We start from the raw sequence: 72,089 nt of genomic DNA on the forward strand, positions 1-72,089 counted from the left end.
CCACCTTCGTCGCCTCAAGGGAGAAGGTCCTGGGTTGCAGGGCGAAATAGAGTTCGCAGGAGTTGCGGAAGGCCCTGAACTTGTTCCGGTCTCCCGCAAATCATTCCGGGGTTGGGACCCTGGGTTCGGGTGGCAACATCACGACTGACGGTGGAGCATGGGCCCCAGGAGCAACTGGTGCAGAAGCGGATAGCGCCTGGACTTGTTCCTCCAGTCTACCGTAGCCTTCCTGTAAACTCTTAACTGCCTGAGTAAGGCCGGCCAGGTGGTGGCAGAGCTCGTCCATGGGGGAGGCTCCCTGCGCAGGCTCGGACATGGCTGTCCAGTACTGTCACGTACCTAGTAGTTGAGCCTGGAATGCAGGGAGCGGCCCCTCGTATCCCCTGGCTAATGAACCCCTGGAGATGGAGACAGGTATTCTAAAAGTTCAGGGGGCACAAGTGCCTGGCAGATAGGACCGGTCCGGATAAGCAGCTGGGCACCGACAGCGAGTAGGTAGAGCTGATGGTACTTGACTGTAGCAGGCAGGCACAAGTGAGGAGACTGGCAGGCAGGTGGACGTCAGGAAATACAGGAACCCCAACAGGTAAGCAGGAACAGCAGGGTCAGGTGCAGGCCGGGTCAGCAGGAATCGATCAGCAAGGTACAAGAGGATGAGGCAGAGACGTGGTCAGACAAGCAGAGGTCGTAGGCAGGCAGCAACGGATCAGGGTCAAAGAACAAGCCGGGTATCAGGAATCAAAGTAACAGGTAACGGTACAGGAAGCAAGGTCACGGACACGCTGTAGACTGGACAGCACGGATGGAAGGGAGCAAGTGCCTTAAGAAGACCTTAGGGCGCCAAGCGGTCGTACGACGGGTCAGCGCGCCCCCGCGAGTAGACGTGCGCCCGTTCGTGACAGACGTGCGTGCGCGCGCTCGTTCATGTTGACGCGAGTGCGTTCGTTAGCTTTAGCGCGCGTCAAGGGGAAACGACGGGTTCTCCACGACAGGTTCCTACGGGTAAGTCTCCTGTGTACGGCCGAAACGCCCGAGTGATCGTGACATTAATCCTATATAAATCATATATTGTGGATTACTTCATGTAAGTAGTTGTATGTCTTACCTGGTTTCCACCACTAGAGGGAGTAAGAGCAGCCTGATGCATACATACATGCCTTTCAAATACACATGCTCAGTGAAGCCTGTTTTCAGATGGCTCACATCTTCCGCTGCAGACTCTGCCACAATAGAGGTAAGAGAGAGGTCCCACGTAGTCTAGGGGTCCCGCGCGGCGCCGTAGGTGATCTTCTCCCCCCTTGGATGAACGACAGTCCTCGTGCACGTGCGCTGAGCGCGCTCCCATACTAATGGATGGAGGGGGGTGTGGTTGCGGGCCGTGCACGCTGTGCATGGCGCTTTACTGCGCAGGCGCCAAAGCAGTAATTTTTAAAAAGCCCAGAACGCTAGGGGGCTGTAAGTGGAAGACACGGAGCTGTGGGCAGTAAGCATCCTATGGAATTGGATCCAGGCAAACCTAAGACACCTACTCAGCATCAGGTTGTGCAGTTTAAGCATATATATTTATTGTGAGACTTGGAGCACAACAGTGATTGCACTTTTGTACTAGTACCTCTGCTTTGTAGCTTAGGACTAAGTCTCCTCATAAGAGGGTCTCAGGGGGAGGTAACAAGGGCACTGGTAAATCACCGCCTAGGTCTAGGGGTCCTAAAGATGCCTGTAGATTACAATCCCCCCCTGTAAGACTGGAGCCAGCCTCACAGGATGAGTAAGTGCCCCTGTCAGGTTTTTCAGCCTCTCCTAATGTTTCATCCCCAGTGTATGTCACTGAAGACTCTCTTAAGGCTACATTGGAGGGTTTTGAAGGGAGAATTATGAATTTCATTCAGCTTTCCTAAAAGATAGCAGAAAAAGGGGTAGATCCCTTCCCTCTGCTGAAATTCCTCTTTCAGATGACACTTCTGACAATGAGGAGAGATCACTATCATGGGTAGGGATCAAGAGCAGTCGGATGAATCAGAGGAAGAGGAGAGAGTCCCCTCCTCCCACATCCTCTGTTTCTTCTCTGGGGTCAGGAGAATCCCACAGACTGCCTTTTCCTTTCCAATTCATCCCTTAATGGATAAATTGTTGTATGAGGATTGAGGACATCCCGATAAACTGTTTGCTCCTCCTAAAAGGTTTTCTATGCTTTATCCTCTGGAGGAAAGTTTCACCAAGAAATGGGGGGTCCCATCTGTCGATGCGGCTGTTTCTTGTGTGAATAGAAACCTGACCTGTCCTTTGGATAATGCTCAGGTATTAAAGGATCCAACTGATAAGAGGCTGGAAACGTTACTGAAAGCCTCCTTTTCCATGGCTGGCGCTGTAGTGCAACCTACAGTCGCAACTGTGGGGTTGTGTCAGTTCCTCAAGGAACAGGTTAAGCAGATGCTTGGCCTCTTTCCCAGTGAGGAAGTGGAGAATTTTGCAGAAATTTCTCAGATTCTGTGTTTCATGATTGATGCGATTTTGGATTCTGTCCAACAAGCATCTCGTTTGTCTCTCCTGTTGGTACACATGCGAAGGGCTCTATGGCTAAAAAATTGGGCAGCTGAGCTGTCGTGTAAAGCCTCGTACACACGAGCGGACTTTTCAACATCCAAAGTCTGATGGAATGATTCCGGCAGACTATTCGATCGTGTATGGGCTGCAACGGACTTTTGATTCGCAAAAGTCTGACAGACTTTAGAAATGAAACATGCTTCAAATTTTTCAGCCAGAACTCTACCGGACCCAGTTCCTACCGAGAAATTCGCTCGTGTGTGTGACGGACTAAAACCGACGCTAGTGCAGCTATTGGCTACTGGCTATGAACTTCCTTATTCGAGTCGAGTCGTACGTCATCACGTTAGAATCCGTCGGAGTTTGGTGTGATTGTGTGTGGCCAAGTCCGCTCATTCGGAAAGTCCGTCAGAATTCAGCCAGAACTCCGTCAGAACTCCTTCGAAAGTCTGTCGGACTTAATCCCTCAAAAAGTCTGGTCGTGTGTACGCGGCACAAGAAGTATTTTACTGGGTTCCTGTTTAAGGGGGAACGCTTATTTGGGGAAGAATTAGATAAATTCATCCAAAAGATTACAGGCGGTAAATCTACTCTCCTTCCAATCAAAAAGAGCAAACGTCCATCATTTAGGTGTTCTCTTTCTCCCGGAGCATCAAGCTCTAAGCAGTGGCGACGGCCTTCCCAACCTCCCTCTAGAGGAAAGGCCCAAGGTCACGCCCAGGGGCAGAAGAAGAATTGGGGACGAAAGCCTGCCAAGCAGAGCCCAAAAGCTTCCTTGTAAAGGGGCCCCCCCACTCGGCTGAGTGGGGGGAAGGCTCCTGCAGTTTTCAGAAGCCTGGCGGGAAGAGATTCGGGACAAGTGGGTAACTTCCTCGATATCTCAAAAAAACGCTACTTCTGGCCTTAGATCACTTGCTATCCCAGGGGGTGATAGTGGAAGTGGACCCAAAAGAACAGGGTTCAGGCTTTTACTCAAATCTCTTCACCGTTCCAAAGCCAAATGGGGGTGTCAGACCTATCCTGGATCTGAAGGATCTAAACCAGTTTTTGCACATCCGGTCTTTCCGAATGCAGTCAACACACTCTGTGGTCTCTTCCCTGCAAGGGGGATAGTTTTTGGCATCAATAAATATCAAGGATGCATATCTTCATGTGCCAATTTTTTCCACACACCAAAAGTATCTAAGGTTCGCGGTAGATCAGCGCCATTTTCAATTTGTGGCCCTGCCGTTCGGTCTGGCTACAGCTCCTTGAGTCTTCAAAAAGATTCTAGACCCTCTCTTGGCAAACCTAAGAGCACAGGGTATAACCATGATGGCTTATCTAGACAGTTTGCTACTCATAGAGCAAACAGTAGCGCTCTTGAACCACAGTGTTGCCAAAACATTAGAACACCTGAAACACCTAGGTTGGATTATAAACCTAGAAAAGTCGTCCCTACAGCCTGCTACCAGGTTGGAGTATCTGGGCATGGTAATCGACACCGCTCAGGGCGGGGTGTTTCTACCAAGGCTAAATGCCATGGCTATAGGGGCTCTGGTGCACCTAATTCTGGGCAGAAGAACTTCCCCCATTCGGTTGTATATGAGACTGTTAGGGAAAATGGTCGCCTCCTTCGAGGCCATTCCATTCGCCCAGTTTCACTCAAGGCCTTTGCAAAGATGCATCCTTGCAGCTTGGAACAGGAAGCCCCAGGCCTTGGACCTTCCTATTTGTCTATCCCCAGGGACACGCAAGAGTCTTGTTTGGTGGTTACAGACCATGAATCTGCTGAAAGGCAAAACATTTCTTCCTCTTCCTTGGAAGATTATAACTACAGATGCTAGCCTGACGGGCTGGGGAGCAGTTTTGAATAGGTGTGCACGCAGGGGAAATGGTCTGCGACCGAGAAGTTATTGCCCATACATATTCTGGAAATTCGGGCAGTTTATATGGCTCTCATAAACTGGTCTTACAGACTACAGGGTCTCTCTGTTCGAGTTCAGTCCGACAATGCCACAGCTGTGGCCTATATCAATCACCAGGGTGGCACCAGGAGTCTGTTTGCACAGAGAGAGGTGAATCGCCTACTTGCTTGGGCAGAAAGGCATGTTCCACGCCTTTCTGCAGTCTTCATTCCAGGAGTGGAAAATTGGCAAGCGGACTTTCTAAGCCGCCAACAGTTATGCCCAGGAGAATGGGCTCTACACCCCGACATATTTCAGAACATATGTCACAAGTGGGGCACTCCAGACGTAGATCTATTTGCGTCCAGATTCAACAGGAAGCTGGAAAAATTTGTGTCAAGGACAAGAGATGTACTTGCTCAGGGGTCAGATGCTCTCACAGTTCCCTGGGATCGGTACAATCTAATTTATGCCTTCCCACCATACCCGTTTCTGTCACGGTTCCTGGGAAAAGTCAAGAGGGAAACAAAGTCGGTTCTTTTGGTAGCCCCGGCTTAGCCCAGGCGACCTTGGTACGCAGAGATCATGAAGTTGGCAGTAGGCAGGCCGTGGATCCTTCCTCTCCGGCCAGATCTGCTCTCACAGGCTCCAATTTACCATTCTGCTTTACACAGTCTGAATTTAATGGTTTGGCTGCTGAGACTCACATTTTCAGAGATCGTGGACTTTCGGAGCCAGTCCTTTCTACTCTGGTCAATGCCAGAAAGCCGGCCTCCAGGCTTATTTACTACAAAATCTGGAAGGCATATGTTTCCTGGTGTGAACCCAGGGGATGGCATACTAGAAAGTATGTCATTAGCAGGATCTTGGCTTTCCTCCAGTCAGGCCTAGAAATAAATTTTGCCGTAAGCACTATCAAGGTGCAGATTTCGGCCTTGTCAGTGTTTTTCCAGAAGCCGCTTGCATCACATTCCCTTGTGCGGGCTTTCATCCAGGGGGCTATGCAGTTAAAGCTGCCAGTCAAACCTCCGGTATGCCCATGGGATCTGAATTTGGTTCTCTTGGCATTGCAGGGGCAACCATTTGAAGCTTTGCATCAGGCTTCATTAGTTCTTTTGACTAAAAAATTGGTTTTCTTGATAGTTCCGACACTCTTCGAGGATATGGCTATCAGCTCTCTCTAGCAAGGAACCTTATCTAATTATTTATAAGGACCGGGTAGTAATGCGTCCTAATAGGTCCTTTCTGCCTAAGGTGGTTTCGGGATTCCATTTGAATCAAGATGTAATCCTACCATCCTTTTTTCCGGATCCACAGTCCGCAGAAGAAGAGTCTATGCACACTTTAGATGTGGTAAGGGCAATCAGTATCTATCTCCAGGCAACTGCTCAGATAAGAAAGACTGATTGCTTTTTTATTTTGCCGGAAGGCCCTAGGAAGGGCCAAGCGGCATCAAAATCCACTCTCTCAAGATGGATTAGACAGGTTATTCTTCAGGCCTATAGTGTAAAGGGGAAGAGTTCTCCTTTTCAAGTGAAAGCGCACTCAACTAGGGCTGTAAGTGCTTCTTGGGCAGTGCATCACCAGGTCTCCCTGGCTCAGATCTGTAAGGCTGCAACTTGGTCCTCAGTCCATACATTCACCAGATTTTATCAGGTGGATGTCAGAGGGCAAGAGGATACCACCTTTGGGCGCAGTGTACTGCAGGCTGCAGTTTAGTCCATGGCGGTCTATATTTCTGATCTGTGTCTCTCTCCCCTCAAACTGAGCATTGCTTTGGGACATCCCACTATGTAATGAAGATCCTGTGTCCCGTGATGTATGATCAAGAAAATTGGATTTTTATATACAGCTTACCTGTAAAATCCTTTTCTTGAGAGTACATCATGGGACACAGAGCTCCCGCCCTTCTTGGGTCTTACGTGGTTTCTTATTGCTTTGCTACAAAACTGAGGTCCCTCCCATATGGGAGGGGTTATATAGGGGAGGAATTCTCCTTAATTGGGGTTAATCAGTGTCCAATCACCAGAGGTGTCTATATAACCCACTATGTAATGAAGCTCCTGTGTCCCGTGATGTACTCTCAAGAAAAGGATTTTACGGGTAAGCTGTATATAAAAATCCTATTTTTGGTCTCATCAGAGCACCTTTTTCCCTGTGTCCCCCACATGGCTTCTCACAAACTGCAAAAGGGACTTCTTATGGCCTCCTTTTAACAATGGCTTTCTTCTTCCCACTCTTCCATAGAGGCCAGTTTTGTGGAGTGCATGACTAAAAGCTGTCCTGTGGACAGATTCTTCCACCTGTGGGCCTCTTGGCTGCTTCTCTGATTAATGGTCTACTTGCCCGGCCTGTCAGTTTAGATGGACGGCCATGTCTTGTTAGTTTTGCAGTTGTGCCATACTCTTTCCATTTTTGGATGATGGATTGAACAGTGCTGAGATGTTCAAAGCTTGGGATATTTTTTTTATAACCTAACCCTGCTTTAAACTTCTCCACAATGTTATCCCTGACCTGTCTGGCTTGTTCCTTGGCCTGGCCTTCATGATTCTGCTTGTTCACTAAGGTTCTCTAACAAACCTCTTAGGACTTCATAGAACAGCTGCATTTGTACTGAGATTAAATTACAAATGGATGGACTATATTCATTTGGTGACTTCTGAAGACAATTGGTTCCACTAGATTTTAGTTAGGGTTATCAGAGTAAAGGGGTCTGAATACAAGTGCACACCACACTTTTCAGATATTTATTTATAAAAAAAATTGAAAACCATTTATCACTTTCATTCAACTTCACAATTATGTGCCAGTTTGTGTTTGTCTATTCAATAAAATCCATTTACGTTTTAGGTTGTAACATGACAAAATGTGGAAAATTTCAAGGGGTATGAATACTTTTTCAAGGCACTGTACCATATATAGACAAAGAGGCAGTACAGTAAGGGCTTATGTAGACTGGCCTTGTTTTTCTGTGTTTGACTGTGTTTGACCGCATTTAATCACTTCCCACCCGGCTAATAGCAGATTGACGGCCAGGTGGTCGTTTTGTTATCCTGACTGGACATCATATGACGTCCTTTTGAGGATGTGCCAATCGATCCTGATGACCAATCGGGATGTGCCAATCAGAGTATCAGCTCACAGCCGGTACCATGTGACTGCCGTGCAGGCACATCAAGTGTTTGGGTTTTCATTAATTTCTTTGGCCAGAACATTCATTTATTCTGGCCATTGAAATGAATGTTCAAGCACTAAACGCATCTAGCGTTTAGGTGCATTTAGGAGCTTCAGGAGGGTTTTTCAACCCAAACACTCCACTCCTGAAAGTGATTTTGGTATATTCAGAATTCTGCCCCTGAATGCCCCTGCTTCAAAATGACTGTAAACACCAGCGTGTGCACGTTTAGGGACAGAAAAAAAACAACTCCTGTAAAACGAACATTTGACAGCTGCAGTGTCCATGAGGCCGTAAAGTCAGACTATGGGACTGTTATCAGAATAATATGTTACAAAGAACTAATGTCGAAACCAACACTTTTTCAATTGTTATTTCTGTTTTATAGATTTGAAAAGTAGTTTATTTGCTTATAGCAATTTTCTTATATAATTTTGATTGTGCATTTATTTTCTTTATTTGTCAGATGCTGCACTTCACATCCTAAAGGTATTCAGTTCTTCATTAATGAGGTGGATGTAAAACATTTATACAAGTGAAGATATGCAGCTTGTGTTTCCAAAGCTTCCTCCATTACTTTAAAGTGGTTGTAAACCCTCCCCCATAACTTTGTCCCATGTAAATCAGCATAAAAAACACTGATGAACACTGCTTGTAGATATCTCCTTACTTGCTTAGTATTGTTGTAATCATTTTTGTTCTTTAGAATGAAGTCACTGAGCATGCCCAGATCTCCCCTAATTTACGGCACACTCTCTGTCTTATCTATCTGTTATCAGGACTTCCTACGGCACAACACTTAACTCCCAGGAGACTTCAGACTCATTCAGAGCTTCCTCCTACACACCATGTGACCATGTGACATGACATACAATGTAAACCTGGCCATTACTGCAGTCTTATCAGCTGAAGCTGATAAGACTGACAGAGGGAAACATTAGACATTGGCACAAGTAAATACTATGAACAGGGAAGCAGGGTTGCCATAGAAACGTTGGATTGAGAAGGAGGCTTGGTTAACAGTACAGGAAGTGCTCAATGTAAGGGCGGAAATACACTCCACTGTGGACTCAGAAAACAATACTTAAGATGGCGCTGCCTAACCCCTGGAAACACGTTTTTTAAAGTTTCTTTAAACAGTAAGTAATATGCGATTTGGGCTGGATTACAGTGGCTATAGTCTGATAATTACTTATTATAATGGACTAAATGAAGAGAAGCATCAGAGTGGGAGAGTTTACTTCCTCTTTAAATATCAAATGTTTAGTCATAATAAGTGGGACAAATGCTGTGTGTGCTACCACTGAAAATTATCCAAAGGAAAAATTGGACTCAAAATGACAGTTTAATAAATAAAATATAGTTACATTTGTTAAACAATGGTCTATCAAAAATGCTGGCTAATATGGTAACCCATCAGATATATAGCTTTTTTCACAATACATTTTCATTGCTATTTCCCAATTAAATATACTGTGTAATAATAACATGGATTCACTGCATTCATAATTGCTTAACACATATATATTACTGTATAACCTATTAACATTATGTTACTTATTGTACAAACACCAAAAAACATATTTGTGACTTAAAAGTAAAAACATTTTTGCAAAGAACTTATTAATGTTTCATCCACCTTCCATTACACAGTTTATACTTTGTACTGAACGGTATCTATATGTAGACACACATAGGGTTTCACAATAGTCAAAATAACCATGTGCTACCATTTATAGCTTTTGTAGCTGCAGACCAGCAACGTGCAGTGAGGTCAGTGGCTGGTGAGGCACTGGCTAGTATCAGAGCCAGATACACACAGGTTAAATACGCTGTGATCGTTAGCATGAGAGCAATAATTCTAGCACTAGACCTCTTCTGTAACTCTAAACATATAATCTTTAAAAAAAATGTAAAGCGTTGCCAATGGAGATTTTTACATACTAAAGTTTGGTGCCATTCCACGAGTGTGCCCAATTTTAAAGCATGACATGTTAGCTATCTATTTATTTGACGTAACATCATCTTTCACATTATACAAAAAAATCGAAGTGTTTTTTTTTGTATTCATGAAACGCGTTTGAAAAATTGCTGCGCAGATAACGTGTAACATAAAAAGTTGCAATGACCACCATTTTATTCCCTAGGGTGTCTGCTAAACCAATAATGTTTGGGGGTTCTGAGTAATTTTCTAGCAAAAAAATAATGATTGTTATATGTAGGAGAGAAGTGTCAGAATTGGCCTGGGTGGCAAGGGGTTAATTACCATAAGTAATATACAAATAATTATTATATATTGTTTTTAAGAAAATGTACTATATTTTCAGAAACTGTGCTCAAGCAGGTGACCTAACAGACAAATTACTGAAGTTTGAAGTTATAACTTCAAAACAGTAATTTCATAGTACATAGATAAATTATTATCTTATAAAATATAGCACAATAATATATGATTTAGCTTGATTATAACAGTACATTTTCAACAGCAGCAGATTCTCATTCCCCCTCTTAACTGTGTGAGAAAAATATGGGATTATGGGTAAATCTTATACACATAAGCACATGTTATTTCCTTCTAGTTAACCTCCTCCCGCCCGCCCTATAGCCGAATGACGGCCGTGGAGCAGGCGGGTTCGTCCGGGCGGTGGTCCCTGGACAGCTTTGTGTTTACTTCCGCAATGCGCGCCGCCGGGGGCGCGCATCGCGGAAGTTTTGTATCCGCCGTGTCTCCCGGAGACAGGTGAATACAGATCGCCGTGAACGGCCAATCAAAGCGGCCGTTCACAGAGCGATCACAGCTGCCAATAGGAGATGATCTCAAATGTAAACAAATGAGATCATCTCCCATTGCCGTGTCTCTCTCTCCTCACACAGAGACAGTGTGTGAGGAGAGAGAGGATCTGTGAGTGTAACACTGTGAATTATACTGTGACTAACATCTGTCAGCCCCAGTGCCATCTGTCAGCCCCAGTGCCAGTGCCAACTGTCAGCCCAGTGCCATCTGTCAGCCCAGTGCCATCTGTCAGCAGTGCCATCTGCCAGTAGTGCCATCTGCCAGTAGTGCCAGTGCCGCCAGTGCCAGCGCCAGTGCCACCTGCCACCTGCCAGTGCCAGCGCCAGTGCCACCTGCCAGCCCCAGTGCCGTCAGCCCCAGTGCCGTCAGCCCTAGTGCCGTCAGCCCCAGTGCCGCCAGTGCCGTCAGCCCCAGTGCCGCCAGTGCCAGTGCCGCCAGTGCCAGTGCCGCCTGCCAGTGCCACCTGCCAGCGCCAGTGCCACCTGCCAGCGCCAGTGCCACCTGCCAGTGCCGTCAGCCCCAGTGCCGTCAGCCCCAGTGCCACCAGTGCCGCCAGTGCCAGTGCCAGTGCCAGTGCCACCTGCCAGCGCCAGTGCCATCCGTCAGCCCCAGTGCCGTCAACCCCAGTGCCGTCAACCCCAGTGCCGTCAGCGCCAGTGCCGTCAGCGCCAGTGCCGCCAGTGCCAGTGCCACCTGCCAGTGCCACCTGCCAGTGCCAGCGCCAGTGCCATCTGCCAGCCACAGTGCCATCTGCCAGCCCCATTTGCCAGAGCAATTAGCCAGAGCAAATAGCCAGTGCCATCTGCCAGTGCCAGCCCCAGTGCCATCTGCCAGCCACATCTGCCAGCCACATCTGCCAGCCACATCTGTCAGCCACATCTGTCAGCCACATCTGTCAGCCACATCTGCCAGCCAGCCACATCTGCCAGCCACATCTGTCAGCCAGCCACATCTGCCAGCCACATCTGTCTGCCAGCCACATCTGCCAGCCACATCTGCCAGCCACATCTGCCAGCCCCATCTGCCAGCCACATCTGTCAGTCCCATCTGTCAGCCCCATCTGCCTCCAGTGCCATCTGCCTCCAGTGCCACGTGTTGTCAGTGCCACGTGTCGTCAGTGCCACGTGTCGTCAGTGTCACCTGTGATCAGTGCTGTCAGTGTCACCTGCCACATCAGCGTCGCCTGTCAGTGCCATTTGTGATCAAAAAAATGTCACAAAGATTGTATTCAGCTGAGGAGGCATATGATATCCTTGCAGCCGACGAGAGCAACGGGGAGGTTTCTGCTTCGGATTCCTCCTCATATTCAGATTGTGACTCTGACGTGGACTACGAGCCTGTCCTCAGCAGCGGTACCATGACAGCCTCAGAGGAGGAAGATGATAGTCCACCCGTCAGACGAAGGCACACTGGTGAGAAGGCGGTACCATCCACCAGCACCGCAGAGCCATCCACCAGCAACCCAGTGCCATCCACCGGCACCACAGTACCTCGGCAAAGGCCACGTACCAGTGGGGTGTCAACTCGGCCCCAAAGGGTTAGGTCCCATGCCAGCCTTCCCTATTCCCTCCAGAACCCCTTGTGGCTTCCTCCTAACTCAGGAGAAGCCAACGTTCCCCCTTTCACTGCCAACCCAGGAGTCCAGGTGGACACACAAAATGTTTCCCTGATGGACTTTTTCCACCTAATTTTTACAGAGGACTTGCTTGAATCCATTGTGGTCCAGTCCAACCTATATGCCCAACAATTTATTGCAAGCAACCCAACGTCCTCGTATGCCCATCCCTACGAGTGGAGAGCCCTAACAGTGGAGGAGTTTAAAAAAATTTTGGGCCTCACATTTTGTATGGGACTAAACAATAAAAATGAAATACGTGCATATTGGTCATCCCGCCCCATCTATCACATGCCCATCTTTTCCTCAATAATGTCCCGGACCAGATATCTAACGATAATGAGATTCCTACACTTTAATGACAATACCCAGTGCCTTCCCCGGAATGACCCAAATTTTGATAAACTTTACAAAATTCGGCCACTAATAAATTATTTTTCTCAGATTTTCCCCCAGTTGTTTACCCCAGACCAACACATATGTGTGGATGAGTCCCTGATAAAATTTTCTGGCAGGCTGGGGCTAAAGCAATTTATTCCCTCCAAAAGGGCCCGCTATGGAGTGAAGATGTATAAGTTGTGTGACCGAGCCACAGGGTATACATATTCCTTCATGGTATACGAAGGGAAGGACAGCCAGCTACATCCCCCTAATTGCCCCGAATACATCGGATCGAGTGGAAAAGTTGTTTGGGAACTCATAAACCCACTCCTTGAGAAAGGCTACCATCTGTATGTGGACAATTTTTATACAAGTTTACCCCTGTTCCGCAACCTCCATAGAATGCAAACTCCAGCATGTGGCACCGTAAGAACGAACCAGAAGGGCTTTCCTCAAAGCCTCGTCAACAAAAGGCTAAGAAAAGGCGAAGCGGCGAGTTTACGGAATGAGGAAATTTTGGCTGTGAAGTGGAGGGACAGAAGGGATGTCTATATGCTTTCTTCGATCCACAACAACACTTTTGTTGAGATCACCAGGAGGGATGGCCCAATACAAAAACCCACTTGTATCCATGAGTACAACATGTTCATGGGGGGTGTCGACTTGAACGACCAGATGCTCGAACCCTATCTTGCCATGAGAAGAACATACAAGTGGTATAAAAAAATTTCAATTTATTTCTTTAATTTGGCCATATACAACACATATGTCATTTATCGTAAGTCCACAGAAAGACCCATACCCTTCCTTGGCTACCAGGAGGAAATCACCACTGCCCTTATATACCCCAACGGCCCGCCACAAAACATTCGATCCGATGTAATTAGCAGACTCTCTGAACGCCACTTTCCTGACAAAATCCCTCCCAAACCAACAGGCCGAAGACATCAGAAAAAATGTCGGGTGTGCAGCAAACGAGGAGTGAGAAGAGACACCACTTATCATTGTGCCCAATGCCCTTCCCAACCAGGCCTCTGCATAGGTGACTGTTTCCGCCGTTACCATACTTTAGTGAATTATTAGTGAAGTATGGTAACCCTAACCCTCACTTCCTGCCATTTACCTTCAAACCCCTTATGCCTCTGCTTGCTCTGTAACTGACCCTGGCTTGTTATTCGACCATGCTTCTGCCTACTGATTTTGTACATACCTCTGCCTGATCTGGAAATGACCCTGGCTTGTTATTCGACCACGCTTCTGCCTACTGATTCTGTTTATGCCTCTGCCTGATCTGGAACTGACCTTGGACTGTTATTCGACCATGCTTCTGCCTACTGATTCTGTACATACCTCTGCCTGATCTGGAACTGACCCTGGACTGTTTGACCATGCCTTTTGCCTGCCTCTTGGACTGATCTTGTACCCTCTCAGTGGACTAGTGGGATTCATAACAGGGGTCTCACATATGTGAGGGGCTCCAGAATAGATTTTTTGGATGAAGAAGACAATTTCCTTTGTTTTCTCATTCCTAGATTAGGGTCTGGAGACTCGGAGGCTTCAAAGAGATTTGGGTGGGAGAAGCCTCTACCCCTATCCCCATTCTGTCCTGAACAAGGCCCTACTTCTGCCTGCTGCCTGTAGGACCTATACCATCATGCCTCTGCCTGTCGCATGAACTGACCACACCACATGGATGGACCATGTTCCTGCCTACTACCAGGACCAATATTTTGGCAATGCTGACGATCTCTGCCTGCACTGACCTTGGACTGTATATGGACAGTATCCCTGCCTGCTGCCAATATTGACTATGGACAGTATACCTGCCTGTTGCCTGGAAAATTGTGTTCACTTTTGCTGACCAAGTCCCTGTCTGCTGCCTGGACCAGTGCTATCATCCTGTGGACAACTGCGCTGCTAAAACCACAGGTAATCTTTTGTTTACTCTTTTCTCGGCAGAATGTATTTTGGGGTGTAATTCTTGGTATGTGCAGGCTATGTGTCCCTGGAACACCTGATGGTGTTCCTTGCATGTTGGGCCTCTGTATGTGGCTAAGCTGTGTAAAAGTCTCACACATTTGGTATCAATATACTCAGGAGGAGTAGTAGAACGTATTTTGGGGTGTCATTTTTGCTATGTAAATGCTATGTGTTGTAAATATCTTATAAATTGACAACTTTGCGTAAAAATAATGCGTTTTCATTTTTTTTTCACATTTTCCCAAAACTTCTGGAAAAAAAATGAACCATTCAAACGACTCAATATGCCTCATAGATTATACGTTAGGGTGTTAGCTTTCCAAAATGGGGTCACTTTGTGGGCATTTCCTTTGTCCTGGTGCTCCAGGGCCTTCAAAACTGTAATAGGTGGTTGAGAAATAAAATGTGTAATTTATGCTCCTAGAACGCCTGATGGTGCTATTTCAATATTGGGCCTCTGTATGTGGCCAGGCTGTGTAAAAGTCTCACACATTTGGTATCGTTATACTCAGGAGGAGTAGAAGAATGTATTTTGGGGTGTCATTTTTGCTATGTATATGCTATGTGTTGGAAATATCTTATAAATGGACAACTTTGCGTAAAAAAAATGCGTTTTCATTTTTTTTCCACATTTTCCCAAAACTTCTGGACAAAAAATGAACCATTCAAACGACTCATTATGCCTCATAGATTATACGTTGGGGTGTTAGCTTTCCAAAATGGGGTCACTTTGTGGGCATTTCCATTGTCCTGGTGCTCCAGGGCCTTCAAAAGTGTAATAGGTGGTTGAGAAATGAAATGTGTAATTTATGCTCCTAGAACGCCTGATGGTGCTATTTCAATATTGGGGCTCTGTATGTGGCCAGGCTGTGTAAAAGTCTCACACATTTGGTATCGTTATACTCAAGAGGAGTAGTAGAACGTATTTTGGGGTGTCATTTTTGCTATGTACATGCTATGTGTTGGAAATATCTTATAAAATGACAACTTTGCGTAAAAAAAATGCGTTTTCATTTTTTTTACACATTATCCCAATACTTCTGGAAAAAAAATGAACCATTCAAACGACTCATTATGCCTCATAGATTATACGTTGGGGTGTTAGCTTTCCAAAATGGGGTCACTTTGTGGGCATTTCCATTGTCCTGGTGCTCCAGGGCCTTCAAAAGTGTAATAGGTGGTTGAGAAATGAAATGTGTAATTTATGCTCCTAGAACGCCTGATGGTGCTATTTCAATATTGGGCCTCTGTATGTGGCCAGGCTGTGTAAAAGTCTCACACATTTGGTATCGTTATACTCAGAAGGAGTAGCAGAACGTATTTTGGGGTGTCATTTGTGGTATACACATGCCATGTGAGAGAAATAACCTATTACATTGAAAATTTTGTGAGGAAAAAAAAAAAAAAATCTTCATTTTGCAAAGAATTGTGGGAAAAAGATGACAACATCAAAAACCTCACCATGCATCTTAGTAAATACCTTGGAATGTCTACTTTCAAAAAAGGGGTCATTTGGGGGGTATTTGTACTTTCCTGACTTGTTCGGGTCGCAAGAAATGAGATAGGCCACCAGTACATCAGATGTGATCAATTTTTTATGATTCGCACCACAGCTTTTAGACTCTCTAACTTTCACAAAGACCAAATAATATCCACTAATTTGGGTTATTTTTACCAAAGATATGTAGCAGTATAAATTGTGGCCAAAATTTATGAAAAAAAAATTATAATTTGCAAAATTTTATCACAGAAACAAAGAAAAATGTGTTTTTTTTCAAAATTTTCAGTCTTTTTTCTTTTATAGCGCAAAAAATAAAAACCCCAGAGGTGATCAAATACTACCAAAAGAAAGCTCTATTTGTGGGAAAAAAAGGACACAAAATTCATTTGGGTACAGTGTTGCATGACTGAGTAATTGTCATTCAAAGTGTGAGAGCACCAAAAGCTGAAAATTGGTCTGGGCAGGAAGGGTGTTTAAGTGCCCAGTAAGCAAGTGGTTAAGAGGGCTGGGCTGGAAAGGAGCATTTGTCTTTTAGACACATGCCCCTTCTATGACACTGCATTGAGAGTCCAGCCTCCACTGCAGCACTGGACAGCTGGGGCTATTGGTACTTTACCATTAGTCCAAGACTCCAAGCTATCCATCAAGCTTAGTGCCTCTGACAAGAAGTGAGGGGACCTTTCAGTCTGCTGCAAACAGTGTGTGCCAGCTTGTATTTAAACTGGCCGCTCTGTATGTAGCTTCTGACAGGCTGTGCAAGGAGCCCTGTATCCTTGGAACCATAGGGCATAGGAGCCCCACATTTATAGTACCACTTTTACCAGTGGTTTTGTAGGACTTAGACTACCTATCCCCCCCCCCCCAAATTTGGGGTCTCTGTGACCTCAGGTTGCTAAGCTACAACACTCGAAACTCAAACTTTTATTTTGTTGTATGTTCTGCCTCACTTGACTGCACGACTACCTAGAGGAGATATGGAGTCATAGGGACAGTGTGATGCAAAATCTTTCCTATAGGTACAAACACAGGAGCAAAGGCCTTTTCTGTTAGCATAGCTGGGAAAGGTTAGAATCTAGTAGGCATTCATTGTTGTCTTTGCCATCCAAATGTTCATTTCACTCATTACTTGTCCCAGTGCCATGGGTACAGGAAGAAAGGGGAAATATCCTGACTGTGGTCACAGAAAAACAATAGAAACAGCGATTTCTAACTTACACTGCTCCTGACGAAGTCAATTGACTGAAAAATGTTGAATGGAGTTTAATGGAGTTGGGACCATAGGATGTCAACATCCACACTGAGGGTGCATGTACGTGACTAGGAAGTGGGGCGCAACTCACAAATGAGTTTGAGAAAATATTCCATGTTCCTGGATGTTAAGCATGGGAGGGTGTAAATGCATTTTTTTTGCGGTTTTAATAAGTGTTTTCGAAAATGTGTCAATGCAGTTAGTCTTGTATTCGAGTTTCTTTGCTGACTGTTAGATAAAGGTTATGTGAAAGGAAATAGATGGTGTTTAAAGGAACTTTTTCACTTTGTTGTTACCACTTGGTTTAATGGATTTTGCACTGATTTTTACATGGAATATGCTTTATGGATTTTGCACTATAAGGTTTTTTGTATGGGATGAGATTGCGCTAGGATTGATCTTATATCCACTGGCTCTGAAACCACCACAGACAACAGGATATGATAACTATCACTGTATACATGGTTCTTGTGGATGCTGGAAAATGATCTAACTATAGGATTTACAAGGACTTCCTATGCTACACTGTTGGGGATGTGGAGTCCCTAGAAGATTGCTTTTTGGATATGTTTTTCTATACGGTTGTAGTACTTTACCCAAAATGGGAGGGAGGACTGCAACGTATATTGATTGACATTTCCTGGCATGGTTATGCTGACCCATAGGGAAATCTGGTCTTCTGTTTGGATTAACTAACCTCCTCTAGACCACTGCATTACAACTTGTACAACTTTGTACAGTTGAACTATATTCATCAAACATCGCACATTGGACAATGGTCATTTGCTTGTACATCCAATCTAAATTGATGTCTCTATAGAGTCATTAACACCTATATAAAGGACTACATCAGAGCTTCCCGTGCATTATCCTTTGAGGATTACCAAGTTATTTTGTCCCCATCAGTTGGCAATTTATTAATTAGTGGGGAAATATACTCATATACATGTTTATGTTCACTGGCAGTATATATTACAAGACTGAGGTGGATGTCTGTGTCTTTTATCAGAATAAGTGAGATGGTGTGGTACCATTTTATAGATTTGCATATTTTTCTATGTACATATCTGATATAATAAACTTTTTTCTAGTCAGTCCAGTGAGTTGAAGTATTTTTTTGAGATGTATTGAGATTTTATGTTAATTCCTTTAAGAGGTGGTTGAGCAAAATCATTTTTTTTTCTCAGATATTGCACTAAAAGGTTTTATCCTGCACTTTAGTAATCATTAGCACATTTGATATAGGATGTGGTATTATTAGTTTTATGTTTAGAAGAACTGTTTGAATACTTTTATCCCTTTTCATTCCTTACAATTTCACTCTTGACTAACTGGGGATTAGCCCTACCTTTATTATTTTTTGGATTTCTTCACTCCAAACAAGGCTCTAGCTTGAGCTAAGCTTTAATGTATTAGTTTGTTTTTTTGAACTGACAACTGTGTGATACCTCTATGACCTGAACATTTGTTTGAATAATGTGTTTGGATTGCTACTTTTTCTTTTTCTTTTTTTTAATCAAATATTCTTTATTGAAACATTTTTTTTTTTTTTAAATACAAACATTCCCCACCCACTTCTCCAAAGGAGGGAATTCTAAATGTACATTTTTGAATTTATTAGTGCATAATTATTCCATTTATTCGTACTTCCCTACTTCCTTCCACCAACCATAGCTCCATCTCATAGCCATATGTATTTACACAGAATCCCTGTATAGAACGTGGTTTCCGCATTCGTGCAACTCTCATTCTACATTAACCCCTACCTCCACGCATTTACTCATACATTTGCACTATTTATTTTCCCTTCTTAGTGCATCATACCTTATCCAGTAGTCCATTTATTGTTACCCTTTAGTTATTACTTAACAGCTTCCCGACCAGCTGCTGCAGTTATACTGCAGCAGATTGGCTCCCCTGTGCGAGCCGTCATAGCTATAAGTTGGCTCGCAGGGTCCAGATAGCACAGTGGATTTCCGGTGCTCGTGGCCGACGGTGGTGATGACCGCTGGCCATGAGCGATCGTGAGCAGGAGACACAGAACAGGGACGAATGTGTGTAAACACACACTTCCCTGTTCTGAGAGGAGTGACAGATCGTGTGTTCCTATTAGCTAGGAACCATGATACATCACTTCCTCTAGTCAGTCCGCTCTCCTTTCAGTTAGAATCACCTCCCAGGGAACGCAGTTAACCCCTAGATCGGCCCCTTAGTGTTAACCCCTTCACTGCCAGTGAAATTTTTACAGTAATCAATGCATTTTTATAGCATTGATCACTGTATTAATGCCAATGGTCCCAAAAATGTGTCAAAATTGTCCAATGTGTCCGCCATAATGTCACAGTCATGATAAAAAAAAAAAAAAGTTGCAGATTGCCACCATTACTAGTAAAAAAAAATAATAATAATAAAAATGCTATAAATCTCTATCTACCCTATTTTGTAGACGCTATAACTTTTGTGCCAAACAATCAATATATACTCATTGCGATTTTTTACCAAAAATATGTAGAATAATACATATCAGCCTAAACTGAGAAAAAAATATATATATTTTTAAATAATGGGGATATTTATTATAGAAAAAAGTACAAAATATTGGTTTTTTTTCAAAATTGTCACTCTTTTTTTGTTTATGGTGCAAAATAATAAAGACCGCAGAGGCGATCAAATACCACCAAAAAATAGCTCTATTTGTGGGGAAAAAAAGTAGGTAAATTTTGTTTCGGTGCAATTTCGCATGACCACGCAATTGTCAGTTAAAATGACGCAGTGCAGAATCGCAAAAAGTGCACAATTTTTCCGGGGCTGAAGTTCGTTAAAGCAGGAGTCCGCAGTTTTTTTTTTTTTAAAGCCAGCAGCTACAAATACTGCAGCTGCTGACTTTTAAAATAATGACACTTACCCGCCCAGCGCACCCGCGATCTCTTGATCGTCTCACGGGTGCTGCCACCGCCATCTTGGTTATGGGAATCAGGAAGTGGAGCCTTTCGGCTACTTATTGCGCGTGCGCGAGTCGCGCTGCGCAATAAGGATGGTCCCCGCTGTCTCTGGGATCCATGTGTTTCCCAGCAGGCAGCGGGGGACCTTCGGAAAGGGGCGTAGATTCTGCGGAAAGGGGCGTAGCTTCTGCAGAATCTACGCCGGAAGTGGGTGCAGATACCTGTACTGTACAGGTACCTGCACCCCCCTCCCCCCTGAAAGGTGCCAATTGTGGCGCCGGAGGGGAGGAGGGTTCCAATGAGCGGAAGGTCCACTTTAGGGTGGACCTCTGCTTTAAATAAGCCTTTTCCCTTACTTTCCTTTCTGTATTCCTTTGGCCTTTTACATATATTACCCCTTACTGTTACTTCCCAAATTCTCTAGGGGAGATATCCCTTTGCATCCAGACAGGATAGCTTTTCATTTTTTTTAAGTTTCCGCGTTTAATATATTACAAACTTTTCCTTCCATAATGTTTCCTATATAGCCTTAACTCATTCCCCACAGGTCGGGGGCATCATCAACTGCCATCTTTGTGCAATTCTTTTTCTTGCTTGGAAAAAAACATCTAAGCACTGCTGTTAGTTTGTTACCAGAATCTCCCTCTCCCTCCATATAACCCAATACACAAAGCTTTGCATCTAGGTTTAGAGATGTCCCAAAGACTAAATTTATAGTACCAAGAACTTTTTCATATGTATAAGATCACCTAAGATTTTGGGGAGTATAATATGCTCTATGCAAGAATAATAAATGTGACACTGTCTGGGAGGGAAACAACAACACCAATGGTATTCGCCTCCACTGCCGGTATTCGCCTCCACGACATTTCCGGTATTCGCCTTCACTGCTCTGTTATATTCCCTAGGTCGTCCTCCCACCTCCACCTACTAGGGAGATCTTCCATCCCTTCTATTGCCTCCTTGCATATATGTACGTACAAAGCAGAAATTAATCCCCTAGAGGTGCTTGCATTAATTATTTTACGAAGAAGGGATATCTCACTAATGCCTGCGCTTTAACCACTTCCCAACCGGCGTACGCCGATGTATGTCAGCAGAATGGCACGGGCAGGCATATTGGCGTACAGGTACGTCCAATTTTAAATGCCGCCCTGCCATCGTGAGCGTGTCGCAGGCGCCGCGCCCGCATGCCGGTCGGGACCCCCGTGAGTCCGGTTACGGGTCCCTCGGACTCGATCGCCGCGGGCATACCCGCGATCGTCTCACGGGGCGGCTGAACGAGGAGATGCCGTTGTAAACACCCCGTTGTAAAAACCTCATTCTGCCTAGCAACAAGTGATGCTGATCTCTGCTCCCTGTGATTGGAGCAGAGATAAGTGTTCACTAAAACAAAGCCCAGCCCCCCACGGTTAGTAACACGCTCCTAGGAACACTTAACCCCTACACTGCCACCCCCTGGTTAACCCCTTCACTGCCAGTGTCATTTACACAGGAATCACTGCATTTGTATAGCAGTGATTGCTGTATAAATGACAATGGTCCCAAAAATGTGTCAAAAATGTCCGATGTGTCTGCCCTAATGTCGCAGTCACAATAAAAATCGCTGATCGCCGCCATTACTAGTAAAAAAAAATTATTAATAAAAATGCCATAAAACTATCCCCTATTTTGTAAACGCTATAACTTTTGCACAAACCAATCAATAATTGTTACCAAAAATATGTAGAAGAATACGTATCAGCCTAAATTGAGGGAAAAAAACGTTTTTTTATATATTTTTGTGGGATATTTATTATAACAAAAAGTAAAAAATAATGTGTTTTTTTCAAAATTGTCGCTCTATTTTTGTTTATAGCGCAAAAAATAAAAAAACGCAGGGGTGATGAAATATCACCAAAAGAAAGCTCTATTTGTGGGAAAAAAAGGACATCAATTTTGTTTGGGAGCCACGTCGCACAACCACACAATTGTCAGTTAAAAGGACGCAGTGCCGAATCGCAAAAAGTGGTCTGGTCTTAAGTAAGCAAAATGGCCCGGTCTGTAAGTGGTTAAACTGCGCACCCAGGGCATGTCTAATCTGCAGGTACTTATAGAAAGACCAGTTCGGAATATCATGCTCATCCCTGAGTTCCTGAAATGACTTCAGGGTTCCATCCTCATATATATGGACAAGGTGACTTATACTGCGACTTTACCACTCTTTGATTTTCCCCATTACCTGAAGTCCTTGCAAATTTTTATTATCCTAAAGGGGGGAGTAATCCTTGATCCTTGATACCCCAATAAGGCCTTGACTGTTTCCCACACTTTTACAATCAATGTCAACGTTGGGTTCCTAAAGGAGAAAGAGTCTGCCGCCATTGTTTCCACTATGTTGTGAGGGGTATTCAATAACATCATACCCCTACCTGAATCACTCTCTCCAGGTATGTTATTCCCCATCCATATGTTGCAACTGTGCCACCAAGAAGTAACTTCATGGATGTGGTAGTGCTAATCCTCCCTCATCCTTTTGTAGCTGTAAACGTATTCTAGCTGGGCCCTTTTTCCAAACTAACTCTATGAAGAGAGTATCAATTTTTTAAACCATTTCTTGTATATCCATATTGGAGGATACCTCACCATATTGGAGAATTATGTAACTTATACAGTCATTGCGGCAGCCATATAATTTTGATTAAGTTACAGCGTCCCGCTACTGATAAGGTAAAATGACACCAGATCCTACCAGATCCCACTTTTCCACTTAAAGCTGGCTAAAAGTTGGATTATGTTGTTAATGATGTATGGTTCGGGGGCTCTCGTGTGGTATATTCACAAGTATTTTATCCACTATTTCCAAATGGGAAGTCTCAGGCAGTAAAAGGTTTCTAAGAGGGTCTATAGGTAAAAGCGCACATTTTTCTTAATTTATAGTCAATCCCAAGAATCGTGCCCAAAGTCTTTAATTATATTCATTGCTGTCACCAAGGAAGACTGAGTGTCCCCCAAAAATGACTGCCACCTTACATTACTGTTTAAAAGTGTCATTAACTGCACCCATGACACAAAGCTTTGTAGTTGAATACAGTTTTTTCATGATACTGCTAACTTGCTTTATTCTAGCAACTTATTGGCAACCACATGGCAAGTAAAGTTTAAAATGTATGTGTCAGCCTAAGATTTTGGTTTTCGGTATGTTCGTCATTATGTCTTACTGTATACAGTTTTGCTAAGCAAATAATTTTTTATTTTATTTTTTTGCAAAATCTGTTTCCCAGTTTCTTATCTGGAGATCTTGCCAATAACAGTATTTCCTGTTAAATGCTGACAACGCTTACCTACTGCCTTGAAATTAGCAGCAGCATTGTCATCCTGCTGTGAGCACTGTTTCAGCTTGCTAAAAATATGGAGAAAACACAGCACAACTGAACTCTGCAAAAACCTCTTTCTTAAATTAATAAATTACACAGGATACAGAGGTTTTCCACAGTCCTGTTGTGTGGTGAATCCCTCTTATTTTTGGTACTTATATGCAAGATGAACCAGACCAGCACACGGTCAAAGTAGATTGGCTGAAAGCTAAAATCCATCTGGAGAAGTTTGTTTGATGTTTATTCTTCAGTTTGCTGTTAGGGTGCCTAAGATTTGCACTTGCTTCTGGCATTTGGCTTCACAATCACTTTAAATAATAGCATGTAATAACATCCTGCAGCTTCTAGACCAAGCAAGATACTTTCCTGTATTAAAAGAGGCATAGGCTTATGAGAGAAAAAGAGACTGAAGTGAATTAACTTACTAAAGATGTAGAGGATGTTGACTTTGCAAAGTGAATAATCACTAAGCTTAATAAATCATGCCTGATTAGGTATCCAAAGTAAACAAAGGTTCCCTTCATTTACTAACATTCACTTTACAAAGTTAACTCATACCCTTAAAAATGAACAGTCTTTATTGCTTTAGCACAGTGGATTGCCACATGACCGTGTAGTAAACATAGCCTAGTTTGTACAAGTACAATATCAATGGTGACACACTTTTGTCATCTATGTTTCAAATCATATACTACTGAAATCTAAAATGTAGCCTATAAAAAAATATGAGTGCAATTATTTCCATGGAATGAAGATGTAATAAATATTCCCACTCATGACACCACCACCTCTCTAAAAACCTTTGAAACACTTAAACTATTGAGTGACAGCACAGATAGGAAAGGGGAACTATAGCATGTGCAAGGTTGGGGACTAGGGGAATTACAAAAGACAAGGTTGTCAGATGAAGAGACCCCGGTATTGGTTAAAAATGCTAAAAAGAAAACATAACCAAAAACTTTACAGCTTTACTAAAGCCTACAAAAATAATGAAGAGCATGGGCAATGTCTTTTATAGCCCAATGTATTTGTTTTGTTATTTTTTGTTATTTTTTGTAGTATTTATTTTCTTAGATACAGTAACAATTTTTACATTTGGGTCCTTGGATGAAAAAAATCCAGGTACTATAAAAATGTACCCTTTTTTGACCCCTTTATAGTGGGAGTTGGGCTCCCTGTGTACGGTAAGGGTTAAGTTGAGTTTAGAGACAGGAGGTCTCACTCAGGGGTCAGAGGAGCCCCAGTCAGGGGTCAAGAGACAGGAGATCTCAACCAGGGGTAAGAGGTGCTCCAGTCAGTAGCCAGGAGTCAGGTCTTGCCCCAGGAGTCAGGTTGGCTCCTATAGAGGTGTCAGGAGAACCCATATCCAGAGGCCAGGTGTGGGCCGTGTAGTAGGTCTATGCGACTAAAGGCTAAGTGAGCAAAGTGAATCAAGAGGGCTGGGCAACATAGTCAGAAGGACTGGTAAGGAGAGCAGTGGTGCTGCTGACAAGGGAGCCACGTGGCCCGGAATTTTCAGTTGACTATTCATGTAGATGAAGAAGAACTCGTTTTGCAACTGATGTTTATGTGAATTTTCTGTTTTGTTCAAAAAAAGTGGGAAAAAGCATCTGCCACATAAGTATGATGATCCCAATAACACAATACTCAAAATTAAAATGACTACTAATATTTTCAAGAAGTAGCATTGTAAAATGTTGATTCAGTTATTCATCATTCGTTATTTTGGTCAAGAAAGAAACTGTTACCCCATTGTAGCAAATTGGCCATTGTTCTAAAATGCTGCTTTGCCTTCTTCAGTATCAACTGCAGATTTAGTTTTATTCTTTTTTAACTTAATCATTTTCCCCACCTAACATACTATGCAAATATTTCACACTTGATAAACAGAAATAACACAATGAACACAGCTCATACAAAGGTAAGGAACAAAATAAGCAGTCAAAGTAATAATGATATACTATTTCCTCAATGCACATACTGCTCACAGATGTATTCGCCATTTCAGAATCAGAGTTTAGACCTGAGCCTCACACTTTGCTGCAAGGCTCAAGGACTGATCCGTCACATATTTTATTTAATCATATTTGGCTTTTGTCTGTGTTTGTTTTCCCTCGCTACAAAAAGTTACCATGCACATTGAAGCCTTAATACAATAATTTAATGAATGCATGCATGTCTATCCAACTGCACACATCTGTGTTGTGTAAATTATACATTTCTTTTTGCTGTTTCATTATTTTTTGACCAGATTTATAGTTTGAAATGGTTTAATGAGACCATTGATTAATTTGTGAGTTACATACTTAGACTTATTACATTCAATTTATTTCAGAGTGTGTTTCAGACAGTTGAAGAAGCCAGCTAAACATCTTTCAAAAAGGACTGATGTGAGTATTTTGATAATAAGGTGGTAAGTGATTTTTTTTTTATAGTAGTAAATTATTCAACAGAGGAAATGTTTGGCAACCTCCAGATGTCATTTGACAAAGATGAATGAAAACGATGTCTGTGAAGTTTCCTCATTTGTCCAGGTCATGACGCTCCTAGTAGTAATTTGTCACATTCAACTGAATTTGATCTGGAATGTTGAGATGTTTTGCTGCTCATCCAATCAGCTTCCTCAGTTCTGAGTGGATTTTTTGAGGCATAATTGTACATTATGGCAGGCTTACCTACTTGTTTGCCTTCCTTCAGTGCTGACAGACCAGAGTTGCCATTAGCTGTCAGTTGTTACTTAAGCCCCATACACACTATTAGATTTTTCTGCAGATTTACCAAAACCATGTAGTGCAAGGGCCTGCCTTATTGCATACAAATTTAAACTCTTAAGGTTTGACCTCATATTATATGGTTTTGGTAAATTTGAAGACAAAAATCTGCAGAGAATCTAATAGTGTGTATGGGGAAGAACAGCGGTGCACAATCTAAGTGTAGTATATTAACAGATTTATTGTGGTGGAAAGACAAATGGCAACTCACACTGTGACAGTTACAACAGGGCCGTCTTTAATTCTGACTAGACCCGGGGGAAACATTTTCTTGTGCCCCCTCTTCCATGCAATTTCACTCTCTGCATGCTTTGGGACATACAATAAATAGCAGCTAGACTCAACATTAGTTTACTGAATCAGATCAAGTAGCGATTGCCAGAGGTTACAGTGTATCATTACCACTCACTGACTGGCTGCTAGAGTTTACAGCACACATTATGGCTCACTGTTATTTTCTAGAGCAGTGGTCCTCAACCCTGTCCTCAGGGCCCACTAACAGGCCAGGTTTTATGTATTACCTTGGGGAGATGCAGACTAGAATACTGCAATCACTGAGCAGCAAATTATATCACATGTGATTATTTCAGTTATCTTGCAAACCTGGCCTGTCAGTTGGCCCTGAGGACAGGGTTGATGACCACTGTTCTAGAGGTTACAGCACATGACTTCTGCTTGTTGATTGGTTGCTAGAGATTACTGTGCATCAATACTGCTCACTGATTGAATGCTAGAGGTTACTGTACATCTATACCACTCACTAATTGGTTGTAAGAAGTTATGGAACATTATTACTGCTCACTAATTGTTGCAAGAGGTTAGTGCATAGCTTTACTGCTCACTGATTGGCTGCTAAAGGTTACAGCACATACGCCACCAGGCGACTGACGAACATTGTTCATCTGGCTGGGGCCCGGGGGAGGCCTTCTCTGCTGCTGGCATTCGACCGGGTGCATTGGGGTTACATGGAGATGGTCCTGCGGCGATATGGTTTTCAGGGATACATGCTGCAGGCGATAATGGCCCTATACTCTATGCCTTCTGCCCGAGTGTACACCTCGGGCAGTCTCTCCAAGCTGTTCCAAATCACTAACGGCACCCGCCAGGGGTGGCCGCTTTCCCCTTTAATTTTTAACCTAATCTTGGAACCCTTGGCCACCCTTGTCAGAGTGCATCCTGACATTACTGGCTTCCATACCCACAAATCTGAACATGTCATCAGCTTATTCGCTGACGATATAATTCTGATGCTTACGAACCCTGAAACTTCCCTGGCTTCGGTACATGCAGCCCTACAAATGTTTAATAAAATATCTTATTACAAGGTGAATGAAAGTAAATCTTACGTACTGGGAATAGGCATACCACCAGGTTTACAGAAAGAACTCAGTTCACGGTTTCCATACACCTGGAGCAAAGATAGGGTCAAATACCTAGGGATCTTCCTGACTGCCTCAACTAGAGAACTCTTCTCGGCCAACTATACACCCTTTCTTAATTCTCTGCCGTTAAAACTTCAAGATCTAGCGAAGGCCAGGTCAGGGCGTTTGGCAGCGTTTAAAATGGTGATCTTACCACAGATCATCTATCTATTCAGGGCATTGCCCATCCTGGTCCCCAATTCATATTTTACCAAAATGTAATCTATAATTAATAAATTCTTATGGAAAGGAAAGAAAGCAAGGTGGGCCTTCAAGAAATTGATAGTGGTGAGGAGAGCTGGGGGGGTGGGAAATGTACTGATTAAAGATTACTACACGGCCTCGGTTCTCGCGCAACTGAGATCGTGGTTTCCAAATTCACCCAAAACGAAATGGCAGGAGCTGGAGGAATTCCAGATTTCAGGCACCAACACCTATACTTATTTAATGGCTAGCACTCTCAAACGGATGCGCTCCCTAGCCCCAACAATCCACACGTCCTTACAGGCCTGGAAACTCTTACTTGATACTCATCACACCAACACTCCTATGTCCTCAATTCAAATACCTCTTGCATGCTTATCGGAGATCATACCTGATCTCCAGGTGACGCATTGGGTAAGGAAAGGGATTAATAGTATTGCTGAACTACTCATAGGACCCTCTATGAAAACGTTCAGGTTGCTACAAATCAAATTTGGCCTTAAAGACTCTGACCATTATAGATACACCCAAATACAACACTTTCTCAAGGATAACTCCCATATCTCGAATTCAGCTACCGTGGAGGGTTTTCCTCTACTTTACTAATACAACCACCAACATTAAAGGAATTTCCCTGTTTTACAATTCACTAAATGATAAATTATCGTTCACCAAAAGCTCTAAAATTATGGCCTGGGACCCCAACTGGGGATCCCAATACTCATCAGATAAATGGCAACAGGCACTTCAATTCACGTACTCTGCCACCAGGTGTATCAACCTATGGGAACTGACACAAAAAATACTACTGAGGTGGTATCTAACCCCACACAGAGTGTCCAAGTTTGATAACCGAGCATCCCCACTGTGTTGGAGGCAGTGCGGCTGTGTAGGCATGCTCTTTCACATTCTGAGGGGATTCCCTAGCATTCAAATGCTCTGGGATAAAGTGTTCTATACGATTGAGAGAATACTACAGCTACCCAAACACCCTGGTATGGCCATTCTCTAACTTAACTTAGATACACTACCCAAGCAGAAAAGAGTAATAGCTACACACATCTTACTGAGCACTAGGCTGGTGATCATGAGACACTGGAGGGACCAAAATCCCCCTGATCTGGGAGAAATATTAATTACCACTAATATTCATGCTACGTATGAAATTCTGTTTGCCTCACCCCAAGGAAAGTATCCGATGGCACAGGCACAATGGAAACCGTGGACTGACTGGTACAGACCAGAGCAACATCCCTAAAAAAAGGGCTTTGATTACTTGAGCAATAAATGTGACTTACACACATTTCATTTCACACACCAACAACGGACACAAAGGACTGTGTATTTATTTATTTTTTTCTGTGTTTTTCTTCTATCTCCTGTTTTTGCAAATCTGTATTGAATTTGGTTCAAATCGTACTGCACTTACTCCCACATTCGATGCAAGGTCGAAGATACTGAATGTTATCAGCCGCAAGGTTTTACACAACCAGTAGAACAAGAAAGGCAATTAGGAGGGATGGGGAGTCCTCTTGGCCCTGCACAGTGTGATCCCAGTTGGGGTGTGGGGTCGGGGGACTCCCAGTTCTTCCGCTACATAAGAATTGAAGGTGGGATTAGTATCACTCTACCCTGATTGAAGTTTCAACAAGGTTTGAACTGTATCAGACATATCTAGTATGGCTGCTTAGGCCATTTGGACATGCATAAATGCTGTTTACTTGTTAAGATGTAATGTTTATACTATGTCTATGAAGAAATTTTGTATAACTTCTAAATACTTTAATAAAAATTTTATTGTTAAAAAAAAAAAAAAAAAAAAGGTTACAGCACATCATCTTCTCACTGCCTGCCTGCATATTCACATGCACCAAAATTCAGGGTGCTGTGGCACCATGCTATTTTGAAGAATCCACCTCCAATTTGCTTACTTTTGCAAAACATGATGTTAAGCTTAATGACCACAACTGTAGGCAGGACTTTCAAGCATGTTCCTTTACCTTCCCAGTGGGCAGCATTCAGCAGAAGTGATGGTGGATGTGACCTCAGGGGGACTGCCCCCTCTATTTAATTATCAATGCCGCAGTCCATGACTATTTACATATTACTGCCACCACTATTTACAGATCAATGCAGGTTATTTACATGTAAACGCAGGGTAAGCAGGTGAGTCATCTGTACATGGCAATAGGGCAGAGCTGGGCAGAGCTGGGCAGCAGCAGCAGACGTTTACACTGGAATATCAGGACACAGCATGGGACTAAAACTTCAAGGAATAAGGGAATTTAAACTGGGATAGTTGTCAAGTATTAGGCAGCTGCTTTGGGCCCCACTACAATGATGGGGCCCAGGGCAGCTGCTCCTTTTTCCCTGCCTTAAAAATGGTCCTGATGCTTAAAGTGAAACAATAAAAGTGAAATATTCCTTTACATTTCGTACATGAAGGTCCTCGTATGGAATTTGGGGGGACCCCCGCGCAATTTTTTTTGACATTTTGGTTCAGGCTCCCCTTAATATTCATAGCAGACCCAAAGGGCCTGGTAATGGACTGGGGGATCCTATGTCTTTTTTTTCAATGAATTTTATCTGTATTGCCGAGACCTAACAATTCATTATAGCTGCTATTACTTTTAAATTACTTTTTTTCCTTTAGAAATGTCATTTTGTGCAGGGACTGTCCTAAACACAGGAAAAATGTGTCACTTTACAAGCATACTATAGACACCACCACCCCCCCCCCCCCCCCCGGTATGAAATTTAAAGGAATATCTCACTTTTATTGTTTCCTTTTAAGCATTATTAAAATCACTGCTCCTGAAAAAATGGGCATTTTTAAAACTTTTTTTTGCATTGATACATGTCCCCTGGGGCAGGACCCAGGTCCCCAAACACTTTTTATGACAATAACTTACATATCGACCCTTAAAATTAACACTTTTGATTTTTCACGGTCTTGACCCATAGACTTTAACGGTGTTCAAACAGATTTTTTGCCTGTTCGTATGTTCTGCTGTGAACCGTACCGGGGGGGGGGGGGGAGGCGTGTTCGGCCCATCCCTACTTACTAGTATTTCTTAGTACAGTGCTCTTGGTCCTACAGATTTATCCATCCAACCAATATTTCTATCCTGGTCTGAGATTCCCTGTTGTTGTGAGACTGTCCATCGGAAGCCCTTACTATATGCTGAGCCTGATTTTAACTGTCACAATGTGAGTTGCCATTTGTCTTTTCGCCACAGTAAAGATCCTCAGCACTTCATAATAGAGTCCCCTCTTCACATTAGAGTCACCCCCCCCCCTTCACATTTGAGTCCTTCCAATACATCAGAGTCCCCCTTACCATCAGTGTTCCTCCATTATATCAGTCAGCTCCCTTTACATCAGAAACCCCCTTTATAATATAGACCCCTTTCGCAACAGAGTCCCCCATTACATCAAAGACCCCTATTACAACAGAGTCAGCACCTTCACATTAGAATCCCTCCATTACATCAGTCAGCCCATTTACATCAGCGCTCCCTTTATTTTATGGCACCCTCTTTCCATCAGAGTCCCCTATTACATCATGGTTAACCGCTTCACATCCGAATCCTTCCATCATAGTACAGTTCCCCATTACAGCAAAGTCACCCCTATACATCAGCACATTAGAACCCCCTGTTACATCAGCGCCTCCCCCCTTCAAATTAAACTAGCCATTTACATCAGAGTTCCAATACATCAGAGTCACCCCCCTTCACATCAGAGTGACATCAGAGTCTCTCCATTACACTAGAGTTAGCCCCCTTTACATCAGAGCCCCCCTTCATATTATAGGCACCCTCACATCAGAGTCCCTCCTAATACATCAGGATCTCCAATTACAGCAGAGTCAGCCTCCTTTACATCAGAGTCCCCCTTCACATCAGAGTCCTCTCATTACATCAGATTCCCTCTATCATATGAGAGTCGCCCTTTATATTAGAGTCCCGTCTTCACATCAGAGCCCCCTGCTTCACATCTGAGACCCCCTTAATATTAGATTCTCCCCACATATTAAAATTCCTCCCCCTTCATATAACAGTCTCTCTTCCCATCAGAATCCCCACATTGAACTAGAACCCCACTTCATATCATATCATAGCAATTAATGACATTGTGCATGCGCCCTGGTCGGGCCCCCTTGCACCATGAAAATGAATGATGTGGTGCAGAGGATAGGGACAAGGTACTGTGCAGCCAAGGTTCCCTGGCATTGCCAAGGCTCTGCTTTGTCCCCCAGCCACTAACTAACATCACTATTCCTAGGGGGCAAGACAGATATCAGATGCAGTCCTGGGGGGAGTTTATCTTTAATAACATCCACCACTGAGATCTTCAGCATCTAATGCCGCGTACACACGAACTTAGTCCGTCATACAATCAGGCGGACAATCCGGCGGACTTTCTACCGAACGGACTTGGCCACACACGGATACACAAAAAGTCAGACGAAAGCTTGCGCGATGACGTACAGCACGTACGACGGGACTAGAAATAGGAAGTCCAAGACACAGCAAAGCACCCTTTTGGCTCCTTCTGCTGACTTTGCATTAGTGGAAGTTTGGTTAGAGACGATTCGCGCTTTTCAGACTTCAGCTTAATTCGTCCGTTATTTTTTTTATTATTTATTCTCGAATTGGAATATTAATCATAAGATGAGGATGAATAAAGACATTTGTGATAACTCTGTGTGAATATAAGCAGCAAAGCAACTTCACTTTTCTCGCATTATGAAGAAGAAAAGAATGTGCTATATTAAAAGATCACAAAATTAGCAGCATGACGAATATGCTAGCTTCAATACGAACACTAGTTTTACAAGACAGAGCGCTTCCGCCCTGTAAATCCTTTCTGGGCATGCGCCATCCTTAGTCCGTCGGACTAGCATACTGACGAATGTATTGTCCGCTGAAACCAAAGTACGTCGGGAAGATTGGTGTGCAAACCGGCCTTCTTAGTACTCCGGACTTCATGCTGAAAAAGTCAGCTGAAGCCCACACATGATCGGATTGTCCGTTGAAATGCGTTTCAACGGACTAAGTACGTCATACAATTCGATCGTGTGTACGCGGCATAACACTTCAGGGCATGTTAAATGCCTGCCTCTCCTCATTGTATTCTGGGGTTCAAACCACCAGCCCTGAAAGATAATATTATCAAGTATGACACATATTGGCCAGCTCAAAACAATGGAGTGAAGTGGTGCCCTTGCATTGCCAAAAGACTAGAAACTGCTATTTTGCTACTTAAAAACATCTAAGCCCCATTTACTTTTCCCAAACCGCATTTTTGTTTTTAAAATATAAGTCATGGCTAGATTTTTTTTAATTATTCATTGGGTATTAGTCATTTTCCCACAGCCCAATAATTATTTCAATTTTGTAAAATGAAATCTGCATTAGGAAGGTTATTTCAGTTTAACTCATATATTGAAAGTGTCATATTGGCCAAAGATATATGTTTGGCTATGGTTTTTAGTGAATTGTTATAATCTGTTTCATCATTCATTGGCTTGGTACTCTCAATAGTGTTTGGCATGTTGTATAATAATGCTAATATTTCACATTATAATAGTCTGAAGGAATTTGAATGCGGCTCACTGGGTCTCTTGAGAATGCTTGTCTTCAGCGGTATAATTAAAACCAGATTCTATCACACCCAGAAAGTACTCAGTTGAATAATTACTGAAATGTTAGGTGAATAACAAAAGGATTTGAAGAAAATGAATGTTAAAAAAAAAACCCACACATTGATGTCACTGGAATTTCTTTTACATGCAGCACTCCTTTGTGTCTGACCTGTGGATGCAAAATGCATAAATTCATATTCTTGTAGCACTGGATTCATTAATTATTTTTCTCTATAGTGTTTAACTTCTCTCTTCATAGGTACCCCTACTATATAGTACCATATTTTTCGCTCCATAAGACGCACCTGACCATAAGACGCACCTAGGTTTTAGAGGTTGAAAACAAGAAAAAAAATATTCTGAACCAAATGGTGTACTAAAATATTTTCCAGTGCCCATGAAATGCAGAGTGACCATTACCATAGAAAATGCAGAGCGATCATTACCATAGAAAATGCAGAGCGACCATTACCATAAAAAATGCAGAGTGACCATTACCATAGACATGCAGAGTAACCATTACCATAGAAATGCAGTTACCATTGCCTTACCTGATGTTATCCCAGTGGCCTGCCTATTCCTCCTGTCCTTGGTCCATCCTCCTCCTCCTCCCCGGCCATTGTTCCTAAGAGCCGACTGCTGCCTTCGCATATTCCTCTGGCCACTCCTGTCAGAGTCACCAGCCCTGCGTTTCTCTGCCACTATGGTGCCAGGCTCCCCGAGGGACAGCTGGCACTTCTCCCTCCTTCATCAGGCCGCTATGCACTAGGTGGTTGGGTATGGCTGGGTATCGCCGAGTATGGCTAGGTATTACCAGGTATTGCAGGGTATGGCTGGGTATGGCAGAGTATTGGCTGGGTATGGCAGAGTATTGGCTGGGTATGGCAGAGTATTGGCTGGGTATAGCAGAGTATTGGCTGGGTATAGCAGAGTATTGGCAGGGTATAGAAGAGTATTGGCAGGGTATGGCAGAGTATTGGCAGCGTATTGGCAGCGTATTGGCAGCGTATTGCAGAGTATTGGCAGGATATTTCAGAGTACTGGCAGGATATGGCAGAGTATTGCAGGGTATTGCAGAGTATTGGCTGGGTATAGCAGAGTATTGGCAGGGTATAGAAGAGTATTGGCAGGGTATGGCAGAGTATTGGCAGCGTATTGGCAGCGTATTGGCAGCGTATTGCAGAGTATTGGCAGGATATTTCAGAGTACTGGCAGGATATGGCAGAGTATTGCAGGGTATTGCAGAGTATTGGCAGGGTATGGCACAGTATTGGCAGCAGGGGCGGACTGACAACTCATGGGGCCCCTGGGCAATATGAGATTATGGGGCCCCCAGGCAATCAGACATTATGGGGCCAAACAGTATACACAAACACACACACAGTATACAATCACACAGTATACACAGACATGTTTCTATTGGCTGAGAAGGTACTGGAGAGGTGGGGCAGCTATAATCTCTGGATTTTTAGACCAAAAGGATGTCGGTAAGGGACATTTCAGAGACAGATGTAAAAAAAACACAGATTTTTACATACTTTTCCTGGTTTTACTGAGGCTGGCAACCCTGATGGGACCCCCTAGACACACGGGGCCCCCGGACAGTGCCCGAGTGGCCCAATGGTCAGTCCGCCCCGATGGGCAGGGTATGGCAGAGTATTGGCAGGTTATTGCAGAGTATTGGCAGGGTATGGCAGAGTATTGGCAGGGTATGGAGGGATGGCTGTGACTGCACTTGTCACAGAGCAGCGCTGTGGGCACTACAGATGCAGCCCACAGCACTGCTGCCATCCGATCTCTCCACTTGCCTGGCTGACGTCCCTTCTGGTTCCTGATCCTGTATGCTGGTCTGACTACGCTGATCTCTGGCTCCCTTATTTCCTGGCTTGTTCTGACTACCCGATTTGGTTACCGAACCCTGGCTGTTTTGACTACGTTTACTATTTGTACCATTTTTACCACTATATTAAATGGTGTAATTTTTACTGCCATTTTCTGTCTGTCTGATTTATGGTTCCTCACAGTAAGCGAAGGCCACAAATTCAGAAGATGCAGGTAATCCACTTGCTGGTAATATTTTTCCCAGTTTGGATGAGCAGGATCACCACATGGATCTGTTTGCCATAGCGTTACGAATGCTTCATATTCACACTGCTCACATCGACGCTTGCACTGTGGCTACTATGGTACAACCTATGTCACAGGCCATCCCTGCTACTGGTACCCGCCTTGAGTATTACCTCGATAAGAGGTATGTCTGGTTCTGTTCCACTTCCCCAGTGATTCAGATGTGATCCAGTTCAATGCAGAGGGTTTCTCAACCAGATTGAGATATAATTTGAGATGCTTCCCTAGGCGTTTCCCATGGACAGAAGCAAAATATGCTTTGTGATATCTTTGCTGTACTATGGGAGATGCAAAAATCTGTTGTCCTGAGTTATCCAGAGTTTCTGGCTTCCTTTAAAAGGGTATTTGACATTCCTGCACGTTCCACTTCTGCTGCCAAGAGCCTCATGTCCATCAAACAGAGTACAGGAACTGTTGCATTGAATTTTGTACTCTGGCAGCAGAGGTTGCTTGGAACAGTGAGGCTCTCATGACTGCTTTTTCTCATGGGCTCTTGGATAACATCAAAGATGACATAGCAGCCTGAGACATAACCACTGAGCTGGAGAAGTTGATCACGTTTGCCATTCTCATTGACTCCAGAATCCGGGAGAGACTTTCTTTTGAGGAGCACTTGCGGAAGCCTCTTGGCTCTGAGCTTTGTAATCCCACCCTTGCCTCCCTCAACCTCCCATACCTCCTGGTACAGAGTATGCCAGTGACGAAGAACCCATGCAGTTGGGCTTCATACGTCTCTCTGCGGATGAGAGGGCCTTTAGGAGGAGGGAGAGATTGGTCAGGCAGGTCACTTTTTGAAATCTTGTCCTACCCGTCCGAGCAGACACTTGCACCTGAGGTCCTGTAGGGGACAGACCTTAGGTGGCATTGTTATGTCCCCAGTTATCCAGAAGGATAAGCCCCTGGTTCCGTTTACCCTTTCTTGGTCGGAATCGTCCATCGAGATACAGGCTCTAATCAACTCTGGGGCTGCAGGCCCGTTCATAGATGGTGCCTTTGTGTCTAAGCATTCGATTCTGCTGCAGCTTCATTCCACTCCAATTGCTATTGAGGCTTTTGATGGGAGACCTCTACAGCCTACCCACGTGACTTATGAGACTGCTCTGTTGACCATGGCCATAGGGGCTCTTCACCAGACAATCAAATTCACAGTAAGTTCCTCTCCTCATTTTCCGATGGTTATTGGTTATCCTTGATTACAGAGGCACAACCCCTCTTTTGATTGGCTTTGTGCTGAGGTTCTTTCCTGGTCGCCTCAATGCAGTAAGACATGTTTTCAGAAAGTGGCTAAAGTCTTGTGCGCCTCTTCACTCTCCTCCCTGCCGGAGGAGTACCGTGATTTTAGCGATGTTTTTGACAAAGGTCAAGCCGGTAGTTTGCCTCCACACCGGTCGTATGATTGTGCAATTGACCTTCAACCTGGTACCATATCCCCTCATGGCCAGGTTTACCCTTTGTCTGTTTCGGAGAACAAAGCCATGTAGGAGTATGTTGCAGATGCACTTTCTCGAGGATTCATCCACAAATCCTTGTCTGCTGCTGGTGCTGGCTTCTTTGTGAAGAAGAAGAGTGGTGAACTGAGACCTTGTATTGATTATAGGGGTCTCAATCATTTTATGACTAAGAATGCTTATCCAATTCTGTTGATAACGGGGTTATTTGACCACCTCAAGGGAGCAACGGTTTTCACAAAGCTAGATTTGAGAGAGGCATACAATCTTGTGAGGATCAAGGAGGGCGACAAATGGAAAACTGCATTTAATACCAGAACAGGTCATTTACGAGTACCTCATAATGCCATTTGGCCTTTGCAACGCTCTGGCAGTTTTTAAGGAATTGTCCTCTGAGATTTGGTACAGCTATTTGTGGTGGTATCTCAATGATATCCTCATATTTTCCAATTCCCTAGAGAGCCACTACACAGAAATAAAATAACCTGTATTGCAAATTGGAGAAGTGCGAGTTCCATTGTGAACAGATTAAATTCCTGGGTTATGTCATTTCTACTGCTGGTTTTTCAATGGACCCAGAGAAACTTTCTGCAGTCCTACAGTGGCCCCGATCCGTGGGTTTATGTCCACTGCAACGTTTTCTTGGCTTTGACATTTATTATAAGAAGTTTATTCGTAACTTCTCATCTCCGGTCAAATCCCTGGCTGATATGACCAGAAAGAATGGCAAACCACAGAATTGGTCTCTGGATTCCATTAATGACTTTGAGAGTCTCAAGGCTGCCTTTGTTTCTGCTCCTGCGTTGGCACATCCTGATCCTACGTTACACTTTATCCTTGAGGTTGATGCATCTGAGACTGGAGTTGGCGCCCTTCTGTTTCAACTTCCCACCTCTGAGAGCGCTATGAACCCATGTGGCTACTTTTCCAAGAAATTGTCACCTGCGGAGTGCAATTACGAGATTGGGGACAGAGTTGTTAGCGATCATTTTATGCCTTAAAGAATGGAGGCATCCATTCGAAGTGACCACTGTGCCGGTTCTCATTCTGGCTGACCATAAGAATCTCACATTCATGTCTGAGGCTAAATGCCTCTCTCCCAGAAGGGTGTGTTGGGCTCTTTTCTTGTCAAGCTTCAATTATATAGTCTCATTCTCACCCGGTACCAAGGATGTAAGGGCTGATGAATTGTCACAACAGTTTTCCTCTGCTTTCAAGGTGGAGTCAGTTCCTGTTCCTGTGATACCTCCCGATCGTATTCTGGCTATGGTTCCTACCAGTCTCACTTCACCTTTGGGTGACAAAATTCTTGCCACTCAGAATTATTCTCCTCCTGAGAAACCTTGTGATCAGTGTTTTGTCCCTGAGAGTCTTCGCACCATTGTGCTTCAGACTTACTATTCTCCCAAGGATGCTGGCTACCCTGGAAATCATCTCATTTGGACTATTTCCCAACAATTCCGGGTCCCTAGTCTCCATGCTGATGTAGCCGCTTTCGTAGCTGCCTGTTCCGTGTGTGCTATGAGTAAGACACCACCAGGGGCGGACTGACCATTAGGGCACTCGGGCACTGCCCGAGGGCCCGGGGCCAGCAGGGGGCCCCATGAGAGGCTCCTGGTAGTCTGTGTTGATCATGGAGCCCAGTGCTGTAACAAGTTCCAGCACTGAGCTCCGGTATCTGTTCCGACAGGGGCACGCTAGCGTGAGCACTGAGAGTCAGGACACCTCCCCCACATGTGTTTCAGGGTGCCCGGGTTCCCCACACAGCGACCATTCCTCTCCAGCACTAACAGCTGACACTGGCATCTCTCCCCACTGAGCCAGCACACATCACACAGAGAGCTCACAGAGGATCCTCCTCCTTGGCTCCGGTGTACACAGACAGCAGGTGGGAGGAGCCGGGAAGGAAAGACATCCACTGCAAGAGCTGTGCTGGTCATCTGCGGTGTGTATATAGTTTGATAGGGGAGGGGGACACACTGTGACCGTCCCAGTAACCAAGAGGGGGGGGGGGTCAGGATGCATACACTGAGAAGTGATGGTGGGGGTTGCTTTTGGAGAGCAGCAAACTTGTGCTGCAAGGTGGGGTGGTGAGGGGAGATTACAAATCCGATCCCCCTATTAGGACAAGTCCTTTACCCAATCCCAATCCAAAAGTATCCCACAGCACATATCCTGTTACACTCCCCAAAACCAAAGAGATGCTGCTTGCCTCTTGTCCCAGGACCCCCCTCTCTGCTGTCATACAGGGCCTCCCTCTCTGCTCTCATCCAGGACCCCCCCCCCCCTCTGCTGTCATCCAGAGCCCCCTCTCTGCTCTCGTCCCAGGACCCCTCTCTGCTCTCGTCCCAGGACCCCCTCTCTGCTCTCGTCCCAGGACCCCTCTCTGCTCTCGTCCCAGGACCCCTCTCTGCTCTCGTCCCAGGACCCCCTCTCTGCTCTCGTCCCAGGACCCCCTCTCTGCTCTCGTCCCAGGACCCACTCTCTGCTGTCATCCCAGGACCCCCTCTCTGCTGTCATCCCTGGACCCCCTTTCTTCTCTCATCTCAGGACCCCCTCTCTGTTCTCATCCCAGGACTCCTCTCTGCTCTCGTCCCAGGACCCCTCTCTGCTCTCGTCCCAGAACCCTCCCTCTCTGCTCTCATCCCAGGACCCCTCTCTGCTCCCATCCCAGGACCCTCTCTCTGCTGTCATCCCAGGACCCCCTGTCTGCTGTCATCCCTGGGCCCCCTTTCTTCTCTCATCTCAGGACCCCCTCTTTGCTCTCTTCTCAAGACCCCCTCTCTGCTGTCATCCCTGGGCCCCCTTTCTGCTCTCATCTCAGGACCCCCTCTCTGCTCTCATCCCAGGACCCCCTCTCTGCTCTCATCCCAGAACCCCCTCTCTGCTCTCATCCCAGAACCCCCTCTCTGCTCTCATCCCAGAACCCCCTCTCTGCTCTCATCTCAGGACCCCCTCCCTGCTGTCATCCCTGGGCCCCCTTTCTGCTCTCATCTCAGGACCCCCCCTCTGCTTTCATCTCAGGACCCCCCCTCTGCTCTCATCCCAGGGCCCCCTCTCTGTTCTCATCCCAGGGCCCCCTCTCTGCTCTCATCCCAGGGCCCCCTCTCTGCTCTCATCCCAGGGCCCCCTCTCTGCTCTCATCCCAGGGCCCCCTCTCTGCTCTCATCCCAGGGCCCCCTCTCTGCTCTCATCTCAGGACCCCCTCTCTGCTCTCATCTCAGGACCCCCTCTCTGCTCTCATCTCAGGACCCCCTCTCTGCTCTCATCTCAGGACCCCCTCTCTGCTCTCATCTCAGGACCCCCTCTCTGCTCTCATCCCTGGGCCTCCTTTCTGCTCTCATCTCAGGACCCCCTCTCTGCTGACATCCCTGGGCCCCCTCTCTGCTCTCATCCCAGGACCCCCCTCTCTGTCCTTATCTCAGGAGTCCCTCTCTGTCCTCATACCAGGTGTCCCCTAAACACCAACTCTGATAGGGGGCGCAGGACAGTTAGGGATTGTCTACATTCACAGTTTGGGGGTGGTAAAACCTCATAGTTGAGCCCTGTTTTTTTTCTCACCCCCAACCACACCCCCTTTAACTGTAGTGGCCAGGGGTTTACACATGTTGCATTTGCAGCAGGAATTATACACCCTGTCACACTTAACCAGTGTAGTGCCTGCCAAACGTAACTCATTCAAGTGAATGGGGCTGCTTTGCAAAAGGCCGTGCAACCTTGTGCAGTACAGCGAAAAAAAGGGTTAAGATTTGTATTGCCTCTTCATCACCTGCTTTAACCACTTGGATCCCACACTAGCATGCTGCAACTTCGTGCATTGCACAAAGTTGCAAGGTGTTTGCAGAGTGGTCCTATTTACTTGAATGGGTCAAAATCACCCACCAAAAGCAACAGGAGGTATAATTCCTGCTGCAGCATGTGTACATCCTTAGCTGCAGCCACTGTAGCTAAAGGGGGAAGGGACTAATGTATGTAATGTGGGCGCTGTGCAATAAGTTGGTGTTTTGTGTGGTTTGCGTATGGACAGGGACACAGGGGGCCCCATGATCTCCTATTGCCCAGGGGCCCCATAAGTTGTCAGTCCGCCCCTGGACACCACAACACCTTCCAGTGGGCCTCCTACAGCCCATACCCACGAGAGAGGGGCCTTGGACCCACCTGTCTATGGATTTTATTGTGGAGTTTACCAACTCCCAGGGCAACACAGTTACCCTAAGGGTGCGTACACACGTGGCGGACTGTCTAGCCAACTAAGTCCGTCAGACAATCCGACAGACAGTCCGTCATACTTTCGAATGAACGGACTTGCCCACACACGGCACTTTTTGAGCAGACTAATACGGCGGACTAAGTCCGCCATACAATCCGCCCTACTTTTGAAATGAACGGACTCGCCCACACACGCGGAGGAAAGTCCGCTCATTTCGAGCGGGTCTCCAGGTAGGCGGGGCGCGCGAAGCAGACGTCGCTGACCCCGCCGCCTGGAATGGACTTAAAGGGGAACCCAACGCCGAAAAAAATCGGCGTGGGGTCCCCCCCAAGTCCACAACAGACCCTTGTCCGAGCACGCTACCCGGCCGGCCAGGAAAGGGGGGGCGAGCGAGCGCCCCCCCCCTCCTGAGCCGTACCAGGCCGCGTGCCCTCAACATGGGGGGTGCCTTGGGGAAGGGGGGCCGCGCGGCCCCCCCACCCCAAAGCACCTTGCCCCCATGTTGATGAGGACAAGGGCCTCTTCCCGACAACCCTGGCCGTTGGTTGTCGGGGTCTGCGGGCGGGGGGCTTATCGGAATCCGGGAGCCCCCTTTAATAAGGGGGCCCCCGGATACCGGCCCCCCACCCTATGTGAATGAGTATGGGGTACAATGTACCCCTACCCATTCACCTGTAAAATAAAAGTACCAAAAAAAAACACAACACACGAGATAAAATATTTTATTGCACAGCTCCGGGGGTCTTTCGTCTTCGGGGGTCTTCTCGCCGGACTCCCCTGCTATCTTCTTGTAGCTCTTTTGCTAGCGGAGGAGTCCGGCTTTCTTCCCCGCCGCCGGCCTCTTCTCCCGACTTCGGGGGTCTTGTCCCCCTCTTCGGTTCTTCTGCCGGGCCACCGCGCCTTCTTATAGCTCTTTTACAGGCGGTGGCCCGGTCTTCTGCCGCCGCCGTCGCCGCCGCCTTCCGTCTTCTTCTTCTTCTTCTTCTTCTTCTTCTTCTTCTTCTTCTTCTTCTTCTTCTCCAGGAGATGTTGCCTCGACGATCTCTCCGGCCGGAATGCCAGAGCCGCGCTGCGCGGCCACTTATATAGTGACAATGGGGCGGTGTCCCATGGTATATGTCACATGGGCTCGTCACATGGGTTGATGTCACATGGGGACTATGACATCGCAAGGGGGGCGGGGTCACCATGTGACACCAACCCATGTGACATAAAGCCATGTGACACCGCCCCATTGTCACTATATAAGTGGTCGCGCAGCGCGGCTCTGGCATTCCGGCCGGAGAGATCGTCGAGGCAACATCTCCTGGAGAAGAAGAAGAAGAAGAACGGAAGGCGACGGCGGCGACGGCGGCGACAGAAGACCAGGCCACCGCCTGTAAAAGAGCTATAAGAAGGCGTGGTGGCCCGGCAGAAGAACCGAAGAGGGGGACAAGACCCCCGAAGTCGGGAGAAGAGGCCGGCGGCGGGGAAGAAAGCCGGACTCCTCCGCTAGCAAAAGAGCTACAAGAAGATAGCGGAGGAGTCCGGCGAGAAGACCCCCGAAGACGGAAGACCCCCGGAGCTGTGCAATAAAATATTTTATCTCGTGTGTTGTGTTTTTTTTTGGTACTTTTATTTTACAGGTGAATGGGTAGGGGTACATTGTACCCCATACTCATTCACATAGGGTGGGGGGCCGGTATTAAAGGGGGCTCCCGGATTCCGATAAGCCCCCCACCCGCAGACCCCGACAACCAACGGCCAGGGTTGTCGGGAAGAGGCCCTTGTCCTCATCAACATGGGGACAAGGTGCTTTGGGGTGGGGGGGCTGCGCGGCCCCCCCTTCCCCAAGGCACCCCCCCATGTTGAGGGCACGCGGCCTGATACGGCTCAGGAGGGGGGGCACTCGCTCGCCCCCCTTTCCTGGCCGGCCGGGTAGCGTGCTCGGACAAGGGTCTGTTGTGGACTTGGGGGGAACCCCACGCCGATTTTTTTCGGCGTTGGCGTTCCCCTTTAAGTCCATACCAGGCGGCGGGGCCAGCGACGTCTCCGTCGCGGGCCCCGCCTACCTGGATACCCGCTCGAAATGAGCGGACTTTTCTCCGGGCGGGAAAAGTCCGCTCATTTCAAAAGTAGGGCGGACTGACACACACACGGGCGGACTGTCCGCTGAAATGCGAGTCCGACGGACAGTCTTTCCAACATTCCGAAAGACTTAGTCCGCCAGACTGTCCGCTGAAAAAGTCCGCTGAAGCCCACACATGAGCGGACTGTCCGCTGAAATGTGTTTCGGCGGACTAAGTTGGGCAGACAGTCCACCCGTGTGTACGCGGCCTTATAGTGGTTGACCATTTCTTGAAAATGTCACATTGCATTTCACTTAAGAAGTTGCCTACATCCAAAGAACTGGCATCCATTTTTACTCAGGAGCTCTTTTTATGACATGGGCTACCCAAGGTTATTGTCTAGACAGGGGTAGCCAGTTTGTATCCAGGTTTTGGCAAGCCTTTTGTGCACAGTTGGGAATTCAGCTTTTCTTCTCTTCTGCATATCACCGGTAGTGTAATGGGGCCGCAGAACAAGCCAACCAGTTCATGGAGAAGTTTCTACATTTCTGATCTTCATAACAACTGGCCAGACCTCCTACCTTGGGCGAAGTTTGCTCACAATAGTACTGTTAATTCTGCTTCCTGATTGTCCCTGTTTATGGAGAATTATATTTTCCAACCATCCATGGCACCCGACTTATTTGTTCCTCAGAGCATTTCTGCATTAGAGGAGTATCTCAGTGGTCTTCATTCCACTTGGGTACAGGTCCAAGAGTCCTTGCAACGTGCCAATGATAGGTACCATCTCCATGCTGACTGCAGATGCCTACCTGCGCCTTCCTACCAAGTTGGGGAGAAGGTTTGGCTGTCATCTTGCAACCGTCGACTCCATGTTCCCTCACTGAAATTGGCACCTCGGTTTATTGGGCCTTTCTGTATTCTTCACAGGATTAACCCAGTGGCTTACACTTTAGACCTTCCTTCTAGTATGCATATCTCTAATGTATTCCATGTCTCCTTATTAAAACCTTTGATATGCAACCCTTTCATCACCTCGGTGCTATGTCCTCACCCAGTACAGGTTGAGAACCATGAGAAGTATGAAGTACAATCCATCATTGACTCCCCTGTCCTCCTCCATGCTTTCCATAGACATTGTCCCCTCAAACCTCGAGGGGGAGGGGTCATTGAAGGGCACTGTCAGGGCTGGGCTCAGCCCACCCTTCTCAGAGCTCAGCTGTCAGTTAATTACCAGTACTCATTGTTCCACAGTGACTCACCTGGTGATCATATCCTGCTTGTTAACACACCGATTCAGTGTGAGGAGGAGAGTAAACTAACAGTGAGTTACACTTTTACTGTGATTTTACTGTGCCCAGATTGAAAGTAAGTGGTGTTGCGCTCCTAGAGGATAAGTTTGCTAGCGAATGCTCAGTGAAAATTAGAATTCCTGACGTAAAATATCAAGGGGTCAAGATAGAATACTGTCTGATTTAACTATGGTGTTAAAATGATAAACAGCGTGAAATTGATATGTAATCTAAAGAATATGTAAAAACATATATAAAAAATGGAAATCTATATATATAAAGTATATAGCATTAGACAGTAATTCTATGCAAATAAAAACAGTATATAAATATTGATCAGTGCCACAAATAGATGTGCAAACAAGCAAACAAGCAAATATATAGCGAGGGTGTGCAAAATATGTGAAAATAAATAAATAACAGCGTGAAAGAGAACGGAAGGATTGCCCAAGGACCCCCCCAGGCTTTTACTGCATACCCAATAAGGGACGCGCAGGAACATCACAGCTTGAAAGAGTGTAAACCCCTTCCTCCTTTTCTACATGCTGTTTACCTTACAGCAGTAAGGTAATAACCTAGCACAGCCACGTGTGTCAATTGACACTGAAGAGTTTATTTCTACACTAAAGTCACACTGTCACCTGAAGAGCATTATAATTACGCTCAGTGTCTTTGAAAAACACTGCTACACTTGCACTGTCTAGCACCATGGACTTTTTAAAAAACCCCACATCCCATTTTTTGGGATTTATTTATTTATTTATTTATTTTCACATATTTTGCACACCCTCGCTATATATTTGCTTGTTTGCACTTGTTTGCACATCTATTTTATTATACGTTGGGGTGTTAGCTTTCCAAAATGGGGTCATTTTGTGGGCGTTTCCATTGACCTGGTGCTCCAGGGCCTTCAAGAGTGTGATAGGTTGTAATCAAATGAGATGTGCAATTTATGCTCATAGAACACCTGACGGTGCTACTTGGATAATCACTAAAAACAAGAAGTGCAGCGCATAAAATAAAAAAAGAGAAGAAAAAAGTCCAATCCTGATGGATAAACTCCAATCACTAGCAGAAGAAATGGCAGAATTCCTTGCAAAGAAAGTGGGAAAGTCCTTCCCATATTAAGTGACAATTCCTCCACCAAATAAGCCCAGATATGATTACAAAAAATGGTGGACCTCCCAATCACAGAAGGTCAGAAGCACATGTGTCCCCACAGGGATGTTGTGAACCTCTACCAAGGCTTGAGCGGTCCTCGATCCAGGTGCACGGAGCTCTCATCCAGCAGTGAAATCCACCAACAAAACGAGAGACCTCCAAAAGGACGTATGGTGAAACAGAACGTTCCAAAAAGAACAAACGAAACACTCTAAGTGTGCACTCCATTTATTTGCAAAAATAGGAATAAAATACAGTGCTGACTAGCGCGAATAGCTAAAACATATACTGTTAAAAAATCTGCAGATCCGTAACATAGAGATGGCAAAAATGGCTCCGCCACGCTACTTGGATGTTGGACCTCTGTATGTGGCCAGGCTGTGTAAAAGTCTCACACATGTGGTATCACTATACTCAGGAGGAGTAGCAGAATGTATTCTGGGGTGTCTATGCAAGTATGCATGTGCTATGTGAGAGAAATAACTTGTTATTATGACAATTTTGTGTAAAAAAAAAAATTAATAATAATATTCCCAAGAATTGTGGGAAAAAATTACAACTTCAAAAAACTCACCATGCCTCTTACTAAATACATTGGAATGTCTGCTTTCCAAAAAGGGGTAATTTGGGGGTATTTGTACTTTACCGGCTTGTTAGGGTCTCAAGAAATGAGATAGGCCTTCAGTACATTAGAGCAGGTATGATGGAGGAAAGTGCAGAAAATGTGAACTAACTATTTAAACATCCATATATATGTAGCGCCCACCACCTTTAGGTGGGTGCTAAATAGTTCAGATAAGGTGAGTGTTAGGTAAATTTAACCAGGGCTTTCCACTTTAAGGCCTATTTGAGAGAGGAGGAGTGATAGAGTAGAGAGGGGAGGGTGTGGCTACCTGCATTCTACCCTGAAAGACCTCCCTTACCTTCTGTTGAAATGTTCTGGAAGGAAGGCAGGCTGGGGACTGGGATGCAGGCAGTTTGTATGGAGAGCCCTGGACCAATTGTTAAATTGTATTGGCAGGGGCAGGCCTTGCATATAAACTGGGGGTCACATGCTCCTGGGAGGAGATGGGAGTAGTTGGATCCAGAGCAGCGGCAGAAATGTAGCCCACAAGGAGCAGACTTGAAGGCCTGGGGGTTCAGAGACCCCAGTGCTGGATAGCAGGAACTAGACCTGAAATCCTGAGGGTTCAGAAAGTGCTGGATGGTTCAACAACTAAGCCACCATGTAACTCCAGGAGAAGTGGACTGGGCATCTCAAGCTGGGATGTTTCCGACCATGCGGAGCAGGAAGTAGCTGCAAACAGGACACATTAGACTGGGATCGGCTTTCTGTGGCAATCATTGACTGTCGGTGGGAGAGTGCAGTGGGAGTGCAACCCAGCGGTGCTTATTCCTCCAGGACTTTCCTGAACTGACGTGGGAGGATCGCAGGAGTCAAGATAAGCAGGTGAGGCCTGGGGCTTCCAGCATCCATTTACCACGATGCTTTTCAGAGGGGCATTGGTCAGTTCATCTTAGGAAAGAACTTTAACTACACTCAGGAACCAGAACGAGAGAGGCAGCTCGTATTTCCCTAAGCAATCTTGTAACATACTTCAAGCAAGTGAATAAAATGCTCCCTTAAAAGTTTATGAACTGTCTGCTGTGTTGTGATATTCGTGCAGGGTTGGAAGAACGGACGCAGTTAACAGAAAGGTATGAACACACCCAGCAGCTCCCAAGGGAGTAGTGCACTACATATACATACTGTGAGTGTTTCAGAAAGGAATAGTTAAAGGATAAGTTCACCTTTTGGAACATGTAACATGTCCCAGCAGCTGCAGCCTCTCCCCACCAGTGAGATCCTATGTAAATCTTTTATTTCTATCTGTGACACTCATTGGTGAGATTACTCCACACCTCCTGTCAATATCATGGGTATAAGACAGAACAGGAAGCTTCTCAATGGGGACACAGATAATAATGAAAACTTCACCTAATGAAGCGGATAAGGCTTAGAACCAATTTCAGGTTTTTACTGATGTCTGCTTTTCGGGATATTTACTCTCATTTATTGTACAACTTACAAATCAGGAAGGAACGTACAGTCTCACCAACAGCCCACACAGTATTTAAATAGTTTTCTGCTCAAATGTATTACTTTAATCCAAATAACCATGTTTTCACTGTCTATTTAATGCTTTAAAATGTGTACAAATATGCTGTATGGTAGCAAAGCTTACATACTGTATATAATTGTTTCCATACACTGCCTATATGAGTATTATTTTATTTACAGTTTAAAAAAAAAAGAAATAGATTGTTCCTACAAAAACCTTCTCTAACGATAATTCATTACATTACATGTCAGAGATTTACGGTCATTTTAGAGTTAGGAAAACGTTTTGCATTTCACCATCTGAAATCACAGTCCGGTTTCACTAAAATGGTTTATGTTAAGTATAATAGCTGAAAATGGCAACCATATGGTCATCATATTTAACCCCTTTCAAAAATAGTTAACATTCTCATATAGCAGAAAGCAAATGATCTAGAATATGGTAACAAACATTTATTTTCTTCTAAAGATGCATTATTATGAGTATAAGTGCTGTGTAGTAGACCCCTGATTTCCTGTTACAGCCTTACCGCCATAGCACATATGGCAATCTTGACCTTTCCTTGTTGATACCACAGGTGGTTTAAATTAACTTAAATAGGGCTCTGTAATGGGCCTTCACTTTAGTCCCTAGTGAAACAGTAGGTGTAGTACAGTCCCAAATACACTCAGGACATGGCAGGCAAAAAATGCCAGCTGGAAATTGAACATCTCCGCAAAGCAGGGGGTTAATGTTCTACTTCTCATAGAATGAGTGAATGCTCATGTACAGTATGAGATCTAGTAGTGTAACAGAAAAAAAGAGTTTCCATGTTATTGCTTGAGACATTCTAGTATGCACTACTTCACCATTTGCTGGTTTATTATATAAAAAAAAAATTAAACTCAATCATTAAAATGTCATAATAAGCCTTTAAATAATAATGTAAATGTAAAGTTGTTTTCAACCCTTTTACATTTACTTGGTTAAAAATAGTACCAGGTGATCCTGCCATAAAATGTCGTTATTCAGGGTCTTCCTGTTATGGGGTTACAAGTGTATTCCGGTTGTGTTTCTGCATTGTCATTACGTGAGCATGATGGAGACCACAAGTGGCTTTGCTGATACACATTTCACATGCCTGGTGTAGGTGGCTTGGCTGAAAAAAGTAGATTAGCAGCAAAGAGATGAAAATCAAGTGAAAACACTATGTTAGGAAAAACCCATGGCAAATCTTTATGATGCATATTAGGGATGAGCCGAACACCCCCCGGTTTGGTTCACAGGAGAACACCGTTAAAGTCTATGGGATGCGAATGTGAAAAATCAAAAGTGCTCATATTAAAGGCTTATATGCAAGTCATCGCAGGCCCCCAGACACTATATACTCTGAACAGCAATATATATATATATATATATACTATACGGCAGGGATATGCAATTAGCAGACCTCCAGCTGTTGCAGAACTACAAGTCCCATGAGGCATAGCGAGACTCTGTCAGCCACAATCATGACACCCAGAGGCAGAGGCATGATGAGACTACTAGTTTTGCAACAGCTGGAGGTCCGCTAATTGCATATCCCTACTATATGACCTGCCCTATATACTCTGCAGAAAAATAGGGCCTTATGTTTTGGTGGTGCCAGAACACTGTAACCCCTCACTTTTACTCTTGTTGGGCGCAGGAACAACCCTGCTGTGAAATACATGCCCCTGTTAAACAGGGGCAGAAAAATAGGGCCTTAGGTGGTGGTGGAGGGGGTGCCAAAACACTGCAACCCCTCAAGCCCCATACATACTATCAGATTATCTGCTGAGTTTTTCCTTCAGATTTACCAAAACCATATAATATGAGGACAAACCTTAGGAGTTTCAATGTGTATGCAATCAGGCAGGCCCTTCTACTACATGGTTTTGGTAAATCTGAAGGAAAACTCAGCAGATAATCTGATAGTGTGTATGGGGCTTCAGAAGCATGTGGTGCTCAAGCGGCTGCTGTTCTGGCCACGCTTGATCCGCTTCAGACATAGGTTGCAAACAGCAACGGTGTGATCTGCTGCACACGTGTTTAAAAACAATTTAGGGGATATTTAGTATAGCAAAAAATAAAAAATATTGTTTTTTTTTAATCAAATTGTCACTTTATTTGTTTATAGCGCAAAAAATAAAAACCGCATAGGTGATCAAATACCACCAAAAAAAAACTCTATTTGTGGGAAAAAAAGACGCAAATGTTGTTTGGGTACAGGGTTGCACGACCATGCAATTGTCAGTTAAATCGACACAGTGCCAAATTGTAAAAAGTTAGGAAGGGGGTAAAATCTTCTAAGCTGAAGTGATTAATGTCTAAACTGCTGGCAACAAAAGTGAGTACACCCCTAAGTGAAAATGTTCAAATTGGGCCCAATCAACCATTTTCCCTCCCCTGTGTCATGTGAATCGTTCGTGTTACAAGGTCTCAGGTGTGAATGGGGAGCATGTGTGTTAAATTTGGTGTTATCGCTCTCACTCTCTCATACTGGTCACTGGAAGTTCAACATGGCACCTCAGGGCAAAGAACTCTGAGGATTTGAAAAAAAAGAATTGTTGCTCTACATGAAGATGGCCTAGACTATAAGAAGCTTGGCAAGACCCTGCAACTGATCCGCAGCACGGTGACCAAGACCATACAGCAGTTTAACAAGACAGGTTCCACTCAGAACAGGCCTCGCCATGGTCGACCAAAGAAGTTGAGTGCACATGCTTAGCATCATATCCAACGGTTGTCTATGGTAAATAGGCATATGAGTGCTGCCAGCATTGCTGCAGAGTTTGAAGGGGTGGGGGGTCAGCCTGTCAGTGCTCCATGTCAGTGAATATACGCCACACACTGCATCAAATTGGTCTGCATGGCTGTAATCCCAGAAGGAAGCCTCTTCTAAAGATGATGCACAAGAAAGCCTGTAAACAGTTTGCTGAAGACAAACAGACTAAGGACATGGATTATTGGAACCATGTCCTGTGGTCTAATGAGACCAAGATAAACGTATTTGGTTCAGATGATGTCAAGCATGTGGAGTGGCAACCAGATGAGGAGTACAAGTACAATGTGTTTTCCCTACAGTCAAGCATGGGGGTGGGAGTGTCATGAGTGCTGCCGGCACTGAGGAACTACAGTTCATTGAGCAAACCATGAATGCCAACATGTACTGTGACATACTGAAGCAAAGCATGATACCCTCCTTTAGGAGATCAGATTTATCTTTATTGTTGTCAAATTGGTTAGAACATTGTTTTCCTAAATAGTTGTTAGGGGTTTTTAACCAGTTGTGTTTCATAAGTATAACCAAAAAAGTAACTGCAGTAACTGCTTGGGAAAGTTCCAGCTTTCCAACACTGTAAATAGTTGTTAAAAGTCACACCCAAAACAATAAAAATATAAAAGTTTGCCAGATACATCTGAATGTAAGACTATATGATATGACCTTCATTTTTTACCATATTATGTGCTACAATGAGTGTCATGTCTTTCCTTTAGTTTTTATATTACTGTTTTATTTTTTTATAGAGGGGAATTGAGCTTTCCAAAATACATTTTAGGAGAAATAAGTTATTGTACTTATTATATGTACTAATTATTTTTGATGAAGTATAACTGGAGAGTGCAAAATCTGGTGCAACTGTGCATGGTAGCCAATACACTTCTAACTGTGGCTTCTTCAATTAAAGTGGTTCTAAAGGCACATTTTTGTTATCTTAAAGCATCCTATACAATAAGTAAAAAAAAAAAAAAACCTTCTATGTGCAGCAGCCCCCCTCAGCCCACCTAATACTTACCTGAGCCCCAACTCAATCAAGCAATGTTGCACGAGAGTCTTGGACTCTCTCTCCAAATTGGCTGAGACACAGCAGCGGGCGCCATTGGCTCCTAAATCAATGAGAAGAGAGAAGGGTGGGATAGAGCGGTGACTCTGTGTCTGAATGGACACACAGAGCAGCGGCTTGGCTCAGGTGCCCCCATAGCAAGCAGCTTGCTGTTGGGGTACTCAGCAGGAGGGAGGGGCCAGGATCACGGTGAAGGACCCAAGAAGAGGAGGATCTGGGGTGCTCTGTGCAAAACCACTGCACAGAGCAGGTAAGTATGACATGTTTGTTCATTTAAAATAAAAAATAAAAGACTGTTAATATCTCTTTAAGGTTTGACAAAAAAAAAAACTGGAAGCTGATTGGTTTCTGTGCAGAGCATCATCAGCTTAAACCCCATAGCTAGTGAAGCACCCTCTAGTTAGGGAGGTGCTAGAGTGAGGGTTTTTCTGGCAGAGTAGGAAAATGTAGGCAGGCCTAGCTTGTTTGTTTTCATTCTGGGCTGGGAGCAGCTGGTGATTCATAGGGAGCATCACTGAGACCTCCCTCCTCTTTTGAGAGCTTGCTGGAAAGATCTGGAAATAAAAAGGAGGAGAGGAGAGGTGGAGCTGCTTGGGGTGGTTTAGGGAGCCATGACCAATCCCCAATCTTGAATGGCAGGGGGCAGGCCTCCTTAAATACCTGGGGTCAGAACAGCTGGGGAGGAGTTGTTGGGTGGAAGAGCTGGAGTGAGAGTGTGGAAGCTGTCAGGGCCCACTGGGAGCTCCCCAGTCTTGGGGGGGTAACCTTGGGATGGGGCTCAGGTACATCCAGGAAGAGTGATAAGATCCTGGAAGGAGAGGTACATGAGAGGGCAAGGAGAGGACAGTAGGATAGAACACTTAAGAGTCTCTAGGGAGGACAACCGGTCACAGCCGGGAGAGCGAGTGAGTGTGCACAGTCATTTCAGTTTGAGATGGGTGCAGAACCAGAAGAGAGGACTGTGGGAAGAGTAGTGGAAAGAGTTCTTTGCAGCCAGGCTGGTTGGCAGGGCCTGAAGAGAGCTATCTGGGAATGGTAGCTGAATAGAAGACAGCTAGCACCTGAACTATTATTACACCAAAGGCAGTTCATTGAGGCCTGGCTGAAGTAGTGTCAGGCCTACCCATGCAGTGCTAGCTAGTCCAGAGGAGTAACAGTCTGCAGCAAGGGAAGTGCTGGTGGAGTAACAGTTTGCAGCAAGTGAAGTGCTGGAGGAGAAATGGTGTGTAGCAAGTGTTTGTGCTGGAGAGAAGACTGGAGTGTATATACTGGAGTGTATATAGATGTCCCAAGCAAGTTTGCACTAAATATTCCTGGTCATCCCATATTTCCCATCCAAGTTTAATCCCCTCAAATAAAAACAAAACAAAAAACAAAGCTATGGACTGTTCTATGTCTCTGAGAGATGGATGTCTGGCTGGGCAGGGTGACAGGTAAACCGCAACATTTAGCAACCCCTACCTGAGCATGGCTACAATAGCTAGACATTGTACTATAAATCACTATTTTCATAGCCTTACCCCTACGTTTAGCCGTCAGTTGTATAGGGTGTCTAAATGTCTGTGCAGTCCAATAGGCACCAGATGTAGATCTACTGCACTCAGCATTAGGGCTAATCACACACTTCCCTTCCCCTTCTCTGAATTACAAGTCTATGTGAGGAAGCTTATGTTGATGGCCTGGCATAGGGTGGAAGCAGCTTTTTTTGTGGGAAAAAGGCATTATAGTATAATAAGTATAATATAAAATTACTATAAACACATAAAAGGTGTGAGCCTTCATTTGCGTTGTATATTCTCAAACCACTCTCACATTGGTCCTTTTGCTGACCTCACTAATCCCTACCTTCCGTTAAGCTTGACATTTCGATTTTACTCAGTATAAAACCATTGAAATATGATAGGTTTACTGCATTAGGTGTGAATGATTACAGATTAGGTTTTTGGATTCTATTTACCTTTCAGAATGACTGGAATTACATTTTTCAAATTTTCTACGAACCCTACACCATTAATATACTGAAGTATTAAAGCGGAGTTCTACCCAAAAATGGAACTTCCGCTTTAAGGGAGGTGGCCCCCTGACATGCCACATGTGGCATGTCATTTTTTTTTGGGAGGGAGCCGGGACCCTCTTTTCAGAGGGTCTCAGCTCCCACTGCAGCACCGGAAGTGAGATCACCTCTCTCCCCAACCTCTCAGCAATGATCTGGGACACATAACAAGCCCCAGATGTTTGCCCGACCAGTCACGGCGCGTGACAGGTTTGTGTCAGATTATTAAAAGTCAGCAGCTGCAGTATTTGTAGCTGCTGCATTTAATATATTTTTTTTTTAGCAGAACTCTGCTTTAAGAAACACAATCTCTAAAATTTTAAAGTATGTCTTTGTGGTTTTAATGTCTCAGAATATTCACTCATTGGGTTCCATTAAATGTTTCAAATTTATCTGTGTATATTATGATGAGTACAAAACACTTCCATATGAATTATTTGAAGGCACGTGGTGGTCCCATGCTAGAGGGGGAAATTTAATATACTATGAAAGGACAATCTCACTGTGATCAGGGGAAAACTCCCATTGATTTCAATAAAAGCGTTCAGACACTCTTATTAAGATCTGTTGATTCATATATTGAATTACAGTATTCCCAGCATGGCTTTCCCTTTGAGATAGCTTATGTTTGGTGTGCAGGGAAATCTGAGTTTGTGCCTTGGGTTTACATTTATTGGCATCTAAGCAGCTTGGATCACATATTTTTAGAGTTTCATGCTCCTAACTAGTTTATTAAATTTCCACGGTTAAGCAAATGACAGATATTAAATGGCTCAGAAAAGTATATACATGTAATATTTTACGAAGAAGAATTGTGCCATCAGTACCACAGAACTTTAATAATTTTGTAAAAGTGGATGGCAAGACTTTTTTCCACAGTAGCAACCTTACCCCTAAGAAATATACCTTAACTTTTTACATTATTGCTCTGCAGTCAGATACTAAATCATGCCCCTGATCTGTGTAACAGTTCTTATTGAGCGTAATTGTAGCACCACTATTGATCATATGGCTTGATTTTAGAAAATGATTTAAGTGAACATTTAATGCAGTTACAGTTTTTTTATGATGCTTTGACTACATTCTACAATGTACGTTTTTGGTTACCTGTGACAAATGCTGTTGCAAGATCTAATAAGATTGAGATTGAGTAAACATTTACCTTTGTCCCTTGCCCTTAGAAGGTCATTAAAGCTCCAGCCACATAAAAAAAATTCTACTTTTGGTTAGAGTGGAAAAAGTAAAATTCCTTTTTATCTGTTTTTGTTTGCATCCTCATTTTGAAAACATTTTGCATCACTTCCTGTCCTAGCAAAGAGCGAGAGGAGACCTCCCCATCCTAGACAAAGACATCAATAAGAGCAAGGCAGCTCTTCTCATTCTATTCAAAGCAAAATATGTTTTCACTGAAGAATTTCATAGTGGTATTAATCAGTGGCGTAACTAGAACCTTCAGGGCCCCGATGCAAGAAACCATGAAGGGCCCCCTGAACCCCAGCCAGGGCCCTTCCCTCCGAGTCCTGTGGTGGAACTCCAGGGCGTGGTCACAGGTATGACCTTTGTGAGCCCTGTAGTTCCACCACTGGTATCAGTAGTTTTTTTTTATTATTTAATTTTTTTAGGTGCCCCATTGGGGGACTGTCCCTAGGCAGGATGGGGTCCCCGTCCCCACAAGAGATGAGGTCCTTTTCTCCAGGGCAGATTAAGTTACTGCCCCCAGGTGAGAAGGGGTCCCTGTCCCCAGGGGAGGTGGGGGTCCGTGTCCCCAGGGGAGAAGGGGTCCCTGTCCCCAGGGGGAGATGGAGGGGGATATGTAATGGTGTGTGGGATGGGGTCCTCTCACTCACCATGACCAAGCTGTAGGCTGCGCACTCATCCATGTTGGCCTGGGCTCCATCCAGTGTGCTGGATGGGTGATCAGCATATCTCCCAGAAAGACCTTTCATCATCTGTGTATGACGGGGAGGAGGGGGGCTGGCAGACAAGCCTGCAGTGTCCTCCGTCGAGCCGGCTCTCATAGGGCTGCACTGCATCTGTGTGCTTAAAGTTTGTTTACCCGGGAGAAGTATGCAGTGCAGAGTGGGCCGGACTCGGGGGGGGGGGGGGGGGGGATAGTCGAGCATGGAGCTCTGCTAGTCACCCTCCACCTCCAGCCACCCGTGTGCATGGTGCACTGGTACCCCTAGCTGCCTATGCTGCTGCCGGCCATATGTAGAGGGGGCTGCATGGGCCCCCTGCATCACAGGGCCCGGTTGCGGTCGCGACTGCTGCACCCCCTATAGTTACGCCCCTGGTATTAATGTCTCAAAATACATATATTAAATGCATTTACTGTATGTGCCCTGTTTCCTGAAGCTAGACTGGAGAAAGTCAAAGATGCAATTGCCCAAGAGCCTGCACTTTATTTGAATATTTTATTTTTACCCATACTGTTATTAAATACTGTGACATAGCTGGAATGTGTTCATGCAGACTTGTCATTTAAAGGTCCAGTTTAATTGTTTACTACTATGCTGCCAATAGTCTGCAATTTGATCTCTCAATATTCAACAAAGAATACTGTACCTCTGACTCAAGTGATGTTTAACGGTGGTACATAGAAGGTGAGCCAGCCTCAATGGAATAAAAAAGAACAATTACTTAGGGGTCATATCTTGTTCCAAAACTCTCTGCATTCAGTTGCAAGCACTTTCCGTGCTTTTAAAGTGGTTGTAAAGCTTTGTATTATTATTATTATTTTTTTAATAAAAATAACAAACATGCATAAAGAATGCATTAGGTGAAAAGCCTTAAGGCCTTAGAAGCACTCTGGATAGTTATCATTCACAAACTACCCAATTATCAAGCTATGAATTAGATTGTTACCCATGCATCACATACTAGCCCATTATGTGTCACTTACCTGCAAATGAAGCCCGCACTGTCCCTGCTGGTGGCCGTATCCATCTTTGCCCCTCTTCCTTTCGGGGCTGCAGACTCCGGCTCTGTGGCTGGCTGGAGTCACATGATGTCACTCCCAGGCATGGGAGTGACATCAGTCAATATCTCCTAAACTACACACTTTTAGGAAATATTTACATTACCTATAGGTTTACCTGTAGGTAAAAGTGACACAGAGAGGTTTGCAGCCACTTTAAATAGGCTTTCTTTGAATTGCTCACGTACTTACAGATGCATCCTCTTTTTGTGAGTGAAGACCAAGTTATTGTTAGGACACACAGGCAAAGAATATTTGATCATGTGTAAGAACAAAAAAAGGACAAAAAAAGTATTTTTGCTAGGATGATGGAAGTCACGAAAACTTCAAATGTCAAAATTCCCTCGCAAAGTGAATATTCCTTTGCAAAATGAACAGCCTATTTGCATTTACTAAATCAACCTCTGTTCGGGCTGGGCTCCTGCTACTTAAAGTGGATGTAAACCCGAATTATTATTATTTTTATCTCATAATGTAGAGTATAATATTCCTTATCATTTGAGCCCAGTCTTGCCACAAAGAGTTAATCCATTTCTGAGCAATCATCTTTTTATTGTTCAGTGAGATAATTCTTGACATCGGAGAAAAAACTTTGTCAAATCCTCCCCCTTGCTGTGAGTGTAAGGGGGTGTCATGCACTAGCCTAAGAGACATGCATTATTTTTTAATTCCCTCCCACTCCTTTCTTCTGCTGCTCTGCCAGGATTGGATGTTCCCCACCTCAGCATGATTTGGCACGCTGAAGTCATATGGCTACTTTCCTGTCTTTTCACTGGATGTTAGAGATCATAGCAGAAGTTCAGTGTAAGAAATACACTGGACTGGAGAATATGCATATTGACAAGGGGAGTGTAAAGGTGGGTGGGGAGTCTACTGACATCACTACTCCACCCACCGAGCTCCAGACAACAGACCCACCCACAGAATATGCATTTTTTCGGGTTTCATAGCAGACAGAGCGGACACATTTGACAGGTAAAGATACATGCTGGAGGCATGTATATCCTTATAGATAACCCCTATGGCAATAGTTTAGAAAGGATGACATTGGGTTTATATCCACTTTAATGAGCAGCTCTTTTCTCTCAGTGTTCAGAAGCTGCTCAGCTGTCAGTAATTACCAGCCACTCGTTGTTACCACAGTGACTCACCTGGTTACCATTAACCTGCCTCATTAGTCGAGCCTATAGCCAGCCCCTTTTTGCTACTTAAGCAGCTTAGCTCATTTCCTCCATGCCCTTGCATGGTCTATGATCTTTAAGTGCTTCCTTCCTGTGCTCCTATGTATGACTTGGCCTGGCAGACTTCCCTTTCTGAATCCTGTTCCTGATGTTTGCTCCTGACTATGCTGAATTCTTGCTTCCTCACCTCATCTGATTACCCACTCTGGCAGCCAAACTCTTTTTTGATTATGTTCCTGAACTGTGTTATTTTTGCCATTTCATTAAAGGTGTGGTTTTAACTGCACTATCTGTCTCCATCTGGTTTATGGTTGCTGACAACCTCACAGGTTAAATACAATTTAAACGTGTCTGTGGGTTAATCTGTGATGGCTGGAGCACATTAGTTGTTATCAATTTTATTTTGTGTGGAGTCCTACCTTAGATCTGTTGGTAAGTCCTCAGTGAAGACATTTAAACCTCATTACTATCTGATCTCTACCATACAATGTGAGGGAGGGGGAGCTCTAGTGTGCATTAGCTGAAATCTATGACCAACGCTGGAACAAGTTTCCTTTTTTTCTTACTGCGGAAAACACTGGGTGCAGGGCCTTAGATGCATTAGTCATGTCAGTAGCAATGAGTAATCTCATATTGAAAAACAGGATTTGGGGCAATCTTATATGACTATGGCATCATTTTTTTGCCCAAGCCCAAAAGTTTTTGTTAATTTTTGGGGGGATTATGACATATCTTTACCAACAATTTGCCATCAGTTAATTGCTGGAGTGAAAATAACTATACCTAGGTTCATATACTATAGGAAAGCCTTCCTTCCTTTAATTGTCTGGGGTCTCCTTCATCCATAGGATATTGATAGGATGAACATATGTGAAATTGCTGAATTTAACATAAATTATTTTGGACCAAGGTGACAATATACAGTATATACTCCTGCCTCTTTTTCTCCTGAAGAAGTGAACTTTGTTCATGAAATGAGGTTCTTATATGCCTCCCCATCATTGTTGGATTTATATTCATTTTCATGATGCAGGTCATACAGTATGTACTTATCAAATGACAATATATGGAATACTAGTGTCAAGTTATAGGCAAAGAGGTGTGGAGAGCAGTCTGAAGTATAACTTCAATGTAATTTTTAAGATGTTTTTAATTTAAGTTATTTAAATTAAATCTACAATTTTAACAGAAGAAGAGTATTTAATCAATAAACTTTGCACTGCCAAAGTCCTATAGAATAAGTCCTGTTTTAATATGTATTTTTGGTGACTTGTTTTTAAAGGGATGTGGTAGAGTGAATGATGCTGGAAACCATATTACATTGATCATTTTGGGATAAAACCAGCCCTGTTTTGGGCTGACACCACATAGCATTTTTTGTGGACAAAATCTTTCATATTCACCCTCATATACTATGCTTTCTGTAGACCTATGATACCAAACAAGAGGGGTTAATTTGACTTCTTGAGATAACACTAGAAGTGTGCACAGAATGCAGAATAGAGCAGAATAGTGCTGTATTATTGATATGATCAACATGTCATGGAGACCCAGGGAATCATCATTCACAGAAGGCTTAGTTTCTCAGCAGACTTCAGAGGATGATTTCACAACCTCCGTGCAAAATGTGGTGTTTGTGGGTAGCAGGAAAAGTTGGTATTTGCTGTTTTCTTTTACAGGGAGAGTTTTGCTGGCTATCCTGTAACTCTCATACAGGTCCATATTCTCTGCGTCCAAATTGGTTAAAAGTCAATAATCCTACCATTATGTTTTTTGAGCTGTGGGAGAATACAGAATCCCAGGCAGAGATCCAACCACACACAGCAAAAATATGGCATTATCTAAGAGATAATGTCCTTTTGAAGTGATCCAAGACACCAATACTGTAGGACTAATGTTCCAGCCAGATGAGCACCATGCTGTCTATATCCTTATGTGTGCATCTTTACCAACATAATTGAGAATTGCTATTTTAAGTAAATGTAACACATTGTTGTCAATAGCAATTCATGGGTACTGGATACATGTATCTGATGTAGCATACACACAAAGCAGCACCGCTCTAACTGTGAGAACCTCTGTTTATAGTAGTTGATTAATGGTACATCTACACCAGGTGCTCAGGTTCAGACGAGCTCCCACTCATCATGTTCACAGCATGGTTACCTACACAAACAACACATATATATATATATATATATATATATATATATATATATATATATATATATATATATATATATATTGTAGCAGAGCGCATCCCAGAGAGAGCCAGGAAAAGTCCTGTTCGGGGTTTATACCTCTCCCAGGCTCCTCTCATACACGTTCAGAAATCTGTGATCCATGATCCAGTTCGGATCTTGGCCCTCTTCCCCAGGCTAATTTAGGCTCACCTGAGCAGACAGCCTTTGCTCTCTGCCTGGGACACTCACAGCAAGTTCGATTGTAAAGAGAGTAAGGTCATGCACACGAGACGCAGATGAAACCTCTGTTAAAAAAAAGCTGAAACGCGCGTTTAGAAACGCGCGTTTTGCCGCGTTTGCATGCCGCGTTTAGACGCGTTTAGACGCGTTTAGACGCGTTTGCGTTTAAACGCGTTTATAAAGATAACATCATGTAGACCCTCCCCAAGCTCTCAAAGCATTTTTTTTAACTATTTCTGCTATTTTGATCAGAGTGAGCAGCAGCAGCATAGAGAGCAGTTGTACACTTGCATTTGCCGTGTCACTTGCCACGGCACCTGCCACAAGTTGTGGATTGTCCACTTGCCACGTCACTTGCCACAAGTTGGGGATTGTCCACTTGCCACATCACCTGCCACGTCACCTGCCACAAATTGTGGATTGTCCACTTGCCACGTCACTTGCCACATCACCTGCCACGTCACTTGCCACGAGATGTGGATTGTCCACTTTCCACGTCATCTGCCATGCCACCTGCCACAAGCTGTGGATTGTCCACTTGCCATGTCACCAGCCACATCACCTGCCACAAGTTGTGGATTGTCTACTTGCCGCGTCACTTGCCACATCACCTGCCACGTCACTTGCCACGTCACCTGCCACAAGTTGTGGATTGTTCACTTGCCACGTCACCTGCCATGTCACCTGCCACAAGTTGTGGATTGTCCACTTGCCACGTCACTTGCCACAAGCTGTGGATTGTCCACTTGCCACATCACTTGCCACGTCACCTGCCACGTCACTTGCCACGTCACCTGCCACAAGTTTTGGATTGTCCACTTGCCACGTCACTTGCCACGTCAGCTGCCACGTCACTTGCCACGAGATGTGGATTGTCCACTTTCCACGTCATCTGCCATGCCACCTGCCACAAGCTGTGGATTGTCCACTTGCCACGTCACCAGCCACATCACCTGCCACAAGTTGTGGATTGTCCACTTGCCACGTGACTTGCCACATCACCTGCCACGTCACTTGCCACATCACCTGCCACAAGTTGTGGATTGTCTACTTGCCGCGTCACTTGCCACTTCACCTGCCACGTCACTTGCCACGTCATCTGCCACAAGTTGTGGATTGTTCACTTGCCACGTCACCTGCCACGTCACCTGTCACAAGTTGTGGATTGTCCACTTGCCACGTCACTTGCCACAAGCTGTGGATTGTCCACTTGCCACATCACTTGCCACGTCACCTGCCACGTCACCTGCCACGTCACTTGCCACGTCACCTGCCACAAGTTTTGGATTGTCCACTTGCCACGTCAGCTGCCACGTCACTTGCCACATCACCTGCCACGTCACCTGCCACAAGTTGTGGATTGTCCACTTGCCACGTCACTTGCCACATCACCTGCCACGTCACTTGCCACGAGATGTGGATTGTCCACTTGCCATGTCACTTGCCACGTCACCTGCCACGTCACTTGCCACGTCACTTGCCACAAGATGTGGATTGTCCACTTGTCACATCACCTGCCACATCACTTGCCACATCACCTGCCACAAGTTGTGGATTGTCCACTTGCCACGTCACTTGCCACATCACCTGCCACGTCACTTGCCACAAGATGTGGATTGTCCACTTTCCACGTCACCTGCCATGCCATCTGCCACAAGTTGTGGATTGTCCACTTACCACGTCACCAGCCACATCACCTGCCACAAGTTGTGGATTGTCCACTTGCCACACCACTTTCCACGTCACCTGCCACGTCACCTGCCACAAGATGTGGATTGTCCACTTGCCACGTCACCAGCCACATCAACTGCCACAAGTTGTGGATTGTCCACTTGCCACGTCCCTTGCCACGTCCCCTGCCACGTCACCTGCCACAAGTGGATTGTCCACTTGCCACATCACTTGCCACATCACCTGCCACAAGTTGTGCATTGTCCACTTGCCACGTCACCTGACACAAGTTGTGGATTGTCCACTCGCCACGTCACTTGCCACATCCCCTGCCACAAGTGGATTGTCCACTTGCCACATCACTTGCCCCATCACCTGCCACAAGTTGTTGACTTTCCACTTGCCACGTCACCTGCCAAGTCACTTGCCGCGTCACCTGCCAGGTCACTTGCCACGTCACCTGCCACAAGTTGTCTATTGTCCACTTTCCACGTCACTTGCCACTTCACCTGCCACGTCACTTGCCACAAGTTGTGGATTGTCCACTTGCCACATCACTTGCCACCTGCCATGTCACTTGCCACAAGTTATGGATTGTCCACTTGCCACGTCACATGCCAGTCACCTGCCACAAGTTGTTGATTTTCCACTTGCCACGTCACCTGCCAAGTCACTTGCCGCGTCACCTGCCAGGTCACTTGCCACGTCACCTGCCACAAGTTGTCTATTGTCCACTTTCCACGTCACTTGCCACTTCACCTGCCACGTCACTTGCCACAAGTTGTGGATTGTCCACTTGCCACATCACTTGCCACCTGCCATGTCACTTGCCACAAGTTGTGGATTGTCCACTTGCCACGTCACTTGCCACAAGTTGTGGATTGTCCACTTGCAATTGCAATTGTTTAAAATATTTTTCTAATGGTTTTTCATCATTTGCAATCATTTTTGAGATTTTTAATGTAAAAAAAAAGGTCACCTTTAAAAACGCATATAAACGCAAACGCGGCTAAACGCGGTAGCGGCGTTTTGCCGCGTTTTACCGCGTTTTGCCGCGTTTTGCGTCTGAAACGCAGAAATTTTTGTTTCTGAACGCATTTTTTTGCTTCTGGAAAAACGAGATTAAACGCAACTGCATATAAACGGAAAAAAACGAGACTGTGTGCATGGACACATAGGATAACATTGAATGAGTTCAGGTGCAGTTGAAAAAACTGTCCAACTGCATCTGAACGCGCGTTTAACTGCGTCTCGTGTGCATGAGGCCAAGCGGTTCTTTGTAGAGACTGACAAGTGTTAGGCTTGTTCAGCCTGATAGTGAGGGGCTCCAGATTGTATAGCTAGAGCTGTGACACGGCTAGGTTTTTTGTGTTTTGTTACTTTGCCTGTTATTTTGTTTTCTGGAGCACTGTACAGCACATGTATATGGACTTGTAAATACCACAAATAAACACAGCACTGTTTGTCACTTCTGGAGTTGGGTATCTGTGCCTGAGAAGCTGCTCATTCCAGGGAGCTTTATACCTGCTACCTGTCCCCCAGGTTACTATATATATATATATATATATATATATATATATATATATATATATATATATATATATATATGACTAAAACCATCCCCATTCCTTAGTCAGTATAATTAACTATAAATGAGAATCGCCATTGTAAAGAGACTCTCTGGGAGTGAAAATATTTTTCGCACAGATTTAAAACACACTTGAACATGAAAAAATATTAATAAATGTCATCTTATATTAAACGTGAGCTCTGTGATTTAAAAAAAAACTGAATAAAAAAACATTCAACTATTTGTGGGTCAAAACTAAGATTTCAAAGCAATATCTGATTTTATAGTGAGCGATATTAGAAAAAAGAGACGAAGCAAATAGACATATAGGTGGGAGAATTACATACTACAACCTGATGGATCTGATTTACTAATGCTGTTAGCATAGAGATAAATCTACATCGTAACTATAATTCATACCAGGCGGCATTCTCATTTTTAAGGTAAAAATCTATCAAACTTCTCTGTCTAAAAGCTTGATGTGGGCTCCCTCCCCCCCAGGTGGGCTTTTCACTCTCACTAAGCCATAAAAAGTAAAGGAGGACATGTTGCCATGATGTACATGTTTGAAATGTTTGGATACATTTGACAGTCCCTTGTCACTCTGATATGAAGCTCCATGAAAATATTTGCTCACCCGTGTCCTGAGAGATCTAATTGTACAGCCCACATATTGCAGATTGCACAAAGTGCACTCTATTGCATATACTACATTGGAGGAACCACAATTAATGTAATCCCGCAGAAAAAACTCCTTTCCTGTAGCACAAGATTGAACAATTTTTGATACCTTTGTATATTATATTAATGCCACAGGCATATGATCCATTGGCATTTAACCATATCCACTCCAAACCTTATGGAGCTTCATATCAAAGTGACAAGGGACTGTCAAATGTATCCAAACATTTCAAACATGTACATCATGGCAACATGTCCTCCTTTACTTTTTATGGCTTAGAGAGAGTGAAAAGTCCACCTGGGGGTGGGGCACCCACAGCACGCTTTTAGAGAAGTTTGGTGGATTTTTACCTTAAAAACGAGAATGTTGTCTGGTATGAATTATAGTTACGATGTAGATTTATTTCTATACTAACAGCGTTAGTAAAGCACATCCATCAGGTTGTAATATGTAATTCTCCCACCTATGTCTATTTGCTTTGTCTCTTTTTTTCTAATATCTCTCACTATAAAATCAGATATTGCTTTGAAATTTTAGTTTTGAGCCACAAATAGTTGACAATTTTTTATTCAGTTATTTTAAAATCACAGAACTCACATTTAACAAATTATGATATGTATTAACTTTTTTTCATATACATTGTGTTAGTATTCAAGTGTGTTTTAAATCTGTCCAAAAAAGATTTACACTGCCAAAGAGTGTCTTTACAATGGTGATTCTCATCTATAGTTAATTACACTGATTAATGAATGAGAGTGGTTTTAGTCATTTTATTTTATATATTGGTGTTTTTCATGTAGGTAACCATGCTGTGAACAAGGCTATTCGCCGAAACATGTTAGCAGTTACCTTGTACTTGGTGATAATCGAATAAAGAAATTGGATGGATTTCAGAGTGCGGGTTCTTTCTATATACATTTATCCGATGTGCCTTGGACATTAGATTGCAGTTTCAGTTATAGCAGTAAATGAATAATGATAAAAACTGTTTAAATGTATAGCTGCTGGATACACCTTTCCATAACCACCCACCATTTGTTTGTGGGTTTAAAACAATTTAAACCTGCTATTATTTGGGGTCCAACAGTCATTATTCACTGTTTACTGGCTCTCTGTAAATTATATAAATGTAATTAATATCTTGCTGGTACGTTAAGCTTCACTGTTGTTGTTTCACCTTATTATGTCTGGTCTCAGCTTCAGTAACATTCAGCTAGTGTTGGATGCATATTAAATTATGCAGCCCACTGCCAAAGTAAATGGAAATGACCTTTAGCCTAACAACTGGAAAGGAAGTATCAAGGGACCTTCAGTTCTGTAGAACAGGGCAATCTCACACGATTCTGAGTTTTCAAAAACAAATTGGACAGTTTATCAATAACATTATCATTTAAGGTCTATGAGAACACAATTCAGGCTAAAACCCTCTATAGAAATGAGCAACAATGGTATGCAATGGCTCTCATGGAGTTTATGTCCTGAAAAATGATTGCAGTCATTGTTCTTGGTAGTGTTCCATCACATAAGATAAGCAGGGTCGATGCTAAAAAACTGTTCTGCACAATATTCAATAACACTCATTGCAGCTGTACCAGACATCCGTAGATCCATTTGTGAGTCATACTTATTTCTATATTTAATTTTAGGTATTATGATTTCCCCTTGAAGCTATTACACTTTCTATTTGTTGTCTTTCATCAATGCATAATTGGATAACAAAGTACATTTTGTTTTTTAGAATCTGTCATTTAAAGAACACTTAGTTTTGTATTTTATTTTAGCCTGCCAAATATGGTTTTATAGAAATTTATAACTTATGTATGACTTAATTGGATACAATATGGAAACTGTATTTATAATGCATATATTTACATAATGAAAGGTAAAATGGCAAAATGACATCAAAAGGAGCATTAAAACAGGAATCACTAATATCTTAATGCAGGTTTATTATTAAATATGGAAAAATAGGGAAGCATATGAGCATTATAACAGTTCTTTAAATTGTTTCAATAGTTCTAAAGCACTGCAGATGTATGGCACTGGGTTTGGTGAATAACTGCCATCAACAATGCCACGCAGTGACAGGCAATAATATCAAATTCAATATCAATATCAAATATTCAACTGATAATCATGCGATTAACACACTTTCTGTCCCTGGGTGACTACGCTAACTCCTCCACTGTACTTTGGAGGAAGTCACCATTGCCACTGAAATTAACATATGCCTTTGTTCATCTGTACACAAGGATTGAGAGACTCAAAAAAATTACCAACAATACAGACCCGATCACAGATGTGGAAGTATGGGGCAATATAGGAAACAGAGATCACAGGTCAATTGGCTTCAGTATATATCACGCAAATAGGAAACATAAGGGAAATACAAAGACACTGAATTTCAAAAGAGCCAACTTCCCTAAACTATGAACATTACTAGAAAGCATAAATTGGAATAAAATGTTAGGAACAAAGAAAAAGGAGTAGAGATGGGTTTGCTTTAAGAGCATATTAAATAAGGGCATTAGCCAATGCGTCCCATTGGGTAATAAATTTAGAAGAGCGAACAAAAATCCTGGATGGCTTAACTCCAATTTAAAAATGCATATAAAAGCAAAGAAGACCTTCAAAAAATACAAGGTTGAGGGATCATCATCAGCATTCAGACTTTATAAAGAATGCAACAAGAAATGTAAGGGCACAATTAGGGCAGCTCAGATAGAACACGAAAGACACATAGCAGAGGAAAGCAAAAAAAATTCCAAGAAATTCTTTAAGTATGTAAACAGTAAAAAAGGGGGGACAGACCATATTGGCCCCATATAGAATGAGGAAGGACATCTGGTTACAAAGGATAGGGAGATGGTGAAGGTATTGAATCTATTCTTCTCCTCAGTCTTCACGAGAGAATCGGGGGGCTTCAGTAACCAAAACTGCAGTGTTTATCCTCATGACACATCACAGGAAGCACCTCCATGGTTAACAGAGGACAGAATTAAAATTAGACTTGGGAAACTTAACATTAATAAATCACCAGGACCAGATGGCTTTCACCCGAGGGTACTTAGGGAACTCAGTCAAGTAATTGCCAGACCATTGTTCCTAATTTTTACTGACAGTCTACTGACTGGAATGGTACCAGCTGATTGGAGAAAAGCCAATGTAGCACCAATATTTAAAAAGGGCCCAAAATACATCCCTGGGAATTACAGACCAGTTAGACTAACATAAATCATATGCAAGCTCTTGGAGGGGATGATAAGGAACCATATACAAGATTTTAGTAATGAGAAGGAATCATTAGCAGTAATCAGTCATCACAACAAAGGAGACACAATTACAAACAAACCACCAAATAACATTCTCCACAATACATCCATCAAAAGGAGCACAACACCATATGTCAGCCAGTATTACCCAGTAGACAACAATTAACAAAGAGGACAATGCTCACAAATAAAACATAGAATGACCAGTGACATACAAATTGATCAGGCCCAATTGTAAAGGAATCTGCATCAGCCATAAATACAGATAATTCAGTCTAATAGGGAAGAGGAGAAATATAGCTTCCATTACAGAAATGGTTTATAGCTCATAGCATCATTGAGGCCGGGAAGTACAGTAGCAGCTAAAGAGTGGATCCAGCGCATTTCCCTCTGTAAGATTTTTTTTAATGTAATCTTTATTTTGAACATTTTTCAGATAACAGACAAATAGACATTGAACAAAGCACATAGGTAGAAAAAGACATTACATGACATGAAGGGCCTTTCACTGGGTGCATGTAATCAGCAGGCAAGTTACTCAGGGATGCACACATTTTGGGGATCACACCCGGGAGCATAGTTATCAACATATTACAACCATGATATGAATTCAAAAAGCAGTGGGCCACCCCTATCGCCCTCATCTGGTACATCTCTGTGGAGGGTGTAGGCCTCCAATCAGAGATAAGGATTAGCCCATATTTCTAGGTGTCAGGCCCATAAACACAAAAGAAATAGAATGAGGGAAATAAATTAAAGAGAAAAAATAAAGTAATGCAGTAACAGTAAACTGAGGATAAAAAGGAAAAACACCTGCTAGTATACTGAACTAATTTAAACTGTGGCTGACCTGCCGAGGTTTGCCCCCCCCCCCCTCCCACACTCTCAGACCCTCAGTGTCCCGAGCTCCTCCTGACCCGCCCTCATCAAATAGTGTAGGCCGCAGCTGGCGAGGGCCCTGGGGCGAGCAGCCCAACTGGACTTGCATAGTTTATCCAAGTAGCCCACATGGAGCAGAACTTCTCATATCTATCTTTATACTGTGCCATCCACTCCTCTGCAGCCATAATATTATTAACTAAAGTCATCCATTTGGTGTGGTTAGGTGTCTTCTATTGGATTGGAATTAGCTGCCGGGCTGCATTGAGCAGATGGGGCAGTATGGATTTGCGGTACTGGTTAAGAGGAGTGGTGGGGAAGTGCAGCAAGGATTCCAGCGGGGAATATGGGAGCTCCAAATCTAATATGATCTTGATCTGTGCAATGGATATCTAGCCAGAAGGGCCACAGCTTGGGGTATTCCCACCAGATGTGAAGGAATGAGCCTCTGAGGCCACATTCTCTCCAACATGAGTCTGAGAGAGAAGGGTATATCTTGGTAAGCTTGGAAGGTAATCTATAACAACTAGTCAGAACCTTATAACTAATCTCCTGCATTTTCGTATCTACTGTGCTCGAATGTGTGAGTCTGTCAGGAAATATTCCATCCGCTGATAATATCTGTCTTTTGGCGTGCAGTACTGTGGTCCACCTGCAGGTGTCTCCTGTCAGTTTTGAGCTGTCAGGAGAGCTTTTCCCTGCTGATGTTATATCATCTTTGGGCTGCAGTACTGGCGTCCACCAGCGGATGGATCCTGGCAGTATGGAGCAGGCAGCACCTCCTGCAATCAGGTGTCACTTGAGGCCAATCACAGGCCTATAAATAGCTGGCAAGCACTCATATGTTTGCCTTGGTATTGTTCCTTGTGCCCTGACCTGCTGCTTGTGATCCTGAGCCTGATTCTGAACCTGTTCCTGCGCCCTGAACCTGTTACCCGTGGTTCTGATCCTGTTTCCCTGTCCTGGTCCCTACCCTGTCCCACCTGTTACCATCATCCATGTCCTGCAGTCTGATCCGTCCATCCTCTCCCTGTTCTGTGTTCCTTACCCCATCTGCTGATCTCCCCGTGTATGACCTTGGCCTGGCTTGTGTCTCTGATTCTGGACTGCCCTTGTTTATCTACTGATCCTCTGTGCATGACCCTGGCCTGCCTATCGTTTACTATCCTGGTATTTCCCATTTATTGTACATGTCTGTTGTTGTTTGGGGGTCTCTGTTGGTTGATTTATTGCACTGTGTGGTTGTATTTATATTATTCACTTTCCTTAATAAATCTTCATATTTCACTTATACACATTTGGGTTTCCTCTGTTGCAGTCCACACAGTTCTGGTCTTATCTGATACATGACAGAATACCAAGGCCCTCCCTGACCAGAAGTGGCTACACAGAGGAACCATCTTGGTTCAGGTTGCTTACTGAAATGAATTTAGAGGTGATTCGTTATTATGCTTTGCTGGCGTCTGAGAGTGGTGACTATCTCCGCCAGATACTGAAAGGGTGGACCAGTGATCAGCTGTTGGAAACCATTCGTTTAGCTCACTCCTGGGTTGATCAGGGCTGTATGCTGTTTGGGGATGTTAAGCTGTTAATTCAAATCTGCACTGATCTGGCCCTGCCCTGCATCCCGGGGGACCATGATGATTTTTCTCCCCCTTTCAGTATTAATCAAGTCACATCACTGGTATGGCTTCTGGAAGATGATTCCCCTTACTTTTTTGAGCATTACACAGCCTGTTCCCAACAGATGATAAAAGAATGTGTTGATTCCGTACAATCCCTTGTCAGACAGGCAGTATGTAACCCGCAGTTTGTACAACCACTACTTTTAGCATGGTCTGGTATTTTGCAATCAGCCACAGTCAGCCCACAACAAACCCTCTCTGCTACCAAACACCTGCCTGCCCAAGAGTCTCTTCCTCCATCACCTATGGCAACCTCAGTTTCAGCCCAATATACTCTACTCCCCACCAAATATCAATACCCTGTTTCTTCCTGCTGCACATATCCTGCCTTTAATCCAATTGCCTCTTTCTCGTAGCCCACTATCCCTCAAGAACTTCCCCCAGCCACTGTTACCTCTTCCCTGCCATATTCCAACCCTTCTCTCCAGTCTGCTTCATCCCTTACCTATAGATCTGCAGCTACCTACAGGACTTCAGTAGCTAAATCTAAAAAGAGACGGAAGTTCTTTCCTACCCATTTGATCCTGCCAGTAACGCAACCTGCCTCCACACCAACCAACCTGCTCCAGTCTGCCTGCTTGCCAGCTGAACCTGATCACCCACCTGATTCTGCCAAATTTCTGCCTGCTATCCAGCCAGTGTCTCCGCCTGAAGTTCCTGTGCTCCAGCCTGACGCCTTCTAGTCTGATGTCCCGGCCTTCCAGTCTGATGCCTTCCAGTCTGATGTCCCGGCCTTCCAGTCTGATGCCTTCCAGTCTGATGCCTTCCAGTCTGATGCCCGGCCTTCCAGTCTGATGCCTTCCAGTCTGATCTTCCAGCCTGCCATTCCGCTGCCTGCCTTCCAGCCTGCCATTCCGCTGCCTGCCTTCCAGCCTACCGTTCCGGTGCCTGCCTTGCAGCCTCCCGGTCTGATGTGCCAGCCTCCCGGTCTGATGTGCCAGCCTCCCGGTCTGATGTGCCAGCCTCCCGGCCTGAGGTGTTCCTGTCTGCTGTCCAGCCTGAAGTGCCGGTGCCCGCTGTCCAGCCTGCGGTGCCTGCTGCACCAGCTTGAAGTGCCTGTGCCCGCTGCTCAGCTTGAAGTGCCCGCTGCTCAGCTTGAAGTGCCCGCGCCCGCTGTGCAGCTTGATGTACCCGCTGTCTTCATATCCAGCTTAATGTGACTCCGCCTGCTTCCCAGCTTGATGCCATGGACTTGTCCCAGCAGCAGCTAGTTGGAGCGTCCGGAGGACGCTCCTTTGAGGGGGGTACTGTCAGGAAATGTTCCATCCGCTGATAATATCTGTCTTTTGGTGTGCAGTACTGTGGTCCACCAGCAGGTGTCTCCTGTCAGTTTTGAGCTGTCAGGAGAGCTTTTCCCTGCTGATGTTATATCATATTTGGGCTGCAGTACTGGCGTCCACCAACGGATGGATCCTGGCAGTATGGAGCAGGCAGCACCTCCTGCAATCAGGTGTCACTTGAGGCCAATCACAGGCCTATAAATAGCTGGCAAGCACTCATATGTTTGCCTTGGTATTGTTCCTTGTGCCCTGACCTGCTGCTTGTGATCCTGAGCCTGATTCTGAACCTTTTTGGGAGCCTAGCCACGTACAGGACCCCAAAAACCAATCACCGCCTTCAGGCTTTCTAAGGGAGTAAAATGGTGATTTCACTTCCTCACTACCTATCAGTTTCGGAGGCCATGAAATGCCCAGATAGCACAAAACCCCAAATCACCCCATTTTGGAAAGTAGACACCCAAAGCTATTTGCTGAGAGGCATGTTGAGTCCATGGAATATTCTATATTTTGCCACAGGTTGCGAGAAAATTACAATATTTTTTTTTTTTACACAACATTGTCACTAAATGATATATTGTTCAAAAAGGGCATCGTTATATGTGGAATTGTATCCCAAAATTCATTCTGCTGCTTCTCCTGAGTACGGGGATACCACATGTGCAATTGCTGTTTACATATGACACCAGACGAATGCTAGCGTTTGCCTTTGCACGT

The sequence above is a fragment of the Lithobates pipiens genome, unplaced genomic scaffold (assembly GCF_037356315.1).
Source record: "Lithobates pipiens isolate NorthernLeopardFrog02 unplaced genomic scaffold, aLitPip1_a1.2 Scaffold_8, whole genome shotgun sequence".
NCBI lineage: Eukaryota > Metazoa > Chordata > Amphibia > Anura > Ranidae > Lithobates > Lithobates pipiens.